Source organism: Neofelis nebulosa, chromosome 9 (assembly GCF_028018385.1).
Source record: "Neofelis nebulosa isolate mNeoNeb1 chromosome 9, mNeoNeb1.pri, whole genome shotgun sequence".
NCBI classification, from domain to species: Eukaryota; Metazoa; Chordata; class Mammalia; order Carnivora; family Felidae; genus Neofelis; species Neofelis nebulosa.
The window spans coordinates 14459367-14530627 of NC_080790.1; the positions used below are offsets into that span (position 1 = coordinate 14459367).

The window sequence follows — 71261 nt, forward strand, 5'->3', positions numbered from 1 at the left end:
ATCAGATATAGAGATTGTGTTCTTTTTTCCTATTCTGATTTGTCAAAAACAAGGACAACAACAAAATAATAATTCACATTCTTACCTTAAAAAATAAGATAACAAGGGACTATTTTTATTATCAATTAGGAAGCACTAAGATGTAAAGCATAATCATGGAGATGTTTAGGGAATTAGGAATCTCCCTAAAAGTAGCCTTTTGCAGCATTCAGGCTAATCCCAGTGTTTTCTTTTGATTACTTTGGGTACCATTTAGTCCACTTACTGTATCATCTTGTAATTGCCCTGAACAGTTTTTCATCACGATAGTAGTTACGTTCTCTCATTGTTTGACACAAAGAGTAAAGAAAAAAGTATTTAAAATGTCAGGCTACTTTGGTATGTTATACCACAAAGGATGGAGCAGATGTTTTTAAATAAACATCAGCCCTGGTTGTGCGTTGTTAAGACACCGAGAGAGCCTTTTTCAGAAGCACGGGAAGCTCATGAATTTAGAGGAGGCTTAAATACTGTACTTTCACATAAAACCATAAAAAGTTGGCAGAAGTATCGGGGGCCAATGAATGGGCATAGAGCTGGACATGTTATAACTCAGATTACCAATAAAAATGTCAACCTCAAATCTGAAGCAAATAGTTTTGTAATTCAGAACTGAAAGCATTTTTTAATTGCTTTCAAATGGAAAAACTTCATATAACTTAAGAAAATTTATCTACTTTATTATCAAGAAGGCTATTATTGCAGTAAAGGGAAATGGAGGATTTAAATGTCATTCCTGGCACCTAATTCCCCAGCTCTTTTATTGGGATGTTATTAAAACAAGACCAAATGGACTTTGCTCCATCCATAAAAGCCAGCCAAGCAAAAGAGTTAATCTGAGCACTGTAGAATCATTAGACGTGGCCTGTGGCAGAGGCCTGGCTGGGGTGGGCTGAGATGTGCCCTGGGAAGCAGGTGTGATGTGTCAGGAGCAGTGTTTTGGCATTCGAGAGCTGGCGGAGCCGAAAGAGCAGCTGGAGTCAGAGGGAGAAGCATGCCAGGGACAGTGACTATCTCTATACCCAAGGGACCCATTTCATCCATTAACGTACATTGTGAATCAACTAAAGACTTTGAAACAAGTGGTGGTAGGATGGGCTGTGAGGGGAGGGGCCTTTTTCTCCACAGGGAGAGCAGTTCCAGGAGCTTGCTAGGTGGGTACCTGGGTTTGGGTGTGCTTTCTACTGAAGCATACTTTATTTCATTTACAACAATCTTCTGAGGTACTTTCCCACTTCACAGATGTTTCTAAAATCCAAGTTTGTTCCGTTCCTTATTTTTAATAATATACACGTGCATAGTGATTACTACAGTAATGATTCCTACAGTCATGCTAATGAACACCTCTTCTCCTCATATAGTAACCATATTGGGGGGGGGGAGGTGTATGTGATGAAAGCACCTGAAATCCACTCTCCTAGCAAATTCCCAGTGTTCAATATGGCGTTATTACATGTAGTCATCACGCTGTACTTTAGGTACCTCGACATATGCATCCTATATCACTGCAGCTCTGTACTCTTTGACAAATATCTCCATCCTTCTCTGACCTCCTGCTCCTGGAAACCACTCTTCTGCTTTCTGCTTCTATTCATTTGACTTTTTTAATTTCACACATATGTGGGTCAAACAGTTTTTTTGGTCTGTGTCTGGCTCATTTAACTTAGTATACTGTCCTCCATGTTCATTCATGTTGTTGCAAATGGCAGGATCCCCTTTTAAAAGGTGAATAATGTTCAGGTAAACCAGAATTTCTTTTTTCATCCATTGGTGGACACTTACATTTTTTCCGTATCTTGGCTATTGTGAATAATTTTGCAACGAATGCAGGAGCTGTCTCTTCAAGATATTGATTTCATTTCCTTTTTGTATATACACAGAAGAAAAAATGCTAGAGCATATGGTGGTTATATTATATTTTTGAAGAACATCCATACTGTTTTCCATATTGGTTATACCAATTTACATTCCCACCAACAGTGTGCAAAGGTTCTCTTTACATCCTTGCCAGCATTTGCCATCTCTTCTTTTCTTCATAATAGTATAAGGTGATATCCATGGTGGTTTTGTTTTGATTTGCATTTTCCTGGCGATTAGTGATGCTGACTAGCTTTTCAAATAACTACTGGCCATTTGTATGTCTTCCTTGGAAAAATGTCAATCCAGGTTCTTTGCCCATTTTTAAATTGTTTTGTTGTTGTTGTATTGAATTGCCTGAGTTTCTTATTTATTTTGGATATTAACTCCCTATCAAGTACATGGTTTGCAAATACTTTTTCCCAGTCTGTAAGCTTATTTTTCATTTTGTTGATTATTTTCTTTGCTATACAGCATTCTATTCTATTTCTTGTTCCATCCTCTCTTTCATGGTGTTGTGGGTGTCATGGAGCATGCAATGCCACCTTGATTTCCTGTGAAAAGAAACATTAATCCCCAGTTTCAAAATATTATGAACATATGTTACAACCTTTATTAAACAATCACAAACCAACAATTCTGTATGCAAGTTGCTCTGCTGGCCACAGAAGTTAGGTAATGTGTTCAGAGGTGAAAGTCACATCCTTGTCTGTAATGGAGCACATCACATATACCAACCCAAGCCCTGACCTGAGAATTCTGCCAGCCTCTTCTGAGTGTTCTGCGTGTGTTCTGTGTTCCATATTTCACCTGAAAAAGAGAAGACATGCCATTGTGAATCTGTCAGGTCCTTGGAAGCCACATTATAGAATTGCTAAAAGGAACTTCCGAAATTTTGAATCCAGTCCCCACATTTACTGAAAAGGAAACTGAGGCTCTGAAAGGCACTGTAACTAGGTCACACACTCTTTAAAGACAGAGGCTATCTTTTAGTATTCTTCGCAGCCCTAGCAGGCACACAGGACTTCAGGCATATGCTCCTTGGAGTGATACATGCCTGGTTTTTAAAGAAAGTGTTAAGATGAATATGTATTCATAAACTTCACACAAAATATATTTCCAATTCTACAGCAAGCCTTACTTACCTGTGGAATCCTGCACAAGGTACCTAACATTCCAGTTGGGTTATAAATGCTTAGAAATGCCCAGAACCTCTGGCTGGTACCCTTTTAATAAGCCCACAGAGTGTCCTGGGGAAATTTGATCACACCGACATCCACCTCTGGGACCAGAGGACTTGTGGAATTTCCTAACAAAGTTATATGTAGCATATTGACATGGATTTGTTTGTTTATTTCAATGGATTTTCAGAAAAGGCAATCTCTTTGGAAGATCTTCTATTCAAAGCACAGCGTTTGTTGCTTTTTCTTGTGAGACATCTGGAATATAGCTGGAAACTTTGGACCCCTAGAATCTTAGTTTTTTTTTTTTTCCTTTGGGGTGAAAGCCAAATTATAACAATTTGGGATTTCTAGAAATAATAACATTATTTTACGGTAGGAGTTTTGTGCCCATTTCAAACTATAATTTCAAATTCTCTTTTCACACTCAAGGGTACAGTGATGAATGGTACCAGCTGTGCAATTGTACTTACGGAGTTCCTCAGTGGACAGCAATGTAATAATATGAGGCCTAAGTGCTAATGGTAGTCAGGAGCCTTGCAGCAGTCAGTTCCTGCATATGCTTTGTTCACCACTATACTGCAGCAACTCTCATCTGCATGCATATTTGCTGTTTTGAGTCAGAAAGTAGGTGAATTTCCTACCTATGTGACCCAAAACTGTAGGCTGGGAGGTTCAGGCAGTTTGAGAAATTTTCCAGACTTTACCACTGTGGACAGAGGTTGACCTGACTTAATTTGTACCTGGGGGAACCTTTTCCTTCCTCACCCAGTTGACTCTTTCCTGCCCCCTTCAGAGCACAACACATTTCTTTAAAAAAAAAATATTTTTGAGAGAGAGAGAGAGAGAGAGAGAGAGAGAGAGAGGAAAGAGCAGGGGAGAAGCAGAGAAAGAGACAGAGAATCTGAAGCAGGCTTGGAGCTGTCAGCTCAGACCCAGTTGCGGGGCTGGAACTCAGGAACCATGAGATCATGACCTGAGCAGAAGTCAGACCCTTAACTGACTGAGCCACCCAGGTGCGCTGACAACACATTTAATAGAGATTTGACTTGAGGAGAAGAGCTGCCCTAGTTGAGGATCTTTCAGATAAGTTGTTGCAAAGTCCTTTCAGGAAGATGGCCCAGAGAGACACCTTCTGTGGCACAAGAATCAGCATGCAAGCTGTGGGCAGGCACCTGCATAGTGGAAGGAGCCGGGGCGACAGCAAGGGGGTGTACAAGTTCTCATTCAGATCCTCATCCAGAGGTGGCAAATTGGCAGACTGCTGGCTGGCCCTGGCCTCAGAATGTTTAGTTTGGCTGTCACAACATAGGCCCACACAGGATTTTACATTTGAATTATTTAATGGCAAAAAAAGGGGGAGGAATTTCACCTAAATGTTAACATTTCCAAACTCCCTTGAAAAACACTTGGGCTACACTTGGCCCTGATCCCCGCCCCCGTATCTGTAGAAAGGCTATAAAAAAGCAGTTTTTGCCCTCTCTTTGAGGAGCTCAGTGACTTTGACTTTTCTGTAATCCCTTATACTTGCTATTTTTCCCGAAACTGAAGTCTTATTGCCTGTTCCTGGACGACAGCATCACTCGTTTTTTAAGTTCCCTGCATAGGCCCCGTAAACACTTGAATTTGTTGAGCAGACTGTATTTCTGGCCCATTTTGTAGGGACTGGGGCTGAAAAGGTGATCCTAATGGAATAGTGAGGTGGTCTTTTTTTTCTATATTCAGATGACTTTGGGAGTCACCCAATTAAATACCACAGTCATAACTTTTAGTGTGGGAAGAGCACTGTGTTGTTTGAAATTTTAAGCAACTTTATAGGCTGTCAGGTAAAATAAAGAAGACAAAATCTCTGTTTTATACTTGGCTAATTCATTCATTAATTCACCCAACAAATATTCATTGCACATAACTTCGATAAAGGTTTTCCAAAATCCTGGTCACGAAATAGAGTGTTGCCTGCCACTGCAGAAATCTTTCCTGTTTCTGTCCCAATCTCAACTCCTTCCCCTGCATCCCTAGCAGTAAGTATTCATTTGATTTGTAGAGTAATCCCTTTTTTGTATTATTTTATAGTTTATCACACACACATATTTCTAAATATTCTTGTTTAGTCTTTTTCTTTAAAACATTTTTTTAAGGGTGCCTGGGTGGCTCAGCTGGTTAAGCACCTGACTCTTGATTTCGGCTCAGTCCATGATCTCATGGTTTGTGAGTTTGAGCCCTGCATCGGGCTCTGTGCTGACAGTGAGGAGCCTGCTTAGGATTCTCTCTCCCCTCTCTTTCTGCTTCTACCCTGCTCATGTGCTCGCTCTCTCTCTCTCTCTCTCTCTCTCTCTCTCAAAATAAATAAATAAACTAAAAACATTAAAACTCTTTTTTTATATAGCTTATAAGTGTCTCTTAGTCTGCAAGGTCTCCCTCCAATGCTTTCTTTTCCCACAGTTTATCACTTGACATTTATTCTTTTCCATACTCTGAATTTTGCAGTCGCGTGGCATGGTGCAACTCAATGGTTCCTCTATCCTCTGCTTTCTTGCAAATTGATTCCTGAATCTAGATGCTTAATCAGCTTTTTGATTTCTGTGTTTTTTGTGAGATTCTTTTATGTCTTCTGGTCTACATATTTTGATTTTGTGTTCTTTCATCAGGAGACACAATATCTGACTTCTTGCTGTCTGGCATGTTAGCTGCTGTTGATGCTGTGTTCACTTCTATTGCTGCATAATAAATTACCACAGATTTTATACTGTAAGGTAACACCTATCTATTAGCCCTTAGGTCCATAGGTCAGAAGACCAGCACACTGAGGGTTCTCTGCTCAGGATATCACAAAACTAAAATCAAGGTGTCTGCTGGGCTGAGCTCTCACCTGGAAACTCTGGGGAAGAATCCACTTCCACACTCATTCAGGTTATTGGTAGAATTCAGCGTGTTTGTCTGTCTTCTTGCCAGCTGTTGCCTAGGGATTTTTAGTAGCTCCTAGAGTTCTTTAGGATTCTGAGGTCTTTCCATGTGGCCCCCAAGCTTCTCAGCTACAGAGAACCTCCCTTGTGCTCAATCCCTCTCATGCTTCAAATTTCACTGAAGACCTCTTCTGAGGACACCAGCTGAAAAAAATTCTTTGTTTTAAGAGAGCTCATTTGAGGGGTGCTTGGGTGGCTCAGTCGGTTAAGTGTCCAACTCTTGATTTTGGCTCAGGTCATGATCTCATGGTTTGTGAGTTTGAGCCCCAAATTGGGCTCTGTGCTGACAGTGTGGAGCCTGCTTAGGATTCTCTGTATCCCTCTCACTCTGCCCCTCTCCTTTCTCTCTCAAAAATAAATAAACATTAAAAAAGTACTAAAAGAGCTCATTTGGTTAGGTTAAGCCAATTTACATAATCCCCTTACTTTATGGCCAATTAATGATTAGTGAGCTTAGCTGCATCTGCAAAGTTTCTTTTGCCAGATAAAGTAATAAATAGACTTCTGGTTTCTGGTTCCCCATGTAAAGAGCTTAGAAGTTGCCACTTCATCCTAACAACATACAAAGCTGAACAAACTGAAAAATCAACAACTCTCATTGGATCTGTAGAGAGGGGAAGACGCAGGGCAAACTTCTGCCTCCAGGATTGGAGATACAGGAGAATATAGGGAGTCAAGTTTACCAGAACAGATACTCACGAGAGAACCAGAGCCCAGATAGGAAAAACTGAATTATAATTGATGCATTGCTGGAGGCTCAGTGTGGACAACTCTGAGAATTAAAAACTCAGGGGATCCAGGCGTATGGGGCTCCCACAATATTGTGAGATATATCTCCGGCAGCAAAACCAGATTCCTACAGGAAATACCAGAGGAAAATTCCCTCAGGCTTCCAGCAGCGGGGAGGAAAAGGAACCATTTTGAATTAGGCCAGAGCATTCCATTCTTAGCAAAACCTGTCCTCAGAGAAACCAGCTAAGGAAGGCTGCTGGTATATTATCAGAACCTAACTGACCTGAGGAAGTAGAATATCCAACTCAGCCCACTCTAGCCATCCCTTCCCACCTTAGAGGGGAGAAAAAACTGAGAAACGTTTGTGAAGTTTATAGCCTGAGGCATAGGCTCTCTGAAAGTGGGAGCTAATCACAAAACTACAGAATGCCTCCCTCCTCCCCATCTCACTGTCACATCACTAAAGACCTATTTATAGCAGTTTCTTTAACCCAGTATGTAATGTCTAGCTGTCAAGGAAAAATTACAACATACCAAATGCAAAAAAAAAAAAAAAAACACCCCAAAAAACAAAAAAAAACAAACACAATTTGAAGAGACAGAGTGAGCATCAGAGCCATACCTGTCAGGGATTTTGTAATTATCAGACCTGGAATTTAAAACAGCTATAATTTTTTAGAATTGAAGTATAGTTGGCACACAATGTTGTATTAGTTTCAGGTGTACAACATAGTGATTTGACAACTCTCTACATTATGTTGTGCTCACCCCAAGTGTAGCTACCATTGGTTGCCATATAATGCTATTACAATGCCAGTAACTATATTCCCTATCCTGTGCCTTTCATCCTGTGACTTATTCATTCCATAACTGGAAGTTTACATCTCCTACTCAACCTTTTTTCCCATCCCTCACCTCTTCCCCTCAGGTATCTACCAGTTTGTTTTTGTATTTATGGGTCTGTTTTCGCTTTTTCTTCTCTTTTCTTTTCTTTTCTTTTTTTTAGATTCTACGTATAAGTGAAATCATATGGTATTTGTACTTCTCTGACTGACTTATTTATTTCACTTAGCATAATACACTTTAGGTCTATCTGTGTTGTCAAAATGGCAAAATTTTATTATTTATTATGGTGGAGTAATATTCGTGTGTGTGTGTGTGTGTGTGTGTGTGTACCACATCATCTTTATCCATTTACCTAGTGATGGACACTTTGGTTTCTTTCAGATCTTGGCTATTGTAAATAATGCCACAATAAACATAGTGGTACATATATCTTTTCAAATTAGTATTTTGGTTTCTGTGGGTAAACATCCAGTAATTGAATTACTGAATTATTTGGTATTTCTATTTTTAACTTTTTGAGGAATCTCCATATTGTTTTCCACAGTGGCCGCACAAATTTAGATTCACACCAATAATGTGAATAAGGATTCCTTTATCTCCACATCATTGCCAATGCTTGCTATTTCTTCTTTCTGATACCAGTCATTCTGACAGGCATAAAGTGGCATTTCATTGTGGTTTTGATTTGCATTTCCTTGATGATTAGTGTTATTGAGCATCTTTTTATGTGTCTGTTGGCCATCTGTCTTTTTAGGAAAAATGTCTATTCAGTTTTTCTGCCCATTTCTAATCAGATTATGTGTGTGTGTGTGCATGTGAGTGTGTGTGTGTGTGTGTGTGTGTGTGTGTGTGTGTGTGTGTTGAGTTGTATAAATTCTTTATATATTTTGGATATTAATCCCTTATCAGATATACATTTGCAAATATGTTCTCCCATTTACTAGATTGCCTTTTCATTTTGTTGATGGTTTCCTTTGCTGTGCAAAAGCTTTTTATTTTGGTGTATTCCCAGTAGTTTATTTTTGTTTTATTTCCCTTGCTCTAGGAGACCAATCTAGAAAAATGTTAAGCCCAGTGTCAAAGGAACTAATGTCTAATCTTTCTCCCGAGTTTTATGGTTTCAGGTTTCAAATTTAGGTCTTAAATCCATTTTGAGTTTATTTTTGTGTGTGGTGTAAGAATGTGGCCCAGATTCATTCTTTGGCATGTAGCTGTCCAGTTTTTCCAGAACTATTTATTGAAGAGACTGTGTTTTCCCCATGGTATATTTTTGCCTCCTTTGTGGTATATTAATTGATAATAAGCATGAACATATTTCTGGGTCTCTATTCTGTTCTACTGATCTATGTGTCTATTTGTGCTAGTACCATACTGTTTTGATTATTAAAGCTTAAAATAACTCTGATTAGTATGCTAAGGGCTCTAATGGATAAAATAGACAGCATACAAGAACAGATGGACAATGTAAACAGAGAGATGGAAACCCTGAGATAGAACCAAAAAGAAATGTTAGAGATTAAAGAAATTGTAACAGAAATGAAGAATGGCTTTGATGAGCTTCCTAGTATACTGCACATGGCTGGGGAAAGAATCTCTGAACAAGAAGATATATCAATAGAATCTCAAAAACTGAAAAATCAAAGAAAGTTAAGACTGAAATAAAAAGCTAGAACAGGATATTCAAAGACAGGGTTTACTGCAAAGGATCTACCATACAAATAATAGGGATATCACAAAAGAAGAAATAAATCAAGGAATAAAAAAAAATATTTGAAACAATAATGACAGGGAATTTCTCTCAAATTAATGTCAAATACCAAACCATAGATTTTGGAAGATCAGTGAACACTAAGCATTATAAATGAACAAAACTTCTATATCTAGGTATATAGTTTTCAATCTACAGATAATCAAAGAAGAAGAAACAAACTCTGAGTTTGGGGTGTGGGGGGGATGTTCTTTTACCTATAAAAGAACAAAGATAAGAATTACATCCAACTTCTGAGAAACCATACCAACAATAAGAGAGCAAAGTGTAATATTTAAAGTGTTGAGTGAAAAAAATCATTAATATAGAATTCTGTACCCTGAAAAATTATCCTTCAAAATGAAGGAGAAATAAATACTTTCTTTTTTTTATGATTTTTTTATTTTAGAAAGAGACAGCACATGAGTGGGGGAGAGGGGGCAGAGGGAGAGAGAGAATCTTAAGCAGACTCCATACTCAGTGCAGAGTCAGATATGGGGCTCAGTCCCACTACCCTGGGATCATGTCCTGAGCCAAAATCAACAGTCAGATGCTCAACTGACTGAACCACCCAGGTGCCCCTATACTTTTGTAAACCAAGAAAAATTGGGGGAATTTGCTGCCAGTAGATCTGCCTTCCATGAAATGTTAAAGAAATTCTTCAGAGATAAGAAAAATAATAGAGATCAGAAACTGAGATCTACAGAAAGGAAGAGCATTGAAAAAAGAATACATGAAAATAAAAGAAAAACTTTTATTTTTCTTAATCTTAATTGACCTAATATAACAGTTTATGAAAAATACTATTAGTATTACAAATTTTTAAAAAAGCAGGGTGGGGGGTGGGGCACCTGGGTGGCTCAGTCAGTTGAGAGTCCCACTTCATCTCAGATCAGGATCTCGTGGTTTGTGAATTTGAGCCCTGCATCAGGCTCTGTGCTGACAGCTCAGAGCCTGGAACCTGCTTTGGATTCTGTGTCTCCTTTTCTCACTTCCCCTCCCCCGTTCATACTCTGTCTCTTTCTCTCTCTTTCAAGATAAATAAACATTTAAAAATTTTAAAAAATGCTAATAGTAACAATGTATTTAATGATGTATGTTTATGTATTACCATATATATATATATACTTATAGATAAGTGAAATATATGACAACAATGATACAAGGGGTGGGAGGAAGAAATTAGGATTAATTTGTTTCTATGAGGTACTGACACTATCCATGAACTACTATAGTGTTGTTTGAAAGTGGATTTGGGTTAGTTGTAAATGTACATTGAAAATTCTGGGCAACCCAGTGGAAAAAAGGAGGAAAAAAAGTATAACCATTATGCTAACAAAGGAGAGAGAATGGAATCATAAGATGTGCAATTAAAACCACAGAAAGCAGAAAAAAGTGAAAGAGTGGAAGAGAAAACTAGTAACAGAGAACAAAGGAAGCAAATAGAAAACACTAACAAATATGGTAGATATTAATCTACCCATATTAATAATCACTTTGAATGTCAATGCTCTGCATGCACCAATTAAAAGAGATTGTCAGAATAGATAAAAAATGCGACCCAACTATATTCTGTCTACACGAAACCCATTTTAGATATAAAGACGCATATACATTAAAAGTAAATGAATGGAGAAAAATACACCATACTGACACTAATCAAAAGAAGGCAGGAGTCCCTATATTACTACCTATATTAATTTCGAACAGAAACGACTTCAAAGTAAGGTAAGTTATCATGTATAAAAACTGGCATTACATAATGATAGAGGCATCAATTCTCTAAGATGACTTATTTGTTCTTAATGGTATATGCCTAACAACAGAGTATCAAAGCACATGAGGCAAAAGCTAATTAAACTGCAGGGAGAAATATATGAATCCACTATCAGAGTTGGAGACTTCAATATGTCTCTCACAAAGTTGGACAGATCTAGCAGGCAGAAAATCTATAAGCACATAGTTGAACTCAACAACAACATAATCAATAAGATCTACTGACATCTATTGACTATTTTATCCAATGAAAGTAGAATACCAATGGTTTCCTCAAGCTCACATTGCATATTCACTAAGACCACATTCTGAGCCATAAATACAACACATTTAAAAGGATAGAAATCACAAATATTTGCTTTCAGACCACAGTGGAATTAAACTAGAAATAAATAAGCGAGAAATAACTAGAAAATCCCAAAATACGTGGAAATTAAATAACACACTTCTAAAAAAGACATGGATCAAAGAAGATAAATTTTAAAGCATTTTGAAAAACTGAATAAAAATGAAAATGCAACTTATCAAAATTTGTGCTCTGCAGCAAAAGCAGTGCTTATAGGAAATTATAGCATTGAATGCATATGTTAGAAATTAATAATTAATATTAATAAATATTAATAAAATTAATAATCTCAGTTTTTACCTAGGGACACTAGAGCAAGAAGAGCAAATTAAATCCAAAGCAAGCAGAAGAAAAGAAATAATTACAATCAGAGCAGAAATTGAAAATAAGAAATCACTAGAGAAAATCAATAAAACCAAAACTGGTTTGTTGAGAAGATCAATAAAATTGAGAGGACACAGATTACTAATATCAGAAATGAAAGATGGTGTGCACATTACAGGAGCCCATGAAAATTAAAATTATAAAAAAGGAATACTACTGAACAACTCTATGCCCACAAATTTGGTAACCTAGATGAAATACACCAATTCCTTGAAAGACAGTCTGCCAAAAGTCACACAGAAAAAAAATAGATGATCATAATATGCCTATATCTATTGAAGGCATTGAATCAATAATTAATATGCTGCAAAATAGACAGCACTAGGCCCATAAAGATTCACTGGTGAATTCTACCAAACATTTAAGGAAGAAATTACTTCAGCTCTCTACAATCTCTTTAAGAAGATAGAAGCAGAGGAAATATTTCCTAACTTATTCAGTGAGGTCATCATTACTCTAATACCAAAACCAGACAAAGACATTATAAGAAAATCACTGACTAATATTCGTCATGAATATAGGTGCAAATATCCTCAACAAAATGTTAGCAAATTGAATCAAAAAAAGTATGAAAAGAATTATAAACCGTGACCAAGGGGCGTTTATCTATGTATGCAAGTTTGGTCCAACATTTGAAAATCAATTATTATGAACCATCACATCAAGAGACTAAAACCATATCAATAGATGTAAAATAAGAATTTGGTGAAACCCAACACCTATTCATAATAAAAACTGTTAACAAACTAAGAATATGGGGGAAATCCTTAACTTGATAAAATCTACAAAATACCTTCAACTAGTACTATACTTAATGGTGAGAAACTCCAAACTTCTCCCCTAATATCAGCTGTGAGGCAAGGATGTCCCCTCTCATCACGCCTTTTTGACATTGTTCTAGCTAACACAAGGCAAGAAAAAGAAACAAAATCATAGGAGAGTAACACTGGAGGTGGAGAGCATGGAGACATATTAATAGAATACTGCCTATCACCAAGCTCAATTTTCAGATCTACTTATTTACTGGGGATTACAAAATGATGATATTCTAATTCTGTTATTTTTATTTCATGTGTTAGTTGAGATACACTTAAAAACAGTTATTCCCCCTCAACTAATTGTTTATTCAGTTATACTATTAATGTAGGAAAGGCAGAATAAATGCTTGATTCTTTCTCTTTATTATCAGTTTTTAAGATAATAAATCAAATGTCTAAGGGGTGCCTGAGTCGCTCAGTTGGTTAAGCATCTGACTCGTTTTTGGCTCACATCATGATCTCACAGTGTGGTGAGTTCGAGCCCTACATCAGGCTCTGTGCTGGCAGTGCAGAGGCTGCTTGGGATTCTCTCTCTTTCCTTCTCTCTCTGCCCCTCCCCTGCTCGCACTCTCTGTCTCTCTCAAAATAAATAAATAAGCTTAAATAAAAATTTAAAGACTATAATAAATCAACTATCTAAAATCCTCTGAGGGTGAACAGTTAGTTTTTAAAAATATTATTATGGGGCGCCTTGGTGGCTCAGTCGGTTAAGCGGCCGACTTCGGCTCAGGTCATGATCTCACGGTCTGTGAGTTCGAGCCCCGCGTCGGGCTCTGTGCTGATGGCTCAGAGCCTGGAGCCTGTTTCGGATTCTGTGTCTCCCTCTCTCTGACCCTCCCCTGTTCATGCTCTGTCTCTCCCTGTCTCAAAAATAAAAATAAAAATGTGAAAAAAATTTAAAAAAATAAATTATTATGATATATATCATATATATCTATTATATATAACACATTATAATATATAATCAAATATAATAATTATATAATATTATATGTGGATTTAAGTATATATGATGGGTTCCAATGAAATATTGTTAAAATCTTTGAAGCTCAAATTGTTTCACCCTTGGCCCAGTGATATCTTCTTTAAGTTGGTGCCTAAGTACTACTGATGTACCTTGTGGTCTTTAACTGTTTCCTTGCTATGTGTTGTGACATGACGTTTGATGTTTAGCTCGTTTCATTTCCTCTAAGACATATGTGGAGAGTTATTTTTTTTTTTTAACGTTTATTTATTTTTGAGACAGAGAGAGACAGAGCATGAACGGGGGAGGATCAGGAGAGGGAGACACAGAATCTGAAACAGGCTCCAGGCTCTGAGCTGTCAGCACAGAGCCCGACGCGGGGCTCGAACTCACGGACCGCGAGATCATGACCTGATCCGAAGTCGGCCGCCCAACCGACCAAGCCACCCAGGCGCCCCGAGAGTTATTTTTTTTAAATTAATGTTTATTTATTTTTGAGAGAGAAAGACGGAGCACGAGCAGGGGAGGGGCAGAGAGAGAGAGGAAGACACAGAATTCCAAGCAGGCTCCAGGCTCGGAGCTGTCAGTACAGAGCCCGATGTGGGGCTTGAACCCATGAACTGTGAGCTCATGACCTGAGCCAAAGTTGGACACTTAACCGATTGAGCCACCCAGGCACAGAAGTTATTTTTAATATAATATCAAACTATTTTGCAGACTTATATTTAAGAGCACTTACACTTTTAGTTAATAGCACTACAGGCTGATAAAAAAAAAAAATCCTGCTGTGAAGTTGTTAATTATTTAAAATGGATTTGTAAGGGTGCCTGGGTGGCTCAGTTGGTTAAGTGCTAGACTCAGCTCAGGTCATGATGTCATGGTTTGTGGGTTCGGGCCCCTCATTGGTCTCTGTGCTGACAGCTCAGAGCCTGGAGCCTGCTTCAGATTCTGTGTCTCCCTCTCTCTCTGTCCCTCCCCCACTCACACTCTGTCTCTGTCTCTGTTTCTCTCTCTCAAAAAGAAGTAAACATTAAAATGGATTTATAGTTTATTAAATACAATTATGTCTGTATATTTTGAAGAAACAATTTGGAAACAACTATTTTTCATACATGTCCAATACATATATTATTTATTCAGTCAACACACAGTGCTTGATGTATAATTGTATTTGCAGTCCATGGAGTACAACACTGAGCTAAAAAGAGCCCATTTACCAAATTGTTCAATTCACACATCACTGACTGAAATATAAATGAAGGAAACATAAATTCAGCAAACAGTGGCTCACTGTTGCTTATTTAAAGTTATTTTTCATCCCTTTTCTTATCTGGATCCTATAAAGTGAGGTAAGTAGACAGCTCCCTGTGTGATAGATTATGAAGCTAGAACATATACAGTGTTTTAAGTAACATTTTTCCTATGATTAAAAAATTAATTCATGGTTTTATTCCTTAGAAAATTTTGGAGAATATATAGAAGAAAAATCCCCCACAAATCTATATAATCTCTATCCCCTAAAAAAAACCACACTGTCAGTAATTTGAGATACTTGCTTCTGTTGCTGGAGTGTGTGTGTGTGTGTGTGTATGTGTGGACATATACATGCATGTGCTGTAAATTAGGTCATAGTATATTTGTACTTTTACAATTGTTTTTTTAAATCAACATTATATGAATATTTCCCATGCTCATGTCTTTTAGCATTCATTAAAAACATGAGCCATTAGAGATAGTCTTAATAGAGTATCATATAGATGTACTATTCTCCTACTATTGGACATTAAGGCTAAGTCCACTTGCCTGACTATCTTAAGTACAATGCAATGAATATGTTTGGAAATAATATTTTGTCCAAATCTCTCACTTTTTTTCTTAGAACAGATTCCTGTATATAAATTTATGTATCAATAGTATGAAAAATTCCATTGTACTTTATACAAAGTATCTTTTAGAAGATTTAACAATATAGTGTATTTCAATTTTACATGAATATGAAGTATATAAATGCCTTCATGTTTTGCTAATATTTATTGTATGCTTTTAAGTTCATAGAATTCCTTATCTCATATCTTACCTCATTTAGTTTTCCATGAAATCAGTGAAGTTTAATAGCATCTTCATTTTACATAAAAGGAATCTAAGGAAGCAGGAAATTAAATGATTTTCCCAAGGCTTCTGCTAATAGGTAGTATGGCAGAGATTGGCTTTGAAGACGATCATTTCCCTTAAACTGCACTACTAAAGAGATCTGGTTAAAGATCTGGTTAAAGTTCTCACTCTCTTTCTCTCATTTATTTCTGTCTCCTGTGGATTTATTGATTCTCATTTCTATACTATGACTGATAACTTTATCAGCTGGGTTGTACCATAAGTGTGTGTGTGTGTGTGTGTGTGTGTGTGTGTGTGTGTGTGTGTTTAGTTTAGAAGGCCACTTTTAAGACTGAAATCTTAAAATACAAACTATGTTTGTTCTAAAGCATTACTGGTCCAAAATCATTAGGGTGGTTCCTTCTAGTTGCCATTAGCTTGATTATTATTTATTCAGACTTTTCCAAAAATTGAGTCATGTACACCCTTCTCTCTCCTTCCTCATTACCCTCCACACACACATACACACACACACACACACACACACACACACACACACACACACTTCTCACCAGTCTTTCCTAAGGGATAAATTACATTTTTTTTGGCAATTGTTTTGTAAGGGGGAATTTAGCACAACATTGGGATTTGTTATGTTAAAAATGAGCTGGTCCCAATTCTCTTTATTTAATTGCACCAAATGGCTATGTTAACTCACCTGGACATTGCCAGAAATACCTGTGCAGGCTTTGTTGTGGAAGCTGGGGAAAATGACCAGGGCAAGGAAACCCAGTTTCAATATGCTTGGTGCTTTATTATTTGATCAAGCAAACTACCTTTTCCTTGTATAAAAAACACCCACAAACATATGTTAATAGTTTTCTCTTCTAATTGGGTAAACATGCCTAAGCAGGAGCGAAAGGCAGAGGAAAGACCTTGAGATGTTCATTTCCTGAAATGGAATACTGTGTAGGTTTGGCCCCTTAGCCCAGGGGGTAATTAGGATGTGTATTATTCTTGGATATAAGGCCAAAGGAAAGAATTCTGAGACCTTAAAATGGAAAGGTTGGGTGTTAGTCACCCTCTGATGATTGTCTTCAAAGTCAACAAATTCAAACAGCTAGAGTTGAGAGAAGTTATATTTGTGGTGGGGAAAAGATCAGGCTTGGTCTTGACTGCCCTTTGGTTTTTACTTCAGCTTCTTTATTTTAACTTTCTTATTACAAATATTAGTTATTTTAATGAGTGTTAGCATGAAAGCATTTGCAAATGCCTCTTTGAGGATCTCTTTTTTGGTGGGAGTGGGGGTGGGTGGGGTGGGCTGAGAATCTTGTCTCTTCCTAGTCTCTTCTCAGCAAACATTTGGATTGCATTTTATTTTTGGACCCCAAGTTCCTAATTTGAGAGACTATCTTCTCTTTGGTATGTGCTTTTGATTGCAAAAACCTAGATTAGTCCAATATTTCCCACCCTAAATCAAGTTTTTGAGAACCATAAATAGGCCATTAAAAACTTTATACTTGTCCAGTGAGATTAGGAGGGGAATGTTCCAGTGAGTTCACACCATTGTTTTACTGTCTGTGAGTGATCACAATAAGCCAAAAATCACACAATCAACCTCTAAGATGAATAAGACCTAGAATAAGAAACAAAACAGTTTAAAACTGATACACAATTCTTTTTCAAATAACTGAATTATCTTTCCCAGGAGTGCCATGTATAGGATAGTATTTCTCATAAATATGAAATTATTATTTCTCACACTTTTTTCCCATAGTTATTATTGATCTTTCTTGCTGCTACCTCACCTATGAAACATGTAGGTTATTCCCTTGTGTAACCAGCAGTCCTTCATCTGGTCTATACATTGTGGTTATTCTAATAGCTACAGATAATAAATTTTAGCATTGAGAAACCCATTAGAAAAATCATGCAGTCACTTAGTGTCATGAGGATAGTTATGTTAGGTATAGCTCAAGGATGATTATTAGATTAATATGTATTTGCCAGATATGATGAGAATAGAATTATAGTAAAAGTAAATTACTTTTTTCCAGGACAAATCTAAGTGGAAAAAAAAGGCACACTCTTGGTAACAGACATTTGTATTAAAAAGTGAAAAGTAGCGTAGGACATTTTGTAATTCATATCAGCAATAAAGAAGGTTGGATAAGGGGAAAATATTTAGGAATGTACATGGAAGAGAATCTTGGATTAGAAGATCAAAAATGACAGTACATAGGACTATTTTCCTGGTAAATTACAAAGCCAATTCCCTTTCTAATCTTTCATATGGTAAAGAGATGTTACTAAGATTTCTAAAGTTCATGTCTGGCAAAATATCTTGATATTCTGAAGCAGTAAATCTCACTGAGCATCAAAGGGCCAGAAATCTAAGTGAGATACACATGGCTTAGGGAGGTATGTGTGTGGTTATACGTGTCTCTGGTTAGAGAAGATTAGGCTGAATGGATGGATCATGTTCTATGGTAAACTGTCAACCCAGGGGATTTTTAATTTTTAGACCTGGAATAGAAACAGCCTTGGCTGACATATACTGGAAGAGGGATGATTAATGGAATTGGAACTAATTTTAAGGACATGCTTCTCTTTTAAAACAAAAACAAAGTCGGCATATGGTATCATTGGCAAATTGCTTGCATGATGAGTCTTCACAGAGTTCTTTCCACATGGGTTACCTGAATAGATGAAGCAAAAATCAGAGAGAACTAGCTTGTACTGAGCAACTATTATATATGATAATATATTCTAAAACAACAACAAAAAATACATTATTGGTATAAAACTGGATCACTTGATTAGAGTATGAATTCCAGAAATATAATTAACTTGGTATGTGTCAAACTCACACTCAAAACAGGGAAGGCATAGTGATTATTCATTAATTGGTGCTCTGATAGGAAAACAGTTTGGAAAATGAAAATTTACATTAAGGATTTCTGGGTCAAAGATCAAAGATTGAGCATCTTTACCCCCGGTCTTTCTTGCAATCTCACTAAAATAGAACTAAAAGATTTTATAAGCATAAATATACAAAAGCACAGAGAAGCTGAGAAACGGCAATAGCGACAAGGTGGGTGCTAAACCACTTAGCTGACCTGAAAAAAACAACTGAATCCTAAGTCAGCAGTAGAGAAAACTGAGCAGCACTCAATCTGCACCACAAATCCCCCAAGAGGCTCAGAAATTGTCAGCACCAGGTACCTCTGCAAGCAGAGAGGATGAAGTGTATGAAGAAGTTGTTGAAAACAGGAGGTTGGATTAAATTCTGCTTCAAGATGCAGTTAAACCACCAGTTTTACTCCCTCCTCTGCTCAGCTGGAAAACTACTCTCACCTTGGCAGAAGACTGAACATTTATTCTCTGGAGAGGTAAAGCTGCATGTCTCTGGACTGGGAATATTAGGTACATTTGAAGGAAAGGAAATCTTATTGCAAATTGAGAGATTTCATCAAAGTTTTTGCACTGAATGTTGGATGTCCTGTACCACTCTTTTCCTACTTTGCTCTCAGAATACTAGGAGCCTTGTTTGTACTTCCATGGCTTGTATTCCTCGAAGAGACTGGATTATCCTTCTGTGCAGAATTTGAGTGATCAACAAGAAAAGACCTGAAGACACACATTAGTGCTTTCTTCAATGAAATTGAGTGGTCACATCACTCCTTAAAGCGAAGCCCACTGTTGACAAGCAAACACAGTGCTCAGTGGTTTCCATTAGCCTTTAGAGATCCACTCATAAACATGGGTGGACAGCCAAATATCTCCAGGTATTTGAGCAAAGTGACTAACTGAGAAGATAGAGATGAAAATAAATAAATAGAAAACAACAACATGGATGGAACAGATTATGCAGGGAGATAATATTAAAAGTATCATTGTATTTCAAATAATCGAGAAGACATTGCATCAACAAAACAAGAATACTATGCCACAAAAAGGGATAGTATAACTCCAAGAGAAAGGTCATGAAAATTAAAACTCTAAAATATGATAAAGTGGTTAGAAGCTTTAGAAGTTGAGGGTGAGGAATTCTCTCAGAAAGTAAAATGAATAGAGATAGAAGATAGGAAAGGAAAATAAGAATATGAGAAGATCATCTCAGGAGAGTCAGTATCCAAAATTACAGCTCTAAATTGGAAAACAAACCCAGAAAATTGAAAAGAAAGTCACAAGAAATAATTCAAGTATGTCCCAGAATTGGGAAGATGAATTATATAATAAAAATTATAGCAAGTACCCAGCAAAATGGATCAAAATAGAACCATGCCATGTCATTTTAGAGTGGCAGTGGCCAAGAGAAGATTGTGAGGCTCCCATAAAGGGTAAAAATCATATATACCAAAGATTATGAATATTATGACTTTGGACTCTATAAAAACAGAGCAATACTTTTATGGAAAGTCCTTCAAAGTATTCAGAGAAAATGTTTTCCAACCTAGAATTCTGTACCCAGTCAAACCAGCCATTGCATATGAGAGTTGAATAAAGATATTTTGGGACAGCCAATATCACTAAAAATATACATCCTATTCACTCTTAAAAAGCTACTTTAGCTTGTTCTCTACCAACCAGGAAAATGAAAGAAAGAAAGGAAGACAGGATCTAGGAAACAGGAAATCCCAGTCAAGCAAGTGGCAAAAGAAATACCCTTGATGATAGTGTGGCAGAGATTTCTAGTAGTCAGTACAAATTTCTTTTCTTGTCCTTTAGGCATGTAGTTAGATTGTATCTACCAAAGTTCCTTGCATTCAAATGTGGCCTCAAGACTGAGTCCAGTGTATAAACTGACTGTTACTTTCCAGCCACTGTTTTCAAGAAGTGAGAATGCCTTTTCTAACTCCCCTGGAGGTGGCTATATGCAGAGGATTCAAGGTCCCAGAAAATGATAAATTTATAATATGAAACAAACAAAAACAAAACAAAACAAAAAACCAAAACGCCCTGCATCCCAACCTCACAATATAGAGGAGAAGACACCCACTAACCATGGGCTGCCATCTTGGATTGTTACATTAACAAGAAACAAGTTTCTGTTTTGGGAATCTGTTATTGCAGCCTACCCTAACTACTCAGGATGCCGAAAAGAAATGCTAGGGTAAAAGCTGCATAACAGGCCTAGATAGTAACTAGTCCAGATTGGAGCAAGTCAGAGGCTCTGGAATAAAAGTTTTCCAAGAAGATGAAACTGATAGAAAACTGGATGTTTTTGAACACTGGGGAAAAGTTTGGGGGTGAATTAGTCATAATAACACAGGCAACGAAGAAAACAAAAGTAAATAAAACATCCATTGAATCCAAAGAGAGCAAAATTTACACAAGATAGCAAAAGTAATTAAAGCTTGCTGAATGGCTCAGTTGTAAAGAACATTTAGATAACCATAATAGACTGATCTGATAGATGTAACTTTATTAGGGGGATGGAAGTCTGAAGGTGTGCGTGAGTATCGTAATGTGGGCTGGAGGAAAGAGCATTAAGCCCATATCTTCCATCTTGAGAAGTCGGTATCTAATTCCTAAAAATTAAAAATTAAAAATTAACAAACAAACACTCTCTATATGTGCTTTAATATTTTTATACATTATTCTGGAAATGTGAAGAGTAGAAAGCATCGAGGAAGGGGAATATGAGGGGGTAGCAGAAAGGAATCTCTATTTTATAATAAGCCTCTTAGATGTATTTTACTGTTTAAATTATATGTATGTATAAACTATAAAAACAAAATAAACTATTTCTAAAATGTTATACTCACACTTCTTACAGAAATATTCTATGTAAACTTAAAACAGAGCTATAATATTAAAGTTTGATCAGAGTGGAACAGAAAATGGATTTAATATTAGAGTGAGGGGGAAAACTTCCTCTGCTTTGAAGCTATAGAAGAAACTAAAGAGGAAAATATCTATGGAATAAAAGAATAAAATTAAATAAACAAATAAAAACTTTCTCAGTTATGAAAAAATTTAATTTTTGTCATAAAGTATGTCATTCAATATATAAGAAAAATATCAAGACCTTAATAGATGAATGAAAAAATATATCTGAAAGGAAATAAAGCTGGCTAATTGTTGAAAAGATCCAATTTGCTGTTGAGTGAGTGAATAAATAAAGTTACCTTTATACTTATTCCAACTTAAAAATGGTAACTCTTGAACTGTGTCTAAACCTGTGTTGTATACACAGACACAGCTAGTTTCAATACAAATTTTTATATTTTACTTGAGAATATGATAATTAGTGGCACTAATGATGCTGGAATCTTCAAACTCTGACAAAGGATCAGAGACCTAAAAATTTATCTTAAGTAAATGATTAACTAAAGAAAAAAAAAATCAGGCATAGGAGGAGAATGATGAGATAAATTATAATTCCCCACACCACAGAATAACAACATAATTATAAAAATGATGCCATGACTCGACCAGATTATTATACACTAAATATATAAATGCAGAATACAATACTGTAATTGTGATTGGTTTGTAAAATGCAAATGCCTATGGACTCAATCCTAACCATTTACAAAATTTAGATCAATTACTGTAGGCTGCTGGGATGATTTATTTTTATCTTTAAAATTTTCTCTAGGGGCACCTGAGTGGCTCAGTCAGTTAAGCTTACAACGTTGGCTCAGGTCATGATATCACATTCAGGAGTTCAAGCCACCTGTGCCCCCCCCCCCCCCCCCCCCGCCTGCAGTCTGGCTCTGTGCTGACAGTTTGGACCCTGGATCCTGCTTTGGATTCTGTGTCTTCCTTTCTCCTCTCCTCCTCCCCCACTTGTGCTGTCTCTCTGTCTCTCAAAAATGAATAAACGTTTTTGTTTTTTTTTTTAACTTTCTTTAACGTGGGTTGTCTGAGTGGTTCAGTTGGTTAGGTGTCCGACTTTTATTCAGGTCATGATCTCATGGTTTGTGAGTTCAAGCCCTGCATCAGGCTCTGTGCTGACAGCTCGGAGCCTGGAGCCTGCTTCAGATTCATATTCTCTCTCTCTCTCTCTCTCTCTCTCTCTCTCTCTCTCTGTCCCTCTCTCTCCCCCTCTACCCATTCATGCTCTCTCTCTCTCTCTCTCAAGAATAAATAAACATTAAATTTTTTGAAAATTTCCTTTAATGTTACAAATGAGATTGGAAGGTCAAGTGTTACCTGCAACACTTGCTGGTTGATTGAGACAAGGCACAGATATTTTTTTTTCCATCTGAGATAATATAAATAATATTTGCTCACCTACCTCAGAACATTTTAATGAGAATCCAATGCTATAATATATATGAAAACACTTTGTAAATATAAAGCACTTTAATAATATGTGGAGTTATTGCTATTATTATCATCAGTGCTATTGAGAGCACTGCTTTGGCAGAATTATTCTTTCTCAACCACAGACAGAGCTTTATCTCCCTGCCTCCATATGTGACACATTAGAAGTTACTTGAGCTCAAGGTCAGTTTTTAACTTTGGCTTCTTAGAGAAGCAATGGAATAAACCAAAGATCAATGTGAATGTTTTCCAAGAAAATCATCCAAAAGGAATACCCAGGGAGTGATGGAAAGCATTCCAAGGACCCCACAGGAAGAATAAGTCTTTGTCTTAGAGCTCTGGGCTGCTCTAACAACTTTCTTAGCCATTGTTCCTCTCTTCAATTGGAAAAGATTGGCTCCATGGGCAAGTCCTATTACATTTCAGTGTCTATTAGTGTGTCTTTGAGGGGCTCAATCAGAGGGGCTTAATCATATGACTTCGACTTAAAAAGATGGTAATATTTACGCAAAAATATTATGGATGCATTAAAAAATTGAATTATTTTCACATAATTAAAAATACATATTGGTAATTTGTCAACCTGGGAAGCAACTTGAGCTCACCAATTAAAGTTTAGGGATAAACATTTGAGAATATTTCTATGGACATTTGAGTTTGGTTTTTGACTACTGAAGTGAGCATAGAAAAGTCAAAGGGAATCTCAACTGCTGTTTTCATATTTTTGTTGTATTGGAAACATGAAAAGTAATATGAAAATATATACTGAAGTTGCTCATTTGCTATTTCTGACAATGAATATTTATTGTAAAATGAGTTTTGCTAATGGCTTTTTCATTTGCTATCTCTGTGTCTCCTTCAGTAAAACGTCCATTCATGTCTCTTGCCCATTTTATAGTTGGATTGTTTGTTACTCTTCTATTGAGTAGATAGATAGATAGATAGATAGATAGATAGATAGACAGATAGATAGTTCTTTCTCAGATATTTGATTTGCACATTTTCTCCAGTTTGCAGTTTTTTTATCCTCTTAACAGGGTCTTTCAAAGAGAAAACACTCAATTTTGTTTAGGTCTCATTAGTCAGGATTTCCTTTTGTGTATCATATTTTTGGTATTGAGTTCAAGAACTCTATGACTAACCTTTTAGCCTAAAGATTTTTTCTTATTTGTTTTCTAAAACTTGTATAAAATTTACACTTTACATTTAAGTCCACAGTCCATTTTCAAGGAAATTTTGTATCAAGTGGGAAGTTTTTTGTTTTTTGGGGTTTTTTTGCCGTGTGTGTGTGTGTGTGTGTGTTCACTTGGATGTCCAATTGTTCCAACCTTATTTCTTGAAAAGGCCATCCATCCTGCATTGAATTGCTTTTGCAAATTTATCAGTAATCAATTGGACACATTTTTATTGGTCTATGATATATTTTCCATTGATCTATGTGTCTTTTTCTACTAATAACACACTGTCTTGAATATTGTAGCTGTATAATAACTTAATGTTGAATATTTCATGATTAACCCCACATTCTTCTTCTTCTTTAGATTGTTTTAGCTATTACAGTCATTGTACCTTTCCAAATAAATTTTAGAATAAGCTTATATATGTCTACAAAGTACCTTGAAGGGATTTTGGTAGGAATTATATTAGATCTTTAGCTAGATTTAAGGGAATTAACATCTTTACTATTCTGAGTCTTCCAATAAATGAGTACAGTGTGCATTTCCATTGATTTAAGTCTTTAAAAAGTTTATTTTTTCAGTATTTTGTAATTTTCAGTGTATAGATCCTATACATGTTTTGTTAAATTTATACCTAAGTATTCATTTTCTTTAGATGGTGGTAAATAGTATTGTGTTTTTAAAATTTGTTTCCTCATATTTACTGTTAATATAAATAGATATGTTATGGACTTCTTTTTTTTGTAATCATGCTAAACTCACTAATTCTTTCTAAGAATTTTTTATTAAATTACTTGTGACTTTCTAAGTGGATAATCATGTCATCTGTAATTAGAGAAAGTTTTGTTTGTTCCTACCCATTCTGTATGCCTTCTATTTCTTTTCCTGGTCTCATTACACTGGATAGGACTTGTAGTACTATGTTGAATAAGAGTTGTGGTGACGACATCCTTGCCTTGCTATTATTTATAGGAGGAAAAATTGCCTTTTTCCATTAAATACGATGGTAACCTTAAGGTTTTTTTTTTATGTGCTTTAAAAAAAAACAAGTAAAGTAGTCCCCTTCTATTTTTAATATGCTGAGAGGTGTTTTTTTTTTTTTTAAATCAGGTGTGGGTATTGGATTTTGTCTTTTTTTGCATCAGTTGACATGATCACATAATTTGACCCTTGTTATTTTGATTGTTGATGTGGCAGATTATATTGATTGACTTTTTAATATTGAACCATCCTTTCATAACTGGAATAGATATCATTTGGTCATCATGTGCAATTCTTTTGATTCATTGTTGGCTTTGATTTGCTAGTATTTTGTTGAGGATTTTTGCTTTTAAATTCATAAGACACATGACCATATTTTCTGATGAATTGATTTATATCTTTACTTTTGTACTTAACCATTATCATACCATTACTATAACATTTCAGTTTAAACATTATTCATGTTATTGTAAATTCTACAGAATTGTTACTTCTCATGATTGCTCATTTTAGAGTTGTGCCATGATTGATTCTCTTACTGTTATACATTTGACTTGTTTTCCTGATTCGAGTTTTTTTTCTGTTATATTAATATAATATTTTAGTGTATGTAATTATTTTTGTTTTGCTTTATTTACATACAAAAGAGTCCTAGAAGAGGATAAACATAAGAGATAGAGTTATAAAGAAAAATAGTGGTATCAGAAAGACAATGATTCAGTCCCTAATTTTCTTGCTTTCTAGATGGTCACTTAATCTTCTTGAAGCTCTATTCTCTTCTTAACATGGGAACTAACCAAGGTAAAATACGTAAGATGCTTAGTCCATGATGGCTACTCACACATCTTATATGGCAGTTCTTTTCCCTCTTCTCCTACTTCCTCTACTCTGTCTCACTCTCTTCCTGAGTTTAATTATGAAGAGTTAACTAGCATGGCCCTTTAAGGAAGATTTCTAAAATGTCAGATTATTTATTTATTTATTTATTTATTAATGTTTATTTCTTTTTGAGAGAGAAACAGATGGAGTGTGAGTGGGGGAGGGCCAGAGAGAAAGTGAGACACAGAATCCAAAGCAGGCTCCAGGCTCTGAGCTGTCAGCACAGAGTCCGATGCAGGGCTTGAACCACAAACCGCGAGACCATGATCTGAGCCAAGGTCAGATGCTCAACCAACTGAGCCACCCAGGTGCCCCTAAAATATCATATCTTAAAATAATAATTGATACCATTATTTTGAACACTCTGAATTTTACCTCTGTAAAAGTATCATTGTTTTAGTAAAGCTAAATTGGGAGTGGGATAAAGAGACTGTAGGATTTATTGTGTGTGAATGTGAATATGGGTGAAACAAAGAGATTTCGTTTGTGAAATACATGAAAAATGAAACAATAGGGAAACCATATTAATAAACATTAAACAAGCAACACAACTTGGGGTTGAGTACCTCACTATTTCCAAAAGTCTCCTATTCCTTAACAAGCATATTTGAATTTCTCACAGATGGTGATTTCACTATGAAGAGATCCAGAGGATTTCCACTTGCTGTTTGTTAGTGATGATAGTGATAATGATAATGAAGGAGAAACAGGCAGAGGAGAGGAGAGAAAAAGGGAAAGGAGTAATGGTGGGAAGATTAATTAATTTGTCATTTGTTGAGTAGCTATTGTTTGGACATTTCTTTTTATTTCTGGTGATGAATCTTGGACATTTCAGCCTTCTCCTTTCTATTATCTTGTATTTACTTTCATTTTCTTTGTGTATACTGAGACAGTGTACCAGCAATCTGAGATGGCCCATTTCCCTGCATTCAATCACATTGTCTACTCTTCTTTTTAAATTATTCACTAAATGTTACAAGGGTGATAGCCATATTGTTATCTTGTTAGTCTTTCATTGTTAGTGAGTTCTGCTTCTTTGGTTTATAAATTATGTTTATGATTGGAGTAAATCAGAATTGATCAAATTAATGTGATAGAGAATGCTTTCCTCATTTTAATATTTTATTTATTTCATTTGATTTTTGTCAGAGTTGTGTATAAGTTTATGGGGTGATAGATTTTTATTTTTTTTTTTTTTACTCAAATAAGAACTTTGAGATACTGTATCATGCACCTTTGGTTTTGGGACCTGATGGTTTTATTTTGAGAAGTCATGTGGTTCAACATTTTTGAGACTAACTGTATCTATACACAAAGCCCTGCCTAGGTTTCACCTTTGAACCTGGGTTCCTCGAAGACCCAATTTACTATTCATTTCAACTCATGATCCCCAGTGGGAGAGTGAGGCACTGTTCAGCCAAGTAGGCTTAGCCTGGAAGAGCCTGTGTTTCCCCAAACAAAAGCTAATCGTGAGTTTCCTGGAAGAGAGAGCTAATTTGACTGTTTGGTCAGGAAAATGCCATGCTGAGGTAAACTCGCCAGATTCTACTTGGTCTTTAAGGCCTAATCTTTTTATATGGGAAATACTACAGAGATGGTTCCATGTCATGAACTCTAATGGGCACCAGCTGGGCTCTTGGGATGAGGGAGATTGTTGGAAGGGATGCTTTTAGGATACATAGCATAATAGGTGGCATATTTTAACACAATGCAATGTTTCTGTCGTTTTTATAATAACTATTCTGAATCCAAATAGACTTTTCATTAAATACATCAGCTTAAAAAATCTACTGTGATCATAGTCAAATAATATGTCACCTCACATATAATCTTGAGACAATCTTGAGATTAACCAACCAGTGAGTGCTTTTTATGATGCTTTTGCTAGCAGATACTTACTTAAAAATGTGAACACTTGGCAGATTCTTCATATTTGAATTTGTGTTGTAAAAAGGCCTTAAACCTGAAAAAGTAGACAGATTCTCACTTGATAGTTCTTGAATCTTTAATTTTTTTTCATGTATCAAACAAAGATTTTTTTTTCAAGCAATGATTTTGAAAAAATACATGCCACATCCTTTATTAGTCACTGGAGTTAAAAAGTAGATGAAAAGGATATTTATTTGTTCACTCATTCATTTAGAAGTCATTTTCAGCGTATATGTCCCAAGCATCATCTTAGTTTCTGTGAGGTGATATAGAAATGGGTATAGAAAATCCATCCATTCTCTCATTCATTCAATCAGGCAGGCAGTCAATGAGCATTATTGAGAATCTGTGATTTAACAAGTTAATAAAAATATGGTTTCCATTTTGGAAAAACTTACAGTGTGGTATAAGATTCTCACTTAATAAAATGAAGATCCTTTGGGTTAATTATGAAATGAATGTAATAGATCATAGATGCTAGTTAAATACTTTGCAAATGATGGAACTTTATGCTTGAGGACACTTGTTCAACATCAAACTAGTCAGTCTCTATGTTTTCCTGACCATGCGAGGTACTGTGAATGCATACAAATTTAGTTTAACTGATTAAAATTTCTCCATATGCTTACAGAGTTCCAGGTCCTAGGCCAGGCACTGAGAATAACAAGATGAAAGAATCATGCCTGTCTTTGAAGAACTTAATAGTAATGGAGATAAGGATTCTCAGGAGTTGTGTAATGATATGAGTGGTATTGAGCACTGAGGAAGGAGCAGAGAATTTTCCTGACAGTAGTGATGCATGGACTGAGGTTCAAAACACTGAAGCAGATGGACATCAGTGTTCCAGCCACAAGTGAAAGGGATCAGAGGTCTGAGAGAGCTTGCTCTGTTGGAGGGACTACATGTCATGTGTTATTACTGGAGCATGAAGTGTATGGAGTAGCTTTGGGAGAGGTCCTGGATGCTGGGAGAGAGCATTTGGAGATTCTTCTGAAAGGGATGGTGAGTCAGAGATCTACTTTCCATCTGACCTGCCAGTATTTCACTGGCACATTTTTTTCCCTGCACATCCGATGAACTTGTTGTATTTTACTTAAAATAATAGTAATATTGTTTGAGCTCCTCAGTGGCAGAAAACAAAGAACAATCGTGAAGACAGGTAGGTTAGAAGAATACAGAACCAGCTCCAGTATCAACACCTGTTCCTCACTGATGTTACTTCTCATGTGTGTTATATGAAGCACCTTCACTTGTACTTATCTCCTCTGGTCCTCCTTGCAGACTTAAGGGGTAAAGTGGAAATTCTTTTGTTTGTCAGATGAGGACATGGAAGCCCTAGGATATAAGTTGACTTTTTCCAAGCCACACAGAGAACCAGTGGCTGGACCGGAGTCCAGATCCACAGCCCAGGCTTTCTGGTCCTAGTGTTCCTGCCATGAGTCATGTAGACTCTGTTCTGCTGTGATCTCAATAGGCACTTACTTACCCTCAGAGTGTACAATTTAAAATGTGAATCAGATGGATCCCTTTCCATCTCATGTTTCTGGACAGCATTCAGTCATTTATTAACCACCTACTGTGTGCCTTTTCATGCCTAGGAGTGGGTAGGAGTCAGACTTGGGATTTGAATTCCACCTCTGATTCTACATGCCTCTTAATTTTAAGAAAGTTGCTCAAATTCTACTTTTTATTTGCTCTTATGTAAAAATGGGCACAATGAGAGTACCTAAAACATGAGATATGTCCTTAGCAGAGGGCCTGGCATATGTCAGTCTCTCAAAACCATTACATAGTAGCTGAAGTGATTAATAAGACCCTGGCCCTGCATTCTCCATGCTTTAGCCCAATGAGATCACAAAAATTCAGAGGACAGATTTAAGAAGTTTCAATAGGACAAAAAGGCAGAAAATCCTGGGCATTCCATGCTTTTTCTTAGTATTATGGAGTCGAGCATTTTTCATGGTTTATCCTCTTTCCATGGCTTCTGACAGTGCTTGCCAAAATGCATGGTAAGGGAAGTGGATTGACTTAATCTTAGGAATGACTTCCTCTTCTATCCCTCTACTCTCTCCTATACTGCTAACTGCTCTTAAAGATCATTTGCCCTCTCCTCTAACTGTTTTTCCTGGCCTGCTGAGACTTTTTTTCCTAATTGGGTATCTTGTGGAATCAGGAGTTGCTTCATTAGTCATGGCAGTACCCATAGGCCTGTCACAGATAGACATAGAACATGGATAAATATGAGTTAGGTCCTGACTGCACACACCCACACATTCACACATACCACACACACACACTTGCACACCACACATACACAAACACAGACAGAACATGCCTGTTTCCATTTAGTTGGGTTTCTTGGATAAAATAGTTTATATAAGTAAGACCAGAGGTTAAGTATGCCATGTTGAAGGTTCTGGCAAATGAGTCTGGCCTAAGAGGCATTTTTTATATCCTAGAGCTTAAATAGCATCAGTTTTAGGGGTCAAGCCCTGCTGGGCCTGGCTTGGGGTTATTTGCCAGTTTTTGAGGGTGTGGTATGGAGACTCTGATGTTTACTTTAATGATTGTGAGAAGTCTCTTAAACAGATTGGCTGCCTAGAAAAACATTTCAGATGCTTCTCAGTCCTGAACTTTGGCTTCTCCAGCCATGACCAAAGGAATATTAGTGGAAGTTTAAAAGCTTCTCTGATCATTCCATAAAAAATTGTGGTTTCCCTCCTCTATCAAATTAGCTAATCTCATTTAACCATGACCACTGTGTATATACAATCACACTGTAGGCATAAAATTATGACTTTGCTTTACCAAAACCTAAACTGAAGCTCACATACTGATGAGTGTAGCCCTCACAGGGCTGAGATTGATGTAGTACAAGCTTCTGGATGGCACGTACCTTATCTTGTTTTCTGGTATATCCCCGAGCTCCTGGAACAGGGACTTCATTGATACCAACAGGGTATGAGTTCTTTCAGGGAGTTTTATTGGTTCTTTCATCTTGGTGGATGTCTGGCACATAGCAGAATTTTCATTTAGAATTTGAGTGACTAAATACTGACCCTTGGAATCCTGTCTTCTGACCTAATTAGTGTAGGTGCAGACTTTGGTTCTTATTAAGATTAGTACTCTTTGGAAGGTGACCCACAAAGTTGGTCTTCATGCCTGCTGCCTGTGTATGAATAAAGGATGGGGAGGTGAAAGAGACCATGTTGTGGTAGGAGTAAGTGGTTATAACCATGGGGCAGGTTAGAAACAGATAAGACTATTTCCTCCTTAATCTCTGAACTGCAGCCAGCCATCATCTGGCCCAGTCACTACCCCAGCCCATTTTCCTCAGGGCTCTGTCTCTACACAGGGAGTGCAGCTACTGCCATCAACAGGCTACACTCCTACTGGCTGAACAATGAAGGTCCATTGATGAGTATTTTGCCATGGATTCAGCCTTTTTTCACAGCTCCAGTGAATCCTGTACATGGATTTTTTTCTCAAATATATATTTTTATATGACTATAAAAGCAATATGTACTCATTAAAAGAAAATTGGGGCTACACATAAGGTATAAATAAACAGGATAACATTACTTATTAATTTTAGTATATTTCATTCCCATTTTTATGTTTAGTTTTTTTTCATTTGCACTATTCAGATAATAATGTATGAGAAATAATGTATCTTCACTTTTTACCTAATATAATTCATTTAAGTACCTTTCCATATCATTAAATGGCATTGCAAATGCAATTTCAAAAATCCACAAGCTTCTGTACAATGCAGTATACCATAATTTACCTAGACTTTCCTCCATTGTTTGACAGTGATTAATAAATAGCAGAATGAAGGGTCTCTCTAGATACGGAGGGCAGTGTTAGGTCACACTTGGGACTGTCTAAGCCAGGCTTCTGATCTTCCTGGCTTGAGATAGTCATTTCATGTTTTGATGAAAGGGAATTCTGATATATGCTATAGTATGGAAGAAACCTGGGGACATAATGCTGAGTGAAATAAACCAGAAACAAAAAGATAAATACTTTATGATCCACTTAGATGTGGCACCTAGAAGTAGTCAAATTCATAGAAACAAAAAGTGGAATGGTGGTTGTCAGGAGTTGAAGGGGAGTGAGATGAGGAGTTGTTGTTTAGTGGGTGTAGAATAGAGTCTCAATTTTTCAAGATAAAAGGAATTCTGGAGAAATATTATGGCAATGGTTTCACAATATAAATGTACTTAATACTACTAAATTATACATTAAAAATGGTTAAGATGGTAAATTTTATGCATATTTTATCATAACTTTTTAAGTGTTCTCGAAAAACAAAATAAGTAATGTAAGAGATACTTTATCTTAGGGAAATCTCAGGGTGTGTGAGTATGTCAGTTGGAAGGGGATTGGGGCAAAAAAAAAAGACTGGTTAACAAATTATACCAGAGGGAAAGAGAGAAATGGGCATGAAATTTACAAAAGACACTAAAAAAGTTAAGTGAGAGTGCGTATATGGGGGCACATATTGACAAGTGGGGACTGAAAATCAGGGAAGGTGTCATGAAGAAAGTGACCAGGACTTCCATAGAAGGATGTGGGGGACAGATGGGATAATCTGCATGGAGAGAAGAGAGGAAACTGGGAGGAAAAGCATGGAAATTAAAAGTTAAATATGCTAAGTTTATAATGATAAATACCAACACTATAAAACAAGAAAGATCACAGGTAAACAACTTCAAGGAACTAGAAAAATAATAGTAAACTAAACTTAAAATTAGCAGAAGAAAGGAAATAATAAAGGAAGGTCAAGGCAGAAATAAATCAAGTGGATAATAGAAACAAAATAGAAAAAAATCAATAAAAATTAGAGTTGTTTTTTTTTGAAAAAATAAAATTGTCAAACCCTTAGCTGAACTAATAAAAAAGGAGAGAAGACTTAAATAAGTTAAATCATAAATTAAAGAGGAGATATTATAACAGATGCCACAGAAATAAAAAGAATCATAAGAGACTATTATGAGCAATTATATGTGAACAGACTGGATAACCTGGAAGAAATAAAGTCATGGAAGCATACAACCTACCAGAACTGAATCAAAAAGAAATAGAAAGCCTGAACAAATTAATAACAAATGAGGAGACTGAAGTAGTAATACAAAATCTCACAATAAAGAAAAGCCCAGGACTAGATGACTTCATGGTTGAATTCTACCAAACATTTTATAAAAAGGAACTAATAATGACCCTTCTCGAACTCTTCCAAAAAATAGATGTAGAGAGAATATTTTCAAACTCATTTTGTGAGGCCAGAATCACGGTGATACCAAGCCAAAGATGCCACAAGAAAAGAAAACCCCAAGCAAGTATCTTTGATGAATACAGCTGCAAAAATCCTCAGTTAAATACTAACAATATGAATTCAACAACACATCAAAAACAGTATACGCCATGATCAAATGGGATTTATCCCTGGGATGCAAGGTTGATTTAACATACACCACATAAGTCAATGTGATACTCCACATTAACAGAATGAATGATAAAAAAAACATGTGATCATCTCAATAGATACTCAAAAAGCAATTGACAAAATTCAACATCGATTCATGATAAAAACTCTCAATCAAATAGGTATAAAAGGAAATTCCTTCAATACAATAAAGGCCATTCATGAAAAGCAGCCCACAACTAACATTATAATCATGGTGATAAACTGAAAGCTTTTCCTCTAAGATCTAGTACAAGGTCAGAATGCCCACACATACTGCTTCTATTCAATATAGTAATAGAAGTGATAAGGCAAGAAAAATAAATAAAAGACATCCAAATCGGAAAGGAAAACATAAAATTATCTCTGTTTGTAGATGACATGGTCCTAGTTGTAGAAAACCCTGAAACTTCACAGAAAAGAAGTTGTTAGAATAATAACATTTCTTTATACCAACAATTACTTATCAATTACTTACTTAAAAAGGAAATCAAGAGAACAATCCCAGTTACAATAGCTTAAAAAAAGAATAAAATACTTAGGAATAAATTTAGCCAGAAAGTGAAAGATCTGTAGACTAAAAACTATAAAACACTGATGAAAGAAAATGAAGAAGACACACATAGATGGAAAGATATCTCATGTTCATGGATTGGAGGAACTAATATTGTTAAAATGACCATACTACCCAAAGTGATTTGTAGATTCACTGCAATCCCTATCAAAATTCCAATGAAATTTTCACATAAAAAGATAAAAAAAAAAAACAATTCCAAATTTTGTATGAAATCATAAACATCCTGAATAGTCAATCTTCAGAGAGAACAGAGTTGGAAGCATCACACTGCTTGATTTCAAATTTTATTACAAAACTATAATAATCAAACACTATGGTACTGGCATACATATAGACACATGGACAAATGGAACAGAACTGAGAGCCCAGAAATAAACCTGTGCATATACGGTCAAGTGATTTTCTACAAGGGAACCAAAATTGGGGAAAGAATAGCCACTTTATTAAATAATGCTAGGAAAACTGGATATCCACATGCAATGAATAAAATTTGACCCTTATACTAAACAGAAAAATAAACTCAAAATGGATTAAAGATTTAAACATAAGACCTGGAAACATAACATTCCTAGGGGGAAAAAAGGGGCGGGGGGAGAAAACTCCTTGACATTGGACTTGGCAATAATTTTTTGACTATGACAGCAAAAGCTCAGGCACCAAAAGCAAAAATAAACAAAAGGGCTTCATCAATCTAAAGTCTTTTTCATGGGGCGCCTGGGTGGCGCAGTCGGTTAAGCGTCCGACTTCAGCCAGGTCACGATCCCGCAGTCCGTGAGTTCGAGCCCCGCGTCAGGCTCTGGGTTGATGGCTCGGAGCCTGGAGCCTGTTTCCGATTCTGTGTCTCCCTCTCTCTCTGACCCTCCCCCGTTCATGCTCTGTCTCTCTCTGTCCCAAAAATAAATAAAAAACGTTGAAAAAAAAATTTATAAAAAAAAAAATAAAAATAAAGTCTTTTTCATGGTAGAGGAAATCATTAGGAAAATTAAAAGGCAACATAACAGATAAGGAGAAAATATTTGCAAACTGTATATCTGATAAAGAGTTAGTATCCAAAATAAATTAGGAACTCACACAACTCAGTAGCAACAACAACAACAACAACAACAACAACAACAATTTAAAAATAGGAAAAGGACCCAAATGGACATTTTTCCAAAGAGGACATACGATGGCCGATAGGTATACAGAAAAGTGTTCAACATTACTAATCATCAGAGAAAGGCAAATCAAAACCATGATGAGATATCACCTCACACCTATTAGGATGGCTATTACAAAAAGAAAAAAAAATTAATGACAACAAGAGTTGGTAGGGATTTGGAGAAGAGGGAACCCTTATACACTGTTGGTGGGAATGTAAATTGGTGTAGCTATTATGGAAAACAGTATGGAGGTACCTCAAAATACTAAATATAGAACTACTGTGTGATCCAGCAATCCCCTGCTGGGTATATAATTAAAGAAATTGGAATCAGTATCTGAAAGGGCTATCTGTGCTTCCATTTTAATTGTAGAACTATTTATAATAGCCAATATATGGAAACAACCTAAGTATCCCTCAGTGAATGAATAGATAAAGAAACTGTGGTATATATGTATATAAGAGTATTATTCAGTCTTTAGAAAGGAGATATTGTCATTTGCAATAACATGGATGAACCTAGAGAATGTTATGCTATGTGAAATAAGCCATATAAAGAAAGAAAAATATTGCATGATCTCACTTATATGAGGAATCTGAAAAAGAATACATAGAGTAGAATGGCGGTTGCCAGAAGCAGGGAGTGGGAGAAACAGGTACAAAGTTATAGTTATGGGGGTGCCTGGGTGACTCAGTCTGTGGAAATATCTGACTTCTGCTCAGGTACTGATCTCACGGTTTGTGAGTTTGAGTCCCCCTGTCGGGCTATGTGCTGACAGCTCAGAGCCTGGAACCTGTTTCAGATTCTGTGTCTCCCTCTCTCTCTCTGTCCCTCCCCTGCTCTCTCTCTCTCTCTCTCTCTCTCTCTCTCTCTCTCTCAAAAATAAATGAAACATTAAAAAAAACATAACCATGTCGTGTTGTATGGATAAAAAGGGTGGTAACTTTGTGCTTTTATTCAACTAAGGGACTTACCAAATTCTTAGGTTTTATGCAGGTGTCAAGCTCCCACCTGGAAAGGGATAGTTTTTTATATTACACTTAAACTTATTTTAAATAACCGAAGCTCAACAGTTGTTTAAAAGAACGAAACTCCATTTACAATGTGGTATGTTTACAATGAAAAACCATAACATTCAAGTGTTAACATGGTTTGTAGGGGAGGTAATTTTAAAATAAAACAATTTCCAAAAAACAAAAAACAACAACAAAAACCCCACAAAGTTACAATTATGTAGAATGAGTAAATCTAGAGACTTAATGTACAGCATGATGACTATAGTTAATAATACCACACTGAGTACTGGAAATTTGCTAAAAGAGTAGATTTCAGGTCCTTTCCTAACACACACTCATACTCACATGCACACACACCAAATTGCAACCATGTGAATGGATGTGTTAATTGGCTTGATTGTAAGAATTATTTCACCATGTGATTTGATCAGATTTCAAATCATCATGCTTCACATGTTATAAAAATAAAATATAAAAAAGCATGGAAATTAGCTTAGGGCCAGTTTGGGGCCTAACGAAACAAAGCGATGTGGAATAAACAGCTCAGGATCTTCCTTGAGTTGTGTCGGCAAGTTCTGTGCTAATGATTTCATGTAGGTCTCAGGGTGTCCTAGGTTTAAATTTGTCTGTCTAGAAAATGCCTGTCTAGGAAGAGACAGAGCTGGAGGTTTGGAAGCATTTAATTCAAAGTGAAACCAGGTCTGTTTTGTTGGAGATTCAGTAGATCTGGAAATGAAATCTCACAAATTGTTTGTCAAATTGGATTTGTGGGAACAGACTGAATTAGATATTATTCTATTGAAGATATGTCAGATATACATTGATATATTTGAAATTGTATTGGTGTCATTTTAAAGTTTCCTTAAGTATCTTTTTTTTTTTTAATTTTAGCATAAGACTATGTTAGAAGAGTGGTCAGAGGGAAGGAGAGGGAAATTTATACCAAATTAAATATAGTCTCTCACCCAGTGGAGAATGTGATTCACCAGGGAGTATACACATTGCATGGTTAATATAAGATGGAGGTGGTGGAGCTTGACAATGTTAAACTGGCCTAAAGATGTACATGATCAACTTCAGGACACGAGGTTAGAATTTGGATGTCAAGGAGGTGATGAGGCCTCATAAAATCCTGCGTCTTAGCTCGGTGGCTTTGACAGTGAGTCCTTTAGCCTCTGGTGAGAGAATAGATGGAAATAGGTAGGCTGACTTAAATATTCAATCTAGGGAACATAGAAGCAAAGATAAGTTTCTACTGGGCAGGATTTTTCAAACTGCAGGCTGTTACCAGCATTAAAAATAAATAAAGAAATAAAGAAGTAAATAAATAAATAAGCCAGAATTTGATAGTATACAAAATATCTGAGTGATATTATACACAGCAAAGAGAAGTATGATTTGATAAAACTTTGGTTTCAGTTTTGAGGGCAGAGTAAAGTACACAGTACCTTTCTTATTGTGAATGCATGTCCAAAATACTGGAAACAATGCTCTAAGGACCTGTGGGAAACAAATTATGGAGGCATTTGAATTTTTTTACATTTATAGGACAATGAAAGATTTCATTATAACATGTTCTTTATTTTATAAAAGCTTTAATTAAACTTTTATCAGTTATTAAAAAATTAAATCTTGCCCTGGATAACTGAAAAAATATATTTCAAGGAATAAAGAGTTAAAGCAAACAAATGCAACAAAACAAACACTACTAGGGCTAAATATCAGACAAGGAAGAGAGCAGCAATAATATGCTTTATTTGTGATTGTGAATTTATGTGTATATGTGAATGTCTGTGTATGTATTTATAAAGCATCAGTTAATCAAAAAGAATAATTATATTACCCTTTACAAATAGCAACCTGTCACCAAATGCAGTGATAGAGAAAATTAAATGGTTTTGTTTGTTGTTTTTTGGCTCTCTGGGTCTCATTGGCTATTTTCTAGGACTGATAATGGATTAATCAATAGTCTACTTATATTTTCTTCAGAAAATTGAAAAATATATGCTTTTTAGGAGAGAAAAATCTCTTATCTTTTAGAGAAGTTATACATAGCTTTGTTAGGCTTACAAAAGCCATGACAGTCATTGGGAAAAAATAAATTACTCTATTAAAATATACAAGGCTACGATTGTTGCTACCAACAACGTTAAGGGTTTTGTTATAAAACCAAAGTAAATGGATTGAAGTGGTTTAGTGAAAAAAAAAATTAGTTTCTAAGTGATGGTGGTCATATCTGGAAAGGAGTTTTGGCAATTAGCGAAATGATGCTGATTGTTTTGAAGTCTTGTCTACCCAGTAGATTTCATGAGCATGTTATCATGTCTACTATTCTCAATGCTGATTTAAAAAAATATTCCATTTGTGTAAGCGTGTGCACTGCCAGCTGGGTAGAATTCCTTTTACAAAGACCCAACTGAATGGATTGGAGAGGACTCTTTATTTATCTATGATTTCAACTCCACCTGTTTACCATTTTCTTGTTAAAAGGAATTAGTGAGTGTTGGGTATGTGGCTATGAAGCAATTGAGCAAATCTCCACTGCAACTATAATACAAATCCATCTTCAATCCCAGAGCAAATTGTTCTCATTTTGGGAGGGGAAAAGGTATTTTCTCAGCTAAAAACAAAAATTAACAAATATTTTGCAGAAGGTGAACTCTAGGGTCCCAACCAAATCCTGAACAAATTAGAGTGAAGCAGAAACAGCTGTGGGGTAAAATGCACATCCTAAGGGTAGGTTCTGGGCTGTCAGGCCAGATTGGTTGGAGCCAGCCCGTCCCAGCTTTACCATTTCTCAGCACCTTGGCAAAGAGTCGGAAATGTGGAAAGAGGAGCACGTGTTTATGAAAAACAACAGGAGCTCTGGGTTCTCTTTGCTTTGGCACCTAAGGGATTCCAAGGTGGTTCCCCACCCCTTGTGTCCCCCTGGGAAACAGCCCATGAAAATGAAGAAGACTTGCTTCTGGGGCAGGAGGATTAATGAATCTGTGACCGAGCTGTGAAAACTCAGCAAGCTTCTCAAAAGAATTGTCATTTTGCAGGTGCTCTCTCCAGACAGGGTGTAGTGTGACAGTCCTGCAGCTTTCACCCTGGAAGGTTATACTTTACATAAAAGTGCATGAAAAATTTTCTGTCTTTTATCCAATCATAATTTAAGTCATAATTTAAGTCATAATTTAAGCCAGTCAGATATGGAATGACTGAAGAAGATTGAAATACAATCTTGATCATTTTTCAAATTCCAAATTTTCTTTACTCCACCTAAGACTGTTATGTTTGAGTCCAGGAAAGGTGTCATTTGGTTCCAAGCATCCTAGGATACTTGAGATATGCTAAGAAGTTGTAAAAGGATTTAGTGCTCTTCCTCTCTTTCAACTTTATGTGTATTCTTCTTGTTAAATGTGTTGGAGTGTGCCTAGGGACCCAGGGGAAAAGCACACTTCTTTCCATTCAGGTTCTGAACCAATTAGAAATAAGAACAAAAGGAGTGAAAATTTCAAATCCAAAATATAACCTTTATAATGGATAAGGCAGCTATGGTTTAATATGACTTATTTATTGAGGCATATGTGCTTTTTAATAGTAGACTAGAATTAGATTTATGGAGCCTGTGCCGTGGTATCACAGGCTTTCTCCAGGGAAACTGTTGTTTGCCATGTGGCCAAGAGCATGTGGTCTCAGTGGAATATAACCCCTCCAACATTATTATGGTATAATTTATCTTTTTATATATAGCTTAGTTTCTATTTGTAATACATGCATATGATAAAAACAAATGAGAAAGGTATAATGGAAAGATAAAGTCTATCTGCCATTTATCTACCCTTCTCCCCCATCCCATACTCCAGATTAGTTTCTGTTTTTACTCTCCTTGATTGTTACTATTATAATTTTAAATAACATACTTCTAATTCTACTTCTCAAATTATCTTTAGACAATATCCATTGATTTTCTTCCGCAAAAGATGAGGAACTTTGCATACTCATAACATCCCCTACCTCTTCTTTTCTCTTCACCTTCCTATTTTTATTGAGCATTTTCTTGTTTTTAGCATTTTTTGAGGGAGGGAACCTAGTTAAAAGTAAGTTCCCAGAGTTCAAAATGCATTTCACCACTTATTTACTTATTATCTATGCAATCTTGAAAAATATACTTTGCCTGTCAAAACTTCAAATTCTACATGTGTAATTGGGGGTGAAATGGCACCTCCTTCATAAGTAACTGTGGACTAAATTGGTCAATCTATATAAAGCACTTTGCACTGTGCCAAACAGTCAGAAAACACTAAACAAATGTTACATGTGGCTCTTTGACAATTATACATCCTTCGTCAGGAGATTAATTCTAAAATCCGAAATCTAACAAATAGAATCTGCAATATTATGATTATTTAAATATTCTTGAAGGTAGAGTCAAATGGCATGATTGGATTCTTAGAAAAAGAGATGTAACTTTTTGTCACTGAAACTTCGTCCTTTAAAAAAGATGCTTCCAAGTGTCACTGTTTAATAGATGTTCTTAATTTCTTTCAGGTTTCCTTATTTCTTCTGGTCATACTAATTTTTTTATACCTTTCAGTTTGAGAAGATACATAGCACTGGTGTTCAACTTGCAGGTTCCACAGTGTATGTGACCTTATGCAAGTGACTTAGACTTTCTATGTATTCTTTTTCTTATCATCAGATAGGGGTAATAATAGTATCTTACTCATAGTGTTATTATAAATAATAAATGAAATAATACATGGATAGCACATAGCAAGCCACCCAACACTTTGCTATTTCCCCCCTTGTTTTTAATTTTGAAAGAGTACTTTATTCATTTATTTATTCCTACAAGATATTGGGGCACTTAATGTTCTATGTGCAAAATTCATTTTTATTTTCTTCTCCTCTCCGAAGTGAGTGCTTGTAAGATTCTAAATTCAAAGTTGGAATTTGGAGTTCTGTTTCCAATTAATGATGGATAGCTTACTGAAGACCAACATTCCCACGAAGAACATCTAGACAAGCTGGAAAAAAAATACGCCATGTAGGCACTGGAGAGCCAGTATGGCAGCCAGGACTGACTGGCTGGGACAGAACCCAGAAAGAAGTGCATTGAAATTAACCCAAAATTTTGCATTGCTTTCAAGATATGCGCTGTTCTTGGAATGGAGCCAATAGCCTAAAAAGTTGAGAAGGAAGTGGCAGCTAATTGAGCAGAGCATTGGGCAACCTTATGGGACTGAAGAGATAAAAATTAGATTCAATGTACCAAGGAAATGGGCCCATGGAAAAAGCCTCATACTTCCATTTAGGACCCCAGAAGGGAGTACACACTAGGAGTGAAAGCAAACAAGAAATAGATCATTCCTTATCCCTTCCACCCCCAAAAAGGAATTGAGCTTTGTCAATGTCAGACTGGATTATGGTGATCTGTACCTATTCTAAATGCTTACTAGAGAATAAAAGTCCTTGTTGAAGGAAGATGAGTCAGCCAAATCTCAAATAATTTCTACATTTTTTTTTCATTCAGAATGTCTGTGATTAAGTAAAAATAACCAAGCATGTCAGGAAATAAGACCAAATGACCAAAACCAAGAAGAAATACAGACAATAGAATCATACCAACAGGTGATCCATTTATTATTTGACATTGACTTTTAAGTGACAATGATTACTGTGTTAAAAGAAAAAAAAGGTCAAGAATAAGAATTTCCCTAAGGAAATAGGATTTGTAAAATAATGTAAATTCTAGAATTAAAAAGTATATAAAAGAAAATTAAGAACTAAAAATACTTAATTTAATGGTAGATTATTCACAGAAGAATAGAGGATAAATGAACTAAAAGATTACTATCAAATCTCCAAACTCATGCAAAGAAAAAAAAAACATAAGATAGCTAAAAATGCATTAAAGACATATGGGATATGGCGAAAGATCTGATATATCTACAATTAAATCCCTAGAAGAAAGGGAAAAGGATTCTGATGGACACAAAATTTGAAGTGATACTGGTCAATACTTACCCTAAACTGATGAAAATCATCAAGACACAAAATTCAAGAAAACTTGCCAACCCAAAATTGATTAAATAAATTTAAAAAATATGTATAGCATGGTAAAACTACTGAAGAAAAAAAAGATAATCTTAAAATCAGCCAGAAAAGAAAGATATTTTACCTTCAAATGAGCAACAATAAGACTGACAGTTAAATTCTCGTCAGAAATCATGATGGAAACCAGGAGATGATGGATTAACATCTTTAAAGTGCCTAAACACAATGACTGAAAATGTATAATCTTGTAGTCAAGTAAATATACTCCAGAAATAAAGCAAAATAAGGGGTAAAACAATCAAAAGAGAATTTGTTGTCAACAGAGCCATGCCAAAAGAAATACTCAGAACACAAATTGTCAGATTATTGACTTAGACCCAAATATAGAAGGAATTACTTCACTCTAGTTCACTGGGTCCCCCTTTCAATGCACAAAGGATATTCAACATGAATGAGAAATTATCCATTATTGTTTTAATTTTTAGTACATGAAAATTTTTAGTACAGAATAACCTGACTATACCTAATGACCAATGGAGTCAAGTTTTTTCCTTATTCCATTATTTTTCTCTCTACTGTTTGTAAATGATGCTCTGTATTTGTGCTTTCAGTGGTTACTCTAATTAGGTTTTTATAATAATTAGTAATTGACAAAGTCTAAGTACTTCAAGTAGCTTCTCAAATTTTAATGTATATTCAAATCACCTGAGGATCTTGTTAAAATACAGGCAGCCTGAGGTGGGGCCTGGGATTCTGCATTTCTTACAAAACTCCTGGGTAATACCAATGCTACAGGCATCCGAACCATGCTTTGAGAGCCAAAAGTCTGAAAATACTTACCTTGGCTTACCCCATTTTGAAACTTATATTTTACTGTTGTTCCTTATTTTAATTTCCCCACAAATTAAACATCATTATCTTTATAGTCTCTTTAACTCACAGTTTCTTTGTTTACTACTTCTTCTATCTTATTTTCTTTTTTTAATGTTTTATTTTATTTTTGAGAGAGAGAGACAGAGCATGAGTGGAGGAGGGGCAGAGAGAGAGAAAGGGAGACCCAGAATCCAAAGTAGGCTCCAGGCTCTGAGCTGTCAGCACAGAGCCCGATGTGGGGCTTGAACCCACGAACCATGAGATCATGACCTGAGCCGAAGGTGGACACTTAACCGGCTGAGCCACCCAGGCGCCCCTCTCATTTTATTTCTTTTAGAATTTCTTCAGTGAAGATATGTTGGTGATAACCTCCACATTTCATTATGCAAAAAACTGTATTTTATTCTCCTTGTTTAAAATCTACTGGGGAAAGCACTCCAAGTTATTGCATTGTCTTCTGATTACCATACATACTAATATAAAATGAGTCATCTCTCTAATTGATATTCAGGTGATCTATCCTTTCTTCATACTTACTTTAAGGACTAATTTTCTTTGATGTTCATTGTTTCACTATGATATATCTTTATATGAAGTTATTTTTTATTCATTCTTTTTGGAATATTCTAGACTTCTTGGATCTGGGAATTGGTGTTCTTCAATGGGTCTGGAAAATTCTCAAACATAATGTCATTAAATATTGGCTTATTCTTATTCTTTTTTCTTGTATAATTGTCATTGGACATTTGTTGGCTCTCCATACTCTATGCTCTGGCTCCTAATTTCTCTTTCATATTTTCTACCTCTCTGTCTTTCTGAGTTGCATTTTTAACATTTTAAAATCTGTGTTCTATGGCACTAATTCTTGTCAACTTTAATCTTCTGTTTAACTTATCCATTTAAATTGTAACTTTAATTATAATTTTTCATTTCTAATATTTTGTTTGCACCTTTTAAAATATTCTTACATTTAAAACTATCAATTATCCTTTGTATTTTTTGTGCTTCTCCTTTATTTCTTCAAACAAAGTAAATATGGTTGTTATATATTCTCTGGGAATTACCATATCTGATACATTAAGGAAACTGGTTCTCCAGAATTTAATTCAAGGTGCCTTGTCTCTTTGTGTTTTTTCTTTTTTCCAGTGAGTTGTTCATTTTATTTGGAACTTTATCTGTGGGAATTCTTTGAGGCCTGTGTTGAATTAGTATTCCTCCAGAAATGATGTGTGTTTGCTTCTGCCAGTTTCCTGGGGGCACCATTGACCTAGGACCACTTTAAATTAAATTGTCCATTTGAGATTTTTCAGACCTCACAGGTGGCATAAATCTGTATGGCAAACTTGTGAAGGGTCTGTTGTGGTTATAAAATCTCATGGGGTATTTTTCCCCCTCCACTGTTGCCAAGGCAGAGATTGGAAAGTTTTCTTGATCTTCTATTTTTGGAAGTAGGTTTATTTCTCATTCAACCTTCTACAAAAGGTATAGTCTATTGGGACTCTAGCTGTATGCAGGGGTCTCCTAATAGATTACCCACCTGGGGGAAGCCCCTCACCATGTTATCCTACCCCCTCAGCGCTATGTGGTTTCTATGATGGCATCTCAAGATATCAAGGGGAAAAGAACTCTCTGTGTTCCAGAAGTTGAACAAATTTGTCTTTCTTCCTCTCTTTTCTCCAATGTCTTGTGCTGACGATGTGGGCAGATGTGGGAGGTCAATTATATGTTGAAAGCACTGTGACACTTTCTACCCATTGCATAATCAGATAATACTACTTTGTGCTTCTGTCTCAAGATCATCATGGGAAGACTACAACACAGTGAAATTCATTTCAGTCTGTTCTAGCTAGACTGAAACTGCCAGTAAAATGGGGGATTGTCTTAAGTTTATTTTGTCACAACCTTCCTGCATAGTTTATACCTTCTTTATAGCTGCTCATTGAATGCCCAATGAGATATTCAACTACTAACATTAATACTAATATTATGACTAATCTGTCTGTTCCAGTGTGAAAATAAATCAACAGAAATCTTGAATTTAGCTAATGATAAGTATTATTAGATTGATTATTTCTATATTTGGGTGTCTTTGGTTTATTCTGAAGAAATCAAATTCAGTTTCATGACTATGTGTTTGAAAATGTTATTCTTCCCAGAATCAAACCTCCCTCTGATTTCCTAGTCTCAGCCATCTACATGGACAGTGGATGGAATCAAAAGTAGATAATCAAGTGGAAGAGATTTAAGATGTGTGTTTTGAGACTGTTCCCAGACCTGTCCCTGTGGCTGAGACCCACAGATATTGTTCATACCCAAATCATAGTGGGGGAATGATGGAGGCCCTCCTCAGGGCAGGAGATGGAGCCCAGTGAAGGGGCTGTGGTCAGTTCCAGTGTGATTCTTCAACACTCCAAGGTCAGACCTGTCAGGCTCTCCATAAGTCATGAGTTAGTCATGCACTTGGGACCTAGGCAGCACTCCAGCCTCCCTCTCTGAGAAGCCCTCTGGCTCAGGCCATCTGTCGCTTTTCTCCAACAGACCATCAATGGGTCTGCTAACTCTTCTCAAGCTTGATTTCAGGCCCCAATGGACGGTGTGAACCCTGTATTGGCCCACCATATTTCCTGAACCTCTCCCCCTTCCTCTATCCTGACATCTTTTACAACTGCCAAATTTCTCAGGATTAGCCTTGAAATAAAAATTCTAGATGTAAAGAAACAACATTTTGGAGTAATTGTAGATAATGTCTGTGGTGTTACAATTCATGTTATTACAGAGGGAAGGGAGGGAATGAACACTCAAAGACTATTTCTACAATTTTTTTTTTATTGGCTGCCATCTCTAAAATCTCTGATTTATTCATGGTCGCTCTACTAATCTATTTAGTATCCTCAGGGATAATGCTGTTCTCTTCTTTCCAGCCTTCCTGGGAGATGAATCTCTCCCTCTCTCTCTCTCTCTCTCTCCCTCATTTGTATTTCTTGTTGAATCTGGGAAACTTCTTCTTCACTCATTCCAAACCATTGTACCCCATTCTTTTTCACTGCATACTAGTAAAATGAGAAAAGTGTTTCTTCTGGCCATTGAAGTGTTCCAATGGCTTCTTGGACACCAGGCTCCAGTATGGAAATTGATTCCTGGCAGTTTATTTTGAAGGCCCTTAGTCTCTTTGTCACACTTCCTGACCTCCTTCTTTTTATACAAACTCAGTATGATTAAGTGGAATTCTCTAGCATAGATTTAGAGGTCTGTGATCTAGGTTTGGTTTCCTGTTCTGCCATTAATTCAACAGTGTGGCCTCAGTCAGATTATTTATATATTTATTCATTGTGCTAGTTAGTTTTGTTATCTATAAAATGTGTACATTAGTACCTACCTTGTATAGTGGTTGTGGAAGCATTAAGACTAATCGTCTAAATAAGACCAGTGCCTTACAGATAGGAAGGACCCAGTAAATGCTAACTATTATTATTATTATTATTATTATTATTATTGTTATTGTTATTTGTTTATTCACTCAGTACATATGAATTGTGTGATTGCAATTGTGGCAATGGTAATACCTCATGATTATAGTAACTTGGAGTTGCCCCAGAGCCCTGGCCAAAACACTCACTGCCCTGAAGAGAAGGTAGATTTCTAATGGAGTCAGATGCCTTCAAGTTCAGATCTAAGTGACCATGAAGCTTCTTTTGTTTAAAATAACCATGACCTCCCCCTCACAACCCTCAGACCCAGTAAGGAATTCCTGTGTAGTTCGTCTCCCTTCCGCACAGCTTGTGAGACTCTGAGGCCAGTGTGTCTGGGAAAGTTTCAGGCTGGAAGCATCAAGGAGTATTAATGTGCAGATGTAGGATCTGTCAAGAATACGAGCTGTGGTGCAACAAAAACCACCTGCGTGGCTTGTGATGTTTTTGAAACAGAGTGCCGGAAAGAAGGGGCCCAGGGCCAAGAAAGGAAGAGGGAGCTGTGGATTTGTGTGCAGCTCCTAGCACAGGCCTGAGAGCAAGAGGAGGAGGGGCACTGTTGCCATGCTGCCACCACCCCACCCCCCCCCCAGCACTGATGTCCATGTCATGTTTTTATGACTGATGGGCCATGCCACACTGAGGCGTGCTGGATTTATTTCTGTGCACACAGAGAAGGGAACAGGGAAGGTCGATGTCTCTCTTAATACTCAGATAGTGGGTTATCCCAAGGAGGGACTCCCTCATACCCTTTACAGCAGAACATAATAGGAAGTCTCCAAATAGTAACACAAAACCATCCCATGAGCTGCCAGGACCCAGGCTGCGTGCCCCTCAGGCCTTGGGAGCAGTAAATCTGGAAGGAAAGCAGTTGGCCTCCCAATTAGAATGCACTAGAGTCTGCAGTCTCCCACTACTCTTCTGAGCTTGCCAAAATCACAGCAAGGATGCTGCCATGCGTTGGGAGCAGAGCCACTGCCAACAGGCAGCCATGTGCCTACCAGGGGCTTTGCTTCTGTGGGCTAGAAATGCACAGCTGACTGATTGGCTGGCTGTCCTCTTTCCCCCGGCTGAGGAGTCTTTGCCAAAGCAGGCCTCATGGCTCTACTGATTGCTTTCCAGAGCCATGAGTTAAAACTGGATTTTCTGTTCCTAATTTATGCCATGAGAGCCTTGACTACAACTTAATTGGGAGCTCCAGAATGGTGGAGAAACAGCTACTGAGGTACGCAGTGCTGGCAGAAAGCTGGAGTCAGAAACTGCAATCTAAGAGGCTTCAGAAAAGCGATTTGCTGACTGAAGGGAGATCCCAACAAAACCGTTTCCCACCAAGTGGCATAGAAAGAAGTCCAGCGATGTCAGGAGCACGGCCATATTGTGGACATTATCCAGGCTGAGGGGAACAATTCCCAGACCGGCTTTCCCACCTACAGTGCTATCAACATACACTCACCCGACACTCCCCCACTTCCTTCACATCTCTCCCTGCCTCCGCAAGGCTCTCATAGCCTCCAGTGTTCTGTCTGCAGCAAGGGCAACCCTGCCTGGCTCCCGCATCAGCTGATGAAAACCCATATGGGTGGGAGAGAAGGAGCAGGGTCAGGAGCGAAGACAACACCTGCATGAGGAGAGGAAACTCCAAACCTGTGTCTGGAGTGACGAGCTGAATTTTGCCTGGGAGTGAGAACACTGATGCAGAAATACATTAAAAACATTGTTTTTGTTTGTACCCTCTGAGACGAGCAGTTAGTAAGTGTAGAACTCCTAAAAGGATAGAAAATGCTAATGTGAATAAAACCATTTCTTGGCCTAAGCAGAGTATTTGCTTTTATTAAGAGAGAAAGAACTAAACCTAGGATATTTTTCCTGGAATATACTAATTTTAAAAGATGGCGATTATAAAAAAATTATTCATATCTTACACAACAATTCTTTAAAGTAAGCAGAGTTGATATTCTGTCCATTTTTCAGAGGAAAGAATTGGAATATCCAAGACCAAACATATAGGATCAACAGAGCTAGGTTCTCACCTCAATTTTCTGACTTCAAATCTATTGTTCTTTCCATTTGAGCTTACTTTTATTTTTATTTAGCTAGGTGCTTAAGTCCAAGATTTCCCTAAGATAAATTTTATTCTTTTTAGTAATCTTACACCCAATGTGGGGCTCAAACTCATGAGCCCAAGATCAAGAGTTGGATGCACTATTGACTGAGCCATCCAGATGCCCCTAAAATGCTTATTTTACACACAAAATATTGCCTGTGTGTGCATGTGTCTGTGTCAGTATGTGGTTTGTGTTTAGGGTACATTAACATGACTTGGCCCTTGGTCAACTTATGTATAATCAAGAAGACCTCTAGCACCATTTTTAAAAATTTTTTTTAACGTCTATTTATTTTTTAGACAGAGAGAGACAGAACATTAACAGGGGAGGGTCAGAGAGAGAGGGAGACACAGAATCTGAAATAGGCTCCAGGCTCTGAGCTGTCAGCACAGAGCCCGACACGGGGCTTGAACTCACGGACCGCGAGATCATGACCTGAGCCGAAGTCGGATGCTTAACCGACTGAGCCACCCAGGGGCCCCTCTAGCACCATTTTTGAGTAAAGAGGCACTTAAATAGATTTGTAGGTATCTAATCTGCTTGAAAGGAAATAGAATTTAAAAACAACATCTGACAGATGCAAGGTGCTATCTCATTGTAGTTTTGATTTGCATTTCTCTGATGATCAGTGATATTGAGCATCCTTTTGTGTATCTGTTGACCATCTATATGTCTTCTTTGAGAAAAAATGTCTATTCATGTCTTCTACCCATTTTTAATTGGATTTTCCACTTTTTGGATGTTGATTTGTAGAAGTTCTTTATATATCTTGGATACTAACCATTTATCTGATATGTCATTTGTAAATACCTTCTCCCATTCCATAGGTTGCCATTTAGTTTAAGTTTTTATTTTGATGAAGGGCTAAAATCACCAACACAAGAAACAACACCTGAAAGGCAACACAAGAAAGGTAAACCCTCTTGCACTGTTTGTGGGAAGACAAACTGGTGTAGCCACTCTGGAAAACAGTGTAGAGGTTCCTCGAAAAGTTAAAAATAGAACTACTCTATGATCCAGCAATTGCACTACTAGGTATTTACCTAAAGGATACAAAAATTCTCATTCAAAGGGATACATGCACCCCAGTGTTTATTGCAGCATTATCTATAACAAACAAATTATGGAAACAGCCCAAGTGTCCATCAACTAATGAGTGATGTGTATATATATATATATATATATATATATATATATATATGTGTGTGTGTGTGTGTGTTTATGTATATATCATATGTAATGAATATATAATGGAATATTACTTAGCCATAAAAAGGAATGGAATCTGGCCATTTGCAATGACATGGATGGAGCTAGAGAGTATTATGCTAAGTGAAATAAGTCAGCAGGAGAAAGAAAAATACCATATGATTTGATTTTACTCATATGTGGAATTTAAGAAACCAAACAAACAAAGGAAAAAAAGAGAGAAAGAGACATACCATGAAACAGACTCTTAACTATAGAGAACAAACTGATGGTTACTGGAAGGGAGGTAAGTAGGGGGATGGGTGAAATACATGATAGGCAATAAGGAGTGCACTTGTCATGATGATCACCAGGTGTTGTATGGAAGTGTTGAATCACTGTATTGTACACCTGAAAGTAATATTACACTGTATGTTAACTGACTGGAATTAAAAAAAATTTAAAGAATATCTGATTTCCAAACAATATTTCTTTCAGGTATATTTCTATTATTTCAGGAGATGGAGATTAAAAGTTGAAATAAGAATGGTCTCAGAGATCCCAAATTAGTGTTTTCTGGTACTGTTGCCAGTAGAGTGTTCTGGAATAACTATTGTATTAAAATGGAGATCCTTGCTTCACACTGAAAAGCCATGCAACCAAAGCTAATGTTAGTTCAACAGGCATTTATTGAAAATCTGCTGAGTATGTTTCAAGCAGCATGTTAAACCTTGGAGTTGTGGAGATGTTTACTTACCCCTTTCTCTGGTTGGTTTCCCTCTGGATCCATTCCATCCAGATGTGTTTCTATGCTATTAACTTCCATTAGTCAGGATAGCTTCAGTTATAGTGAGGTAACAAACAACCCCCATGTCTCAGCTGCATATCATAAGGAAGTTTGTTTTGTCATCACACAAAGTTCACTAAAGATCCAGATGATTCTACAAAAGCCCTTTTTTATATAGTACCTCTATGATCCAGAATGTTCTAATCTTTATCGTATTAATTTGAGATTTCCTCATTTGGAAGCTGGGAAAAAAATCCATTGATAGTTCAGGTTTTCTCTTCTGTAAGCAGCATACATCAATTCTTACAGTATCTTGGTCACTGTCACATGACTTCATTTAAATCTGAAGGCTTCAGGGCGCCTGGGTGGCGCAGTCGGTTAAGCGTCCGACTTCAGCCAGGTCACGATCTCGCGGTCCGTGAGTTCGAGCCCCGCGTCGGGCTCTGGGCTGATGGCTCAGAGCCTGGAGCCTGCTTCCGATTCTGTGTCTCCCTCTCTCTCTGACCCTCCCCCGTTCATGCTCCGTCTCTCTCTGTCCCAAAAATAAATAAAAAACGTTGAAAAAAAGAATTTAAATCTGAAGGCTTCTAGGCAGGCATTCTATCCAGGAGCAAGAAGACAAAATGATATCTAGTAAGGTCTATAACACTATATATTTGAGAGCCTGAGTGAGAAGCTATAGACAATCACAAACAACAACATATAGTAAAATCCAAATGAAGAGCAAACAGAGCTGGAACAATTTGCAGACTTAGGTGGGCTGAGGTGGTTTGGGAGGCAGAGCTAAGATGGGTCTTGAGACTTGAAGAGGAACTGGAGAGAGAAAGGGGGACCCCTAATAGGAGGCAGGCACAGAGTGGTTCTCAGAGAGAGGAACAAAGCAGGTGAGCTATGCTCAGGCCCATTCCAAGTAAGTGACTCAGCATGCTCTGTGTTTTCAATAGTGCTAAGTTATGCAAGCAAAAAAAATAATGAATTATGCAAACAAATTAAGTTGAAAAGTGAAAATAAGCTAGGTAGTAGCAAAAATCCTATGTGGAGATAGATCTGTGTAAGATTTTAGTGTACATGGGTTTTCCTGGGACTATCTCGATGCACCATCTCTAGGGCATTGAGGCCTTCTAGAAAAGTGTTCCCAAAGAGCCAGGAGGGGTACCAGGTGCTATATCTGTCAGGCTGTTTGGCCCACACTTAGAGACTCTCAGCTTCCTTTCTTTAAAAGTTTTAAGTCAGATTTATTGGAGTATAAATTATATCCAATAAAATCGACCCTTTTCTGAGTAAAGTCCTATAATTTTTAATAAATGCATATAGTCATGTAACTGCCAGCACAATGAAGATAGTAAATATTACATCACCTGAAAAAGTCACCCCTTACTCTTCTGTAGTCAATGTACTTTGTCTATACCCAGCCTTTGGCTACCAGCACTCTGTTGTATGTTCTTATAGTTTTGCCTTTTCTAGAATATCATATAAATGGAACTATACAGCATGTAGTCTTTTTTGAATGTAGCTTCTTTCATTTAGCATAATGCATTTGTGATTCATCTGCATTGTTACATCCATCGGTAATTCATTTTGTTTTATTGCTGAATACTATTCCAATCCATGGATGTTCCAGTTTGTTTATCCATTCACCAGTTGAAGGATATTTGGGTTGTTTCCAGTTTTTGGCAATTATGAATAAAGCTTCAGTAAAGTTTCCCATCTAGATTTTTATGTGAACATATATTTTCATTCCTCCTGGGTAAATACCTAGGAGTGTGATCACTAGGTCAAATGGTAAGTGTATGTTTAACTTTGTAAGAAATGGCCAAATTGTTTCCCAAAGTGTCTCACCTGCCCCCACCCCTTTTAATTCCAGCTGTTGCTTACTCCCATGATGCACTAGGGAAGTTTTTAAAGGTAATAATGAGATTTAATCCTCATGTGTTCACAAATTTCTCAATTTACAAAGCACTTTCTGTCCATTGTTTTATGTGTTCCTTGTAGCATCCAGAGTTGGAATGCCAAATTTAGTGTCACATGACTTGAACTAGACTATTCCAAACTTAGATAAATCCTTTAATTTTCAACTCCTTTATTTGAATAAGGGGCCTCAACCCCTTTATTTGAGGAATGGGAATTATCATGAGATATTATAGGCATAACCGTGGTTAAGATAATGGATTTTAATGTCAGTCTTGTGTTCTAGCTTTGTTTCTTACTCTGTGTTATCAGAAAGTTATGTAACTCACCTGAGCTTCATGTAAAATGGGAATAATAAGAATTGCTTCATGGAGTTATCTGAATGGTTACACTAGATGTATACCAATCACTTCATGGAGCACTCACTGTGGATGAAGTGCTTCATAAGTAAGTTACAGTTACTATTGACAGTATGATTACTATGAAGATAGTATTCCTGAAATTTGCAAATGGCAAAGCATTGTGTGAAAGTGAGCCATTTAGTGATGAATAAAATTAGGATTCAAGATATTCAATATTAGTCACACTTTCAGTCACATTTCTAATGTGCTTGAATTTGAAGCCCAGAAATCTATCTAGCTTACCAGGTAGCCTCTAAAATTTTTCAAGGAATTGTTAAAATAATCTCTTTTGTGAATAGAGCCTGCAAAGCTATTGCACCATACCTTTGTCTGTCTTTGCTGTCCACGGTCTCAGAATCCATTCATTAAGGTAGAGTCTGATGACCATGGAGGAAGAGAATTCACTCTGAAGTCCACAACACATCTAGAAGGAAGCTGTCTAGGGATCACCTGGCCTAAGGCATTTTGTGGGGTTGTCATAAGAACCCTGCACTTCAAGATGTATGGAACCCCTTGATATTGCCAAGGCCCTTCAGGGACTGTGGCATTATAGTTATCAAGGTCATCTGGGAGGTCCTTTGGAGTTGAATTGAGGTAGGTCTTATGAGGTACATGATATATTTTTGTGTGCTTTCCTAGAAGTGACTGTAAATGTGTGCACATATTCAGTGCTTAGGTGCCCCTTGGACATGTCTGGCTGGTTGCTACATGGTTAATTAAAATAACTGGGACAAATTATGTACATCATTACTTGGGTACACATCTTGTATGGCTCTATTTTTAACTTTTCATTTTAAAATAACTTCATGCTAAAAATAGTACTAAAAACTTCTTCATTTACCAATTTCACCAATTTTTAACATCTTGCCACATTTGTTTTATCACAATCTTTCACTCTTTATAGGTGTGTACATGTATTCATATTTTTTAATTTTTCTTTTTTTTAAAGATTTTATTTTTATGTAATCTGTATACCCAACATGGAGCTGGAATTCACAACCCCAAGACCAAGACTCCCATTGCTTTACTGACTGAGACAGACAGGAGCCCCATCTTTTATAATTCTTCTGAGTCTTTCAAGAATAGTTTACATACATTGTGCTCTGTTTCCCCTTAAGAATTATATGTATATTTTCTAAGAAAAATGATATTCGCTATGTAATCAATGTATAGTTACCAAATTTAGGAAATGCATAATTGATATGAAATTGTTATTGACCCTACAGTGCATGTTTCAGCTTTTTCAGTTGTCCCATCCTGCCCTTGAGAAAAAATTCCCTCCATTTACAGGATAAATACAGGGTCATATAGAACATTCAGTTGCCCCATCTCTAGTATTCTTTTATCTGTAATTCTTCTTCAACCTTGCTAAGGCTTTCATGTGATTGACAATTTTGAAGACTACAGAATAACTATTGTATAGAATGTTCCTTAATCAGGATTTGTCTCGTCTTTCCTCACGATCATATTCTCGTTATTACATCCCTGGTGGGAATAGTACAAAAGTGAGGTTGTGGCCGTCTCAGGACAGCACATCCAGAAGCCTGCAATATTTGTCTGCTCATTTGCCTGCTAGAAATGTTGTTCCATTTCTCTCCTTAGTTATGATGCCCCCCTGCAATTAATAAACTTTTTCTCTTAGATTTAGCACCCATTAGTGATTCTTGCCCAAATCAGTGTTTACTATGATGGTTACACCACTTTATTTACATATATCAATTGGCATTTTATTATAAGGAAAAGCCCCATTTTTTGTTTCTTTTTTCTTTTCTTTTCTTGTCTTTTCTTTCTTTTCTTTTCTTTTCTTTTCTTTCCTTCTTTCCTTCTTTCCTTCCTTCCTTCCTTCCTTCCTTCCTTCCTTCCTTCCTTCCTTCCTTCCTTCCTTCCTTCCATCTATATGTCTATCTATCATCTATCTACTATCTTTATGTCAATTTCAGCATATACTCATGGATTCATATTTTAATCAGCAGATTATAATCCATTACTCTTATTTATTTTGATAACAATGAAATCCTCTTCAAGCTGGCTTCTGTGTCTTTTTGACATTCTCCCAGGATTCTTTTTTTTTTTCTTTAAGTTTATTTATTTTTGAGGGCTGGGAAGAGGCAGAGAAAGAGAGGGAGAGAGAGAGAATCCTAAGCAGGCTCCGCACTGCCAGTGCAGAGTCAGACATGGGGCTTGAACTCACGAACTGAGAGATAATGACCTGAGCCTAAGTCCAACGCTTAACCGACTGAGCCACCCAGGTGCCCCTCTTCCAGGATTCTTTTCAGAAATTCTGAACCAAGCAGAACAAGGATGGTTCTTCTAGGAGTGACCTCTGGGGGTATCAGACCTCTGGAGCAAGTTGGCTCTTAGAGGTTGTGTGCTGTGTGTGAGTGAAGATGCATCTCTGAACTTCCAATCACATAAAAGCAGCACCTCCAGAAGTTGTAGCACGTGATCTCTGTTCATGCTCCTACTTCCTTGTGTAATTCCTTGCTGTCCAAGAATGTACATTAGCGCCTGTTTTGAAACACCTCTGAGAGCAGCTGAGTGAACCCACGATTGGGAGAAGATACTCATCAGATACAGCTACTGGGCCAGTACGTGCACTCCTCGCTATCAGTCATCCATCCGGGACTGTGAAAACAAGGCCAGACTGTTTCCAGAAGGCAGCGCCTTCCCAGCACAGGACGAGAGACTTCAGCATCGGGCCATTCCGCGGCTGTGCACTAGGAGAACAAAGGGCATTTTGGAAATGCCATTTCTCCAATGATCCCTTTTTCCTTCTAGAAAGGAATGATATTGGGAAACCAAGATCTGGGTGGGAAGTGTGCCCATTGCTACTGGGGTGTCACTGCTTGTAAACACTTTCAGCAGACAGAGCTACGGAGAAAACATTATATATACTTATTTCTTTAGGAATCACAAATTCATACCAGTGCCTCCAAATTCCATTCCAACTCCACATTATTCTTCCTTGCCCCCCCCTCTTTTTTTACATTCCCACCTTCCACAGTGAGAATGGTTTCCAATTACATCAACACATTTACTCAACTCTATAATGCATAAAAATTAGTTTTAGAATCGCTAGACCCAAAGTACTATAAAAAAAAAAAAAAAACCCTACTCAGAAGAGTTCAAGGTTTGTTTGTGGTTTCATTTCCTCCAGACTGAAATTATGTATTTATAGCACTATGTCTATGGTCACTAGCATTAGTTCTATTTTCTTCCTAGTGATTACTTTATTAATTTTAAATACAGTGGACTTATTTGCTTCTCTTTGCATTTAGTTAGCAGTTCTTCCCACCATCTTTGTGAATTTTATTTTTCAATATACAGAATATTTACTATGCTTCCAAAATTCAAACTCTACAAAATTATATACTCAGAGGAATGTTACCCCTTCATTCCTCTTTCCCCCATTGCAGGTAAATGATTTTATTGTGTATGTTAATCACTCCATGTTTCCTTATGCAAAAATAATCAGATTTATATATTTTTCTTATTTCTCTTTCTTCACACAAAAGATACCATGATATATTACTGTTTTCACTATTTTTTTTTTTTTTTTTTTACAAAGGCTCAGTATAACAACAGATCAAATCCTACTCCCTCTGCCTTGTTCTTGCTGTGGATTTCTAATACTTTCATATGGTGGCTAGATAGAGCCAAGAATATGCCTCTCAAAAGCCTACCTCTGAAGATTGCTCGATAGGTATTTAATTAACCAGGTTATTGAAGGAGGTGAGGGGATGGCATTGAAATATAACTGAGTGCATACTGGACTGTTTAACAACTTTTCTGTGGCTCCTATCACCTTCAGGCTGAAGTCTAAACTCTAGGCTTGATATAGAAGACCTTTAGAAGGTGTCCCCAATTCCTTCTTCTTTTACTTGTCCTTGTGGATCTTATGCAGTTGCCACCCTGAAGTCCTTGATCCTCATTCTTTTTTTAAATTAAAAAAAAATTAAGTTTATTTTTAGAGAGAGAGAGAGAACACAAGTGAGGGAGGGTCAGAGAGAAGGAGAGGCATAATCCCATCAGCACACAGGCACCATCAGCACGAGTCTAATGGTGGCCTTGAACTCAGAACTGTAAGATCATGACTTGAGCCGAGATCAAGAGTCAAACGTTTAACTGACTATCCCCCCTGATCCTCATTCTAACACACTCTTTCAGACTTTGAAGGCTTTAAAATGCCATTTCAGTTGCTCAGAATTAATTCTTTCTACTGTGTATGCTTTGTCAACATGTAACCATCTCTCCTTATCTAACTTACTTGTTACCTTCTCAAAGAAGCCCTTATTAAACTACTCTGGCAAACTTATTATTTCTATAACAGCACTCGGTACACATATCAAATATAGTACTTGTTAACCTGTATTGTATTCTTTGGTTTACTTTTAAGTCTTCCCTATGAGATTTTGTGTTCCCTGAGGCTTAGGACATTTTTCTCCCATGATTAACACAATACCACTACTGAAAATATTTTTAACTGATTAACTAAAGTGACAAGATCCTTTCGTTGTCTGGATCTCAATCTATTTTCCATGTCTGATGAAGGACCTACATGGCATTATCTCTGAGGAATCCTTAGAACCCTAACAATTCAAGATACAATGTGATTTTTTTTTTTTTTTTTTTGGCTCCTTAACCAAATTCATCACTGACAGGTAGGGGGCGCCATTTAACAGCTTGTGGAGAAAAAGTTAGCTTTTGTAACCGTTTCTTTATAGAAAGAGATGGCATTACAATTCTAGATGAAATTGAAATATACTTCACATTCCTCTTGAGATGTCAGTTTACTTTACCTTTGACATTTGGTTGAGAATGAAGCCAAGGATACCTTACTAAGGTCCATTGTAGATATGTGAATAATATTAATTATTCTTACAGGTTCTAGGTGGATTTATGAAAGATAAGAATGTTGATAAGGAAAAGGAATAATGGTTGATAACTCCTATGGTAAATGTTATTAAATTTTATTTATATGTATTATATATGTGAATTTCAGTACAACATCTGGAATTGGTAGAGAGATTTCTTTGAATAAAAATTGACACCAAAGTGCGTGTTACAACGCCTGTTTCTGTCAGGATAAACAGCAACAGCAGAAAAAGCATTCTGTTCTGTTTCTTGTGTCTTTGTATTAAGGTTGTGCCCACATTTCAGGGCACTTCCTGCCTGAACCAACTCAGAATCCAGAGTATGTGGAGGTCCCATAGTATCACACATACCTCTGAGGTCAATGATCAGAATGCCCAAGCGGTCTTGTTTCAGGGAGGGAGAGTCTTGGTAAAAGTGTCTCCATGCTGCCTGCTCCTACTAGGTGCCTGTTTCAATCTAAGTTGCTTTAACTGCCTGGGCCCAGCCCTACAAGGCATAAATAGAGTTTGTTATTATAAGAGACAACCTCAAGCCACTCTCTAGTGCAGTTGCATAAATAAGACCGGGACTGGCTTGGAAGGGGTGTAAATCTCCGGCTAAAATGAGAGAAGAGGGAGCCATTCACTTTAAACCACAGTTAACTTGCTGACTGAGTTTCTAAATAAACTTTTATCTCCTAAGACTGATGACTAGTGATGGCTATAAAAGTGAGCGTGAGAATGTGGCCAAGGAGGTGACCACACCTTTCCAGATTCTGAGGCTGTCTTCAGTGGGCATTTTCCAGGGAGCAAGGTGGACATGGTTCTGGGTCCTGAGTGTAACTCAAGCTTTCTTACAGACCAAAAGGGGGAGCATTCCCAACCATATGGCTTCTCTTCTATCTACTCCCCTTCCCCTTTTGCCGATTACAGAACACAGAGCCGAACAGGAGAGATGAGTGAAAAGGTAGGTTTTAAGCCAGTGGTTTCCTGCCACATAGAGCATGCAAACTCATCCTGCTTTGGCCTTCATTGTGTTGCCCAGAAACACTCCAGGAAGTCAAAGGAAAATGCCTCATCTTTGAGTGAACGCCTTGCGGGTGTCATGCCAGGAGCTACACCGCTCACATCGCCTGCACACTTTGGAACATTTCGTAAGCCAGAAAATGTTGCTTGCAGATTGCAGTTGTCAGTTCTCCGACAAGACAGGAGAGTGGCGAAGGCAGCGTTTCTTTGAGGTGTCACCTTCATCTAGCTTTCTGGTTTGTTTTCACTTGATTTAGAGTTTTCTTTTTCCTTAAGAAGGATTTTTTTTTTTTTTTTTTTTGCTGCTGCCAATATACACAATGCAAAAGAGTGAAAACGTGTTTTGTATTTCAGCTTATTTGATTTTTTGCTCATAATTAAACTTTTCTGCATTAGGTCAGACCTTCGCGGTGATTATGAATTACCACTTTTCTTCCGCTTTTTAGAATCTGCACATCTTAAAGCAGTTTTCAGCACTTTCAGGGAATTGGGTTCCGTTTATTTTGGGATGACCTGTATTTTTTTCCTCCCTCTGAAATACGTGTTTCTCTTTTCTCCCTCCTTTTTTGTAAGTCATATTGCCAATCAAAGGAAGCTTTTTTTTTTTTTTGAACAAACAAACAGAAAGCCTATGATAGATTGAGATATAAGCAGCCAAATATGATGTCTTGGGAAATAGTTATAAATTTGAGATGCAGGTTTCCTTCTGACACCCTCAAATGCTGGCCATCTCAGGGCACGATAAAGAATTATGATTCAATGAACTGCATGCTGGCATATAACTAAATAAGTAAATAACTGGAGTGAAGGCAAACTGCTGTTTAACAGATTCCCTGGTTACATATACACGTTCAAACAAGCATGAAATGTGGGTCTCTGGACATCACTTAAAAGAACCACAAATAAACAAAGTGTGATCCCACACTCCTGTTCCTCCCGGACGGCAAGCAAGCTTGGCTGGGAATTGAGGTGGTTTTTGTTGCTCTTCTGTCCCATGCTCTGTAAACACAAACGCTGTCGCTCAGAAAGCTCAGGGTCACACTGCTGCTGACAGATGCATTGAGCCCGGAAAAGCGAGGAGGCCGAGAGTCTGTGACCCGTGGGCCGTTGCCTCACCTTTTATTTTGCAAAGAATCACACTCCAGTCTCAGATACTTCCATTCTAACATCTGGGCTAAGTCAGCCTAGGGGACTGGGAGCCAGATTTGCCAGTTCTTAAGTGGAGCTCTCTTTTTTCACCTGTAAGATATATGTTAAGCTCAAGCCCTAACGTGTGGGGTCAAATGGATGCCAAAATAATGGTACATGTATGTGGAACACATTCCTTTTGCATTTAACTCAGTATAAAAGCTAGAAGGCCCATTAGATGTTATTTATTCTAACTTCCTCTTTCTACACATTAGGAAACTGAGGCAGAGAACAGAGCTCTGAATAGAGGTCAAGGGTCCTGATTCTTGGTCCCCTGCTTTATCCTGACATACAGCTGTCTGTATCACTTACCTGTTGCTGTGTAGCAAATCACCTCAAACCTCAATGGCTTAAAACAACAACAATTTGTTATTTCTCACAATTCTGTGTCTGGTTGAGCAGTTTTGCTGCACTCATGTGGGCTGGCTTACGCACCTGCATTCATCCTGCGGGTTGGCTAGAGGCTGGGCTCACCTTCTCAGCCACCACGGCTGGACCTCTCTTTCTCTCCGCTTGGGTTTTACCCCAGACTTCCTCCCAGCATGAGGATCTCAGGGCAGAGATCCAAAAGGGCAAGTGCCCCGCGGGCAGGCCCTTATCAAACCCCTGCTTGCTCTGTTTGCTGATATCCCACCGGCCAAAGTAAATTGCGTGGCCAAACTCAGAGTGAAAGTGGGAAAGAAATGTGCAAAGGAATGGGTAGTGGGAAGGAGCGTGATGGATTGGGGGCTGTTGCTGTTAAAGATCTACCAAGCAGCATCACCCCAACAGTGTTCCCACACACAATAGTGGTGTCCTGACAATGCTAAAAGGCCTGCCTTGAAAAAGAATAAGTGCAAAACATCCCAAGGACAATGTGCTCATGTGAACTGTTCCCCAGCCCCCATTAGAAAAGGAAGAAGAGAAAATGAGACTTTCCAAGTGCATTTGACTGACATTTCCTTTTCCTTGTGAAATAGCTATTAATATCATAGAAAATATTTTTTAAAACAGTGGCCTAGGGCATTAAGCAGAATGTATCCTCCCACCTTTCTGTTATTCCCCCTCCAAATGTCTTTTTTGGAGAACTTGAACTCAGCCAGTGGAGTTTCAGGATCAAATGCTGAGTTGTCGACATCATGCGTTTTCATAGTGACTAGGCACAGTGGCCCTTCTTAGGGGGTAAACAAAGGCGGAAGTACGTGGAGCTCTATGGGCTACAGTGCCTTGACGTAGCCCTGGGATGATAATACATAAAGTGGCCATTCTTAGAGCAAACGTTACTTCCTAGGGAGTTAGACAATTCCAAAGAACATTGCTTTACATTAAAAAGTTCCAGAATGTGTCAGATATTGCAGAAAAAGTGCCAGTGATATTCTACGTGCATTTATGCATTTATTTTTTAATATTTATTTACTTATTGAGAGAGGTAGAGAGAGAATGCACATAACAGCAGGGAGGGGGCAGAGAAAGAGGGAGAGAGAATCCAAAGCAGGTTCCAAGTTTTCAGCGCAGAGCCTGACTTGGGCCTCGATTCTATGAACCATGAGATGATGACCTGGGCCAAAATCAAGAGGTGGACGCTTAACTGACTGAGTCACCCAGGCACCCCTGCATTAATAGTTTAAAACACATCCTCTGAATTAGATACAATGATCATTTTCTTCAAAATACCCTATTTTTTTCATAATTAAATTCCATTTTCAAAGTGTGATGCAGGCGCAGTGCAAAACTTAAAGCAGGGCTAATGGATATACAGTGAAAACTAATGTCCTTCCAGTCTCCAGTCCTCCCCAGAGGCAGTCACCAGTACCTGTTTCTCATATGTCTTTTCAGAGATCGTCTATATTGATGCAAGAATGTGTGTACACATAGCACCTTGATATGCGAACACCTCTGTCTTTGTTTATGTGGTTTTTTTTAAAACAACTTCATTAGAGATCATTCTGTATAAATAGAGAGATACTAAGCTAAGAGAGAACCTAGTATTTCTCACACAATTTCTTCATTGATTGTCACAGTTGATCTTTGCTAATGCTCTAAAGTCTTCTGGTTTTCAGACTCATGTCTTTTCATTTTTTACTAGCTCATCTTATAGGTCATAAACTTTAAGCAACTACAACTGGCATTATGTATATATTATCTGTTTATGTTGTTTGTTACAGGCTGCCCATGTGAGCAACCGATCTTCCTTCGGTCAGGAAATAGTGGTTTGATGAGAGGGGTGGAATGAAGGTCGCTTGAATCCAGAGCCAGTCCCAGGACTCCACTTTATTTTTCTGTCTTAGTTTCTTCTTCGGTAAAAATGAAGAGATAATCACAGTGGCCTTATAGTTAATTATGATGATTAAATGTGAAAATATGTTTGGAAGTATTTAGTAATCTTCACAGGTTACGCAACTATTAGACAACTATCAACTCAAGTTAGATATTGATAAAGTTGCTATTATAGGGTGGGCTTGCTTTTAAAGTATACAATAGATCTCCCAAGCGTGGAAGCTGATTCTAAGAATGAATGAAATTCTAAAAATGCAAATCTGATCACGTTACTGATCTTTTAAAAACGCCAATGGGTGATCGCTGCCAAAGTGAGCTTACAGGGCTCTTATGGTTGACCCTGACCCTGTCTTCAGCTTCACGCCTTACTGGCTAACTCCAACCCACCCCTTTTCCTTCTGTACTTCAGGAGAATAATCTTTTATTTGATCAGTATTTTCTGTGGCTCTGGTCCTTAGAGCAAACAATTCTCTCTGCCTGGAAGCCTCCTTTTCCTTGACAAGTAGAACTCCCTCCACACACTCACACACCTGCCCTTTCCCCCCTCAGCAAGTCCAGGTTAAATACTCCTCTCTTCCAGTGAGCATTTGGGAAAGCCACATCTTCTACTATTTAGCAGTGATCCCAGCAGGGGTGATGCTTGATTTCTTACCTGTGTTCCAAACACTGATGAATTTGGTAGGTATACATGAAATACTTTCTGACTGAAGGGATAAATGTATTAGTCAATACATCTATAAGGCAGTCAGTGCCCTGGACAGCAATTATGTAGCCTGGGAACGGAGAAGTGTGGCCTATGGATCAAGTTAAAATAAGGGGACCCATATATTTAAATAATAAAATGCTTTTATTTAAGAAAAGAAAACCAAATGGCTGTCTCTTTACTGTCAAGGAAGGAAGTTATTTTATAATATTCCTTGCCAGACTCACTTTCCAGATGAGAGACTCCCACCTAGGTTTAAAACCTGAGGAAGCACCCTGGACACAGTGGATGGTGGTGGGTGAGGAAGAGCTAGGAGGGAGAAGGCTGCCGGGGAGTTGTTTGGGGTGGCTGGTTCAGATCCAGCCACAGAGTGTGAAACTGGGCCAGCCTAAGCCCCTGCTCTGGAATGAAGTCTGCTTCTGACACAGACTCGGGGTCCTGGACAGTGATGACTGCATTATTGTCAGGGCCGTGAGTGAGCATGTGCACATTGTGGGGGAATAGGGGCACGTGGGATAAGCATGGGGGATGTGAACGATCTTGGAAGAAGGTCTGTGGTGTAAAAGTCTGCATGTCTGGTTTTCCAGCAGGAGAGAGATGGAAAGATAGTGGGAAAAATAATCATATGCAGTCAATTGAATTCCGTTGATCGATTATTACCAACGGAATTATCCGTAAATTATCTAATAGGTCCCTATAATGCTATTTGGTTAAAGATCAACACAGCTCTTTGTTATTGTTCTTTTAAAATTTCTTCTTTTCCCTCCTTCTCTCTGTGTCTGTCTCTTTCTCCATCTGTGTGTATGTGCACACAGGCATATGTATGAGTGTGTGTTGGTGTGTGTATAGAAGCTTTCTGCGTGTAAATATTCAGAATAACTTTTTCTTAACTGCCAGGAAACCTAATAGTTTTGGTTGTTACAAAGGGGTCGCTTTTCCAATGAAATTTAGGTGTCCATCAATCTTTTTAAAGATTTTTTTTCCTTTTTTCCCTTAAGTTTTAGATTGAAATATGATGCTTACATATACCTGAATGATGTTTATGGGAAAGTAGAGTCCATATTAGCAAGCAGACTAGCCAATAGCAACCTTGTTAAGATAATTAAATGATGATATTGGAAACAATATTAAACATCCAGTGAGGTTAGCTCCCACATTTCAACCTTCATATTGAATCAGCAGAGTATGGCAGCCCCACAGAAAAGCAGCAGCGACCTCTGATAACAGGAAACATGCCTGAGTGGAGACCAAGGGCTGTGCAGCACCATTTCCATAAGGCACAGAGCAGCAGTGAGATCATGGCAAAGTGTCTGCAGGAGGGTCAGGCGGATGGCAGGTCTGGCTTTGTTACCACTTTGCTTTTTAGACTTGAGCAGGTCGATATGGCCCGTATTCCCGATACGTGAAAAAATTTTGGGAGATCCCATTTCCCAAAGTGCCTAAGTAAGAGGACTTCATATAGACTGGTATACAAGACCCTCCAGAGTGTGACGCCACCAACACTGACCGCACCTGAGAGACAACACAGCAGTGGGTTAGGAGATTGGGTTCTGGTAGGTGGCCAAGTTCTGGGTGGATTTCAACTGTGTTACTGATTAGCTGTAGAAAGGCAGGCAATGTACCCAATTTCTCTTAACGTATGTTTCTTCATCTTTAAAATGTGTATAATAGCAATCATTATTGCCTGTTGCTTGGTTGTCATGAGGATCAAATGAGGAAATTAGTGAATGTCTGGTATTTAAAATTTGCTCAATACACGTTAGCCTCATTTAGTTCAGGCATCATTCATATAGTATAGTTTAAGGTTTTTATTGATTTTATTTTTAAAGTTAAAGTAATAGGGGAAGATGGGTGGCTCAGTCAGGTGTCTGACTTAGGCTCAGGTCATGATCTCATTGTTTGTGAGTTCAAGCCCCACATTGGGCTGTCTGCAGTTAGCACAGAACCCCGTTGGGATCCTCTGTCCCCTTCTGTCTCTGCCCTCACCCTCTTGCACACGTTCTCTCTCTCTCTCTCTCGTTCTCTCTCTCTCTCTCAAAAATAAAAAAAAAAACATTAAAAACATAAAGTAATATTCGAACATGGTTTAAAGATTCAATTAGTTCTGTAAGATTTTTTATAAAAAAAAAAAGGTAGGTCTCTGCCCCCTGCATGTCTCCCCACACCCACCCAAATCCCTTCTCTGGAGGAAATCACTTTCAGTTCATTTGGCTTGTGTTTTGGTCTCTAAATCAGAGCTTTTCAAACAGTAAGCAGCCAACAGATTATAGGTGTGAGGCGATATTGATCCTTTCGGTCCGCAGAGAGGTTGCATGAAACCTGGGGGGACCTGAGCCCCTGTCTTGTTGCTTCCAATCTTAAGCTATCTTTTCCATTCATTCCCGTGTGTGTGCATGTGCATGTGCATGCACGTGTGTGCCAATGGACTGAACAGGGTTGGGAAGCATTGCTAAATACAGTACTATTTACAGATGCCTCAGTTTAGGCATGATCCATGGATCCACATACTCTGTTTCCTACTTCTCCCGCCTTTCCAATGTAGTTTTCACATTGGTCATACGAATATTCAGTGTTTCCTGTATTATGACTAGGTAAATCCCGAACCAGGTAGTAAATAATCATTTCTTCTCTTTTTCTACAGTTTTCCTTTTCTATTTAGTGAATACCCATCTTGATTTTTCCCCCTTTCTTTAGTTTCCTATGTACTTATTCGTTCAGCCCAGATTCTTTACTGATGGTCAAAATCTTCAAGTATTCTTTAAATTTTGTATTCTAGAAAAAAATCTCATCAAAATCCTAATCATCTGCTCTTAATGGATTTAATTCCCTTTTATGCTTGGAGTACAGCCTTCACCTTAGTTTATCCTTAATTTTCTTGGGGATTTTCTCCCTATTTGCAGTGGTGGATTGCCTTTTACTGTAGAGATGCCTTCTCTTTTGATCACTTACTTGTTTTGCAAAGCTCATCATCCATCCAGTAGCTTCACAAAAAAGGGATGTTGGGAAGTGAAATTTTTAAAGACCATGCCATGTTTTAAAATGTCATTATTCTAGAATCAGTCTTGATTGAAAGTTTGGTTGGGTATAGAATTTTAGGTTGTAAATCATTTTCCCTCGGAATTTGAAGGCTCCCATTCATTATATTCTACTTTCTAGCTCTGCTGTTACAAAATCCATAGGTAAGTTTGATTCCTCATCTTTTGTATGTGACTGTTTCTTTCTCTGGAAATGTGTATGGTCTTCTTTGAAGTTTCAAGATGATATATATTAGCATGGGTCTGCTTTTATTCACTGTTGCAGGCATTTGGCATTCATATCTTCAGTTTTGAACATTTTTTTTGATGTATTTTCTCACTGATAACTTCCTTTCTTCCTTTTTATCATCTCTCTGGAACTCCTAATGTTTGGACATCGAAAGTTCTGGGCTGTTTTTACATTTTATTTGTGTTCTCTCGTTTTCTATCTCCTAGAAATTTTGTCCTGCTTTTTTGGAAATTTCCCTAATTTAGTCTTTCAATCCTTCTATTGACTTCTCATTTTGGTTATTATATTTATTTCCAAGACCCTTTTAAAATTGTCAGAATATCTGTTATTGTAAAGTGCAGTCTTCCTATTTTATGAATGTAATACGTTAATAACATTTTTGTTTAAGTTTTTATCTTGCATTTTTTATTATCTACAAGTTGTTTCTTTTTTTTCACTTACATTCAGGTCTCTTTCATGTTAACATATGTTCTGAATGATCTGATTGTTTTTTAGAGTGATTATCTTAAAAGATGATAAATTCGGAATGCTTTGGTGGACTTTGTCAACTAGTCTTCAAAGTAGAAGGGCAATCATGATGGTCTGCTTTGTGGAGGAAATCTCAGTGCCAATACTTATGTGTCTTCCTTTTGGGCTGGTCAGATTCCCAGAGACAGTTTTTCAGTCTAGTCCTTGCAGACTTGATTTCCAGTGTTCTAGAAGCCCATCAGTGATAGAAAATTGGGAATGGGGTAGTGGGATGGCTCTCAGCAGTCAGCATATAAATGTGTATATAGTCACTCTAACTTGTCAGTAAGGTAATGCCGTCCTCAACTGCTTGTTTCCTTGTGCAGAGGCCTTCTGGGGAAAGAGTCTGGAGATTTAAGTGTTTTTTCTTTTTCTTTCTTTCTTTCTTTCTTTCTTTCTTTCTTTCTTTCTTTCTTTCTTTCTTTCTTCTTTCTTTCTTTCTTTTTAAATTTATTTATTTTTGAAAGAGAGAGAGAGAGCACAAACAGAGGAAGGGCAGAGAGAGGAAGACAGAGGATTGGAATCAGGCTCTGTGCTAATGGCAGTGAGCGCAATGAGGGGCTCGAACTCACAAACTTGACATCATAACCTGAGCCCAAGTTGGAATCTCAATGGACTGAGCCACCCGGATGCCCCAAAATGTTTCTTAAGCAAACTTTTAAGGAATTCTTTACTCTAATTTAGCCCTATCCTCACTTCCACTCTTGGAGGTGCCTGATTCTGGACATCCTTGAATTTTGTGGAGGTTTTCTGCCCTAACTTTGGTCACATGTTAGCTTTTCCTACTGCCAGCTTGGAACTAACATTAGTCAAGTTTCCTAAACCATTCAGCACTAGTCCAACTGCTTACCGGATTCCCAAGATGGGTTGGTGTTTTCTATTATTTTTCTTCTTATGGTTTTATGCTTTAAAAATATTTCCTTAATGTTCTTTTTTTTCTTTCTTTCTTTCTTTCTTTCTTTCTTTCTTTCTTTCTTTCTTTCTTTCTTTTTTTCTTTCTTTTTTTTTTTTTTCTTTTGAGGTTTCAGGAAGCAGCAAGAGTACATGCCTGTTTTTAGTTTGCTTCTTCACCTGGAAATCGCACTGAGGTTTTTCCCTCCCATCTTTTCGCTTCTTTAGGTTGTAACACCTTTCTGTTGACCTTCTTTTTTATCTGTGAGGCCCAATGGTCACTACGGCTGTACCCTCAAGCCTTCTTCTATAGCTCCAATCCATAGGCCTACTTTATTTTTTTTTCCCTTAAAGCATTTTGATTTCTCTGTACTTAGTACTTGGATTTTCATGTGCTGCTACTGCTGAAACTATTACTACTACTATTTCAAACTTCTACCGCTACCGATATAAATGAACACTAACATTTGCTGCATGCTGAGCACTATTCTAATTGCTATAGGTATGGTCTCTTAGTTCATCTTTACAACAGTTCTTTCAGTTACGTACTGCCAACACCTCCATTTTACAGATGGGAATGTTAAGGGACTCCGAAGGTAAACAAGTGTCCCCCACGTCACACAGGTCGTACTTGGTGGAGCCGTATTTTAAAATGCAACAGTCTGAGTCCAGCGCCTGTGTTCTTAATTATTTGCAACAGTTATGAGAAGGAAATACACAAAGGAGGAAATGGTGCTCCAGAGAGTTCATATGATCTTCCCCAAGCTCCTTTGTGACTAGTAGGGGAGAGAAACAGAGGTTTGTGATAACAACTTCAGGACTCCACATTACCAAGATATTGCATTACCACGATAAGTAATGCCCTTTTCTAATTAGCAAAACACTGTGTCTCACTGTTTCAGGTTTTCACTAAATTGTTGATGAACTGATTAAATACTTACCATGTGCTGCATGCAAAGGCAATGTGTGGTGTTAAAAATACACTTCCAGCATTTCAACATTGAATTACAATTTGAGAACATTTAATCCAACTGCCTTATTTGGCAAATACAGGTGATACTCAAAGAAGCTGAGTAACTCATCCAAGCTTACATTGCTAATTACTAAAGAGGCGGTGTTAAAACTCAGTCCTCAAATGTACTCTTGTGTGTGCATAATGAGATAGCTTTCCAATATCTCGTATTGTTAGCAACTTAAAAAATAAACAACATTTTTCTGTAGTGTTTGTTTAGTTTAACTGAAAATCACTTTATAGAATATATTTTGTCCTGCAAATAAAATTTCTGTATGTCCGATATTATTTTTCATAATAAAATAGAGTTGTTTTCCAACTGATGTATTTTAGCCTCTAAAGCATGATAAAAATCACACAACATAGCAAACTCATAAATATCTATGCTGTTTAAAAGTGTTTTGTTTTTTCCTGCTAAAGCATGCATGACTCTGAAAAAGAGGTCACGGTATCGATGCAGCCCTGAAACTTAAAATACCACAAATCAGAAACAGGGTTTATTCTTCTTTTTTTTTTTTTTTTTTTTTTTTGATTCACAGAAGAGGGCCTGTGTTCTATGCTCTGTCTCTTTAAACTTAGTCTTGGGTTTTATCTGAGTTCCAAGGTAAATATTCTTTAAAAGTCTAAATCTCTTAGCTGTTCCTTTAAAAGGTTTATCTTGTGCACGTACTGCTTGTTTATTTAGCAACCGTATGAAACTGTTGAAGTGTTTGTTTAGTAGCCTTTCTCAATTATTTATGGTGAGAGCCAACTAATCCTTGGTCACAGTGAATTTCATGTTCTGGGAATCACTCTTCTGATTGATTATATTGGGAATCTCTCCAAAGTGATTAAGCTTACATTAGTGTTACACCTTCAAGCACCTTTCCTCAGAGAGAAGTGAGTCACTCTTTGCACACTTGATCTTATCCCCAAAGGAAAGTTTGGAAAACCGGTATGCCTATGGATATTGGGAAGGGATTAATGATTTCCATATTCATTCATTCCTCTCTCTCTCTCTCCCTTTCTAAGTCTTTAAGGTGCGAGTAGAGAATTGAGAGAGCCTTAGTCAGGCACTCTGAAGAAACTGGAAAGTAATGAAGACAGGAGCAAAATATAAAAACTCACAGCAAATATGTCTTACCAGAAATGTCAACAACACAGGGGAAATGCAATCTTTGGCTCCCCATCCTATCTTAAGTCTTGGCAGTTTTACAATTCAGGGCAAATGACCAGCCTGCCCTGAGCTCTACTTCCCTAGTTCACAGAAGGGCCTCAGTACTTTTAAGAAAAGGGAGTGTTCAACTTCATTTTTGAGGGCAAAGATTAGAATCATAGAATGTTAGCACTCAAAGGGAATTCATAGATCATCTACTTTCTAGTTCAATCTCTTTGTTTCACAGTTGAGGTCGCTCTGAGGCCAAGAGAAAGGATATAAGTTTTCCGGAGTCATATGGTAAGTTAATGGCAAGGCATTGATCAAAACCCACCCAAATCTTGATTCTCAGACTAAAATGTCAGCAACAATGCATTAAAATGCAACCAAAATCCAAGCTACTTAACTTGGCTGACCTTGTCTTCTGTCACTCTCCTCGTTATTCCCCCTGCTGTTGCCACATTGGCCTTCTTGATTCTGGGACATACCAAGTCACTTCCTGTCTCCAGATCTTGGCAATGGCTGTTCTCTGGGCCTGGAATGCTGCCTCCTCCCCCTGCCCATCTTGCTCATCATAGGTGTTTTCTTGTCAACAGATCTGAGTCTCAGTCTAAATGCCATTTCCTCAGTGAACATTTCCTGACTAGGTGATACTAAGTAGACACCCAGGATCTCTTTGTCTCATCGTATCATCATATTTTATTTCTCAGCATCGCACTTACTCCAGTTGATTTTTGGTTGTGATTGTTCTTTTAATGGAATGTCAGCTCCATGAGTGTATTGATCTTATTTGCTTATTGTGTTCATCAGGGTTTGAGGATATGCCAAACACATAGTAGATATCTAAAAAATACATATTAAATAAATAAAATAGTTGGAATACACACAGTAAAACAAAATCTCATGTAGGGCAGACATTTGTTTCACACTTCAATTTCACCAAGCTCTGTGGTTTAGTCTTAATATTAATCTTTATAAATATACATATATTTCACAATCATATATAATACATATATTTATATATGAAAATGCATGCCTACATATATGTATACATATATATACACAAATATATATATGTGTGTGTGTATGTGTATATATATATACACATACACACACACATACACGTGTGTGTGTGTGTGTGTATCTTTATTTATTCCAACTATTGGATCTTATCTAGATAACCAAATATTGGCATAAGAAAAGAAGAATAATGTGCATGTTATGACTTCTTATTGCATAGAAAGTCATTTTCCTAGGGGCTTTTTTGAATTTTGCAGGTATCCCAGTTTCTTTGAAAGTGTGAGTCTCCTGTGGTGTTAAGAGAACAGTCACTGACTGTGGGAGGTACAGAATGCTAATGGCCACTGTTCATCAATAGCTTCACATTTGAGGCAGCCTGGAGACACAGGGGGCTATAATGAGAAGATACTTAGCACCCGCAAGTAGCCAAGTAGACTG

At 37.3% G+C, this 71261-nt stretch overlaps 1 long non-coding RNA gene across 1 annotated transcript; it reads right to left on the bottom strand.

Moving 5' to 3' along the window:
- Positions 1-29908: 29908 nt before the first annotated feature.
- LOC131484409 (uncharacterized) lies at positions 29909-50662 on the bottom strand. Its single transcript, XR_009248229.1, has 4 exons — positions 50630-50662; positions 37643-37694; positions 36153-36189; positions 29909-30197 (listed from the first exon to the last, which is right to left on the bottom strand). It is a non-coding gene; the product is annotated as an uncharacterized LOC131484409 (long non-coding RNA).
- Between the last annotated feature and the right edge of the window lie 20599 nt (positions 50663-71261).